At 41.8% G+C, this 72,089-nt stretch overlaps 1 protein-coding gene and 1 long non-coding RNA gene across 3 annotated transcripts; both read right to left on the bottom strand.

The window, feature by feature from the left end:
* Positions 1-18,956: 18,956 nt before the first annotated feature.
* On the bottom strand, positions 18,957-54,712 carry LOC120055738 (fibroblast growth factor 12). Of its 2 annotated transcripts, XM_039003674.1 has the most exons (6): positions 54,514-54,712; positions 53,069-53,116; positions 48,529-48,639; positions 38,842-38,945; positions 20,642-20,840; positions 18,957-19,560 (listed from the first exon to the last, which is right to left on the bottom strand). In XM_039003674.1, exons 1-6 carry the CDS (start codon positions 54,710-54,712, stop codon positions 19,448-19,450), a joined length of 774 nt encoding a protein of 257 aa, XP_038859602.1. In that variant the 3' UTR covers positions 18,957-19,447. The 2 variants fall into 2 exon arrangements, with proteins under 2 accessions (XP_038859602.1, XP_038859603.1); XM_039003675.1 differs by lacking the exon at positions 53,069-53,116.
* On the bottom strand, positions 34,115-36,388 carry LOC120055739. The gene is made up of 4 exons (XR_005477724.1): positions 36,039-36,388; positions 35,242-35,341; positions 34,349-34,443; positions 34,115-34,225 (listed from the first exon to the last, which is right to left on the bottom strand). It is a non-coding gene; the product is annotated as an uncharacterized LOC120055739 (long non-coding RNA).
* Positions 54,713-72,089: the final 17,377 nt, after the last annotated feature.

Raw genomic sequence — 72,089 nt, forward strand, 5'->3', positions numbered from 1 at the left:
ATCCCTCTGCGACCTTTAGTATTCTGTGAATTGTGATGTGCTTTAGTTTAGGCTAGTATATTATATGTGTAGGCCACACACAAACAGTCTTGTATAACTAACCTTGTGGGGACACACAATTCAGTCCCATTCAAAATCCTATTTTCCCTAACAACTAACCCTAACCCTGGTCCCTACAAGTATAGTTAAACACGTCCACACACATGCGCACACGCACACACATTAATTAAAGGCTATAGGCTACAAATTAAAATTAGCTGTAACGATTTTAATTATGATCCAACATGTTAACTTCTTGTAGGATATTCAGTATTGCAAATAATATAACAACACGACTTGCGTTTAGCTTCACCCGTTATAGTTTGACCCTTAATGACTGTTGTAAATTATCTGTCACATGCTTTACTGCATCACTAAGGACAAATACAATTTGAGGACTATCTTCATTACCTCACCCTCATCTTACGCAGTGCATTGGTTTAAAAAGACCGGCTACCTAGGTAGCTGAAATGTAGTCACAGTTTCCTTCTACATTCAATCTTGGAACATCTCACCTACCAGCTGAAGAGAAATACCAGATGGCCCTCACCGGAGTCTTGTGTGCATTTGCATTTGTATGTGTCACGCTGTGTCCGGCAGGGAAGATTGACTCTGTCGGAGATTTGTCGGATCGCAACCTTAACCACCAAGATAAACTAACGTGGCTCGAAACATTACAGGAGAAAGGGGTAAGGAGTATGTTGTTCTGTTCCCCTTTTCTGGGGTTTGTGAAAGTTAGGCGATATAAAGTTTACTTTGTGGAACATGCTTGCATTGAATTAAATGAGTGGATCTGTCCATGGTGCTGAAATTGCTTATTGGTAGTAAACACACAAAATGGTAAGCTACTTCACTTTAGATGTTTCCTTTTAGTAAGCTAGCCTACCTATGCTAGGCTATAGACTATTTTAATTAACAAGGAATGCATTTAACATCTTATATTTAGCCTGTATTCTACACATCAAATATTGCTAGCACTGTCCACTGTCCATCTATGCAGACTTAACTTACTTTACAGGATTTGACAATAAGCTATAAGAACATATATTTAACCTTTCACAGGTAACCACCGACGACAAATACGACCTCGCCTGGCTGCTATACAAGCTTTTAAAGTCACACAGCGACCAGTTCAAATCAAACTTTCGCCCTCCTGGACCAGAGAGTGGCGGGATACAGGAGAGTAGGCGCGAGACTACGCCACAGAAGGACAAGCGCGTTCGCAAAGCCGGATGCAGAATGTTCTTTTGGAAGTCATGGACTGTATGCTGACAGACTTGCCTACTTTTAACTCCAAAACAGATGGTTTTCGATTCGAGAGCCTTCATTCCAAATCAGCTTACCAAAGTTTTTCCGCAATTATTAATGTAACTTATTATTTTTTTATGAATGGTAACTTATCAACTTATTGACGTGGTTGTGAGGCTATATATGTCAAGTTGTAATAAAATGTGAGTTATTTATTCATTGTTTGAATCCAGAATCTTTTTTTCTCTCTCTCTCTCTCTCTCTCTCTCATTAGAACAGAATGTGATCATACAGATTGGACTGCACTTTAAAGGGCCAATATGCAAATGTATATATATATATATATATATATGTATATTTATATATATTATATTATAACTTATATATTAATGATGTATAGGCTACCAATTGATTCTTGAAGAATATAGCATATAAATGCCTCACGAGCTTAGTTCAACTGTCGTACCCCATCAGAACCAAAAATATAACCTTGTTTTACTCCATAGTTTGTATACAATGTAATTGTAAACAAACACTGTATAGCCTCAAATCATGGTTCAAACTATAATTGTAATATCATGGATGGTCAAGCCTTGTATCCATAGCTCTGTCTATGAATTTCAGAGTGGTTACATTACTCCAGCTCCATCCCTCAGCTGTTTACCGAAACAGTGGTGGTGTTGGAGCCATTTATGAAAAAGACAATGTTTATAATTATGAGCGAAAAATAATATCTATAGGAAAATATTTACCTTTATGTTTGAAGAAAATATTGTTATATGTAGGAAATATCTACTTACCTGAAATGCAAAATAGGCTTTGATATCCCTGTGAAGTAGCCTACCCATTCTATAAGAAGAGTGATGGGGTAGCCTACTTCGTGGGCGGGATTGTTAGTCCGGGGGAAGAGACACAGTTTTGTTTGATTTCGAATCATGCTTTTCATTTCAGGCTTTTATGATTCATGTTTAATATAAGGTATTAGAAATGTATATGATTTTAGTTTGTATGAACTATACCTCCGCTATCAACCACTTGTTGGACCCGACGCAATCATCACTAAACAGTGAGTAGGCCTAGCCTAAGGTGAATAGAAATTCATTGATTTTCAAATAAGGAACTATTTTCTTTGGAATACACGTGGTTACTCCTGTCCCCGGTCGGCCGTGGCTATAGAACTTTTGATTTGGATACGAAGTCACTACAGGTGGGGTGGCCGCTTTTTAGTGTTCGAACTGCAGATTGCCCCTTTATCTTTAATTAAAATCTAGGAGGGTTTATTCCTTGTATTATTTTTTGATAGCTGGCGTATCATGCGCTATAGCACTTCTTCATCAACAGGGGGGGCTCTTTGCCTGGTGCTTCAATGAATCTACCTGAAATCCATCAAATGTCTCCAGTACCCTAGATTTACTTCAATGATCTATGCACTACAGTAGCAAATATAAACACCCATCATTCTATATGGATATTCAGTTGCCCGTGCACTATATGACATTAACTGAATTACATTTTTATTTTTTTTATTTCACCTTTTATTAAACCAGGTTGGCCAGTTGAGAACAAGTTCTCATTTACAACTGCGACCTGGCCAAGATAAAGCAAAGCAGTGCGACAAAAATCAACAACACAGAGTGTTACACATGGGATAAATAGACGTACAGTCAATAACACAATAGAATAATCTGTATACAGTGTGTGCAAATGAAGTAAGGAGGTAAGGCAATAAATAGGCCAATAGTGGCGAAGTAATGACAATTTAGCAATTTACACTGGAGTGATATATGTGCAGATGAGGATGTGCAAGTAGAAATACTGGTGTGCAAAAGAGCAGAAAAACAAAAACAAATATAGGGATGAGGTAGGTGGTTGGTTGGATGGGCTATTTACAGATGGGCTGGGTAAGCTGCTCTGACAACTTCCTTTGCTGCCTGTGCTGGGTAGTCTGTGTTTCTGACTATACTTGATGCATGTATGTGGAGGCTGCTGAGGGGAGGACGGCTCATAATAATGGCTGGAAAAGAGTGAATGGAATGTACTGTATTTTATACCGTTCCGCCAATTCTGCTCCAGTCATTACCACGAGCCTGTCCTCCCCAATTAAGGAGCCACCAACCTCCTGTGTTGCGCGTGAGTGTATTGCGTGTGTGTGCAAACACCACTGTGTGTGCATGAGTGAGCGTGCACACATGTATGTACTGTATGTAGGGAACTATGTACTTTACGTCCAGTATGCATGCATTATGCACGTAAAACATGTGTGTATATCTCAAGAATGCATATACAAGAATTCAGACCCTTTGATTTTTTCCACATTTTGTTTAGTTACAGCCTTATTCTAAAATGGATTAAATAAAACAACTCCTAATCAGTCTAAATACAATACCCTATAATGAAATACTCCATTATGAAAAACAGGTTTTTAGAAATGTCTGCAAATGTATTACAAATAAAAACAGAAATACCTTATTTACATAAGCATTCAGACCCTTTGCTATGAGATTCGAAATTGAGCTCAGGTGCATCCTGTTTCCATTGATCATCCTTGAGATGTTTCTACAACTTGACAAGAGTCCACCTGTGGTAAATGCAATTGAATGGACATGATTTGGAAAGGCACACACCTGTCTATGTAAGGTCTCACAGTTGACAGTGCATGTCAGAGCAACAACCAAGCCATGAGGTCGAAGGAATTGTCCGTAGAGGTCTGAGACAGGATTGTGTCAAGGCACAGATCAGGGGAAGTGTACCAAAAAAAATCTGCAGCATTGAAAGTCCCCAAGAACACAGTGGCCTCCATCATTCAGTGGAAGAAGTTTGGAACCACCAACTCTTCCTAGAGCTAGCCGCCTGGCCAAACTGAGCAATCGGGGGAGAAGGGACTTGGTCAGGGTGGTGACCAAGAACCTGATGGTCATTCTGACAGAGCTCTAGAGTTTCTCTGTGGAGATCGGAGAACCTTCCAGAAGGACAACCATCTCTGCAGCACAGGCCTTTATGGTAGAGTGGCCAGACGGAAGACACTCCTCAATAAAAGCACATGACAACCCACTTGTAGTTTGCTAAAAGGCACCTAAAGACTCTCAGACCATGAGAAACAATTTTCTCTAGTCTGATGAAACCAAGATTGAACTCTTTGGCCTAAATGCCAAGCATCACTTCTGGAGGAAACTTGGCACCATCCCTACGGTGAAGCATAATGGTGGCGGCATCATGCTGTGGGGATGTTTTTCAGTGGCAGGGACTGGGAGATTGGTCAGGATTGAGGAAAATAAGTACAGTGAGATCCTTGATGAAAACCTGCTCCAGAACACCCAGGACCTCAGACTGGGGCGAAGGTTCACTTTCCAACAGGACCACAACCCTAAGCACACAGCCAAGATAATGCAGGAGTGGCTTCGGGACAAGTCTCTGAATGTCCATGAGTGGCCCAGCCAGAGCCTGGACTTGAACCCGATCTAACATCTCTGGAGAGACCTGAAAATAGCTGTGCAGCAACGTTCCCCATCCAACCTGACAGAGATTGAGAGGATCTACAGAGAAGAATGAGAGAAACTCCCCAAATACAGGTGTGCGTCATACCCAAGAAGACTCAAGGCTGTAATCGCTGCCAAAGGTGCTTCAACAAAGTACTGAGTAAAGCGTCTGAATACTTATGTAAATGTTATATTTCAGTTTTTTATTTTTAATACATTTGCAATTTTTTCTAAAAACCTGTTTTTGCGTTGTCATTATTTGGTATTGTGTGTCGATTAATGAAGGGAAAAAAACATTTAATCAATTTTAGAAAAAGGCTGTCACATAAGAAAATGTGGAAAAAGTCAAGGGGTCTGAATACTTTCTGAATGCACTGTATATTATGTATGTATTACTGCATGAGCTTGAGCTCGAGAGAAATAAATATGCATTCATTAATATCAAATTGGGCTGAAAGAGAAAGTAGCCAGAAAGTCGCAAGAGAGGGTGAGAATAGAGAGATAAGAGACACAGCAAGAGGAAGAGAGCGAGAGAGATGGAGAGAGAAAAGAGGAGAGGGGGAGAGAGGAAAGCAATGTAGAAAGAACAATTTTAGTGAATAGAGGAGTGAAAGAGCGAGAGAGAGAGGAGTAAGATGGAGAGAGTGTGTGAACCATTAAAGCAGCAGTGTAGCAGAGCTTACGTCAGAGCTTGGCTTATTGTCTGTTCTGTCCCTGGGCTACTGGGATTGAGCAGAACAGCATCGCAATGTAACAGGAAACAGCAGAATTACATGATCATACTGCAGAGCTTGTTGTGTGTGTGTATGTGTGTACATGCATATGTGTGTTGGAATGTACACACACCTTCGAAAACATAAGCCTGACTGACGTAATCCTCAACTATGTGGGGCCGTCGTGTGTGAACATGCGTGTCTCTGTTGAAGTGTACGTATATCAGAATATATTTGTGTCTATGCGGCGTGTGTATGTGCCTGTATCACATCCGGCCGTGATTGGGAGTCCCATAGGGCGACGCACAGTTGGCCCAGTGTTATCCGGGTTTGGCCGGGGTAGGCCGTCATTGTAAATAAGAATTTGTTCTTAACAGACTTGCCTAGTTAAATAACGGTAAATAAAATAAAAGTGTGTTTTTTTAGGTGTGTGTTTTGGATTACATATATCAGTATTTGTGTGGGTGCTTCATAAGTCTGTGTTGCTATACACATGTGTGTGTGTGTGTCTTTGGGTGAATACTACAACACACAACGGAGAAAATGTTTCATAGCATATAAAGGAAGAAATTCTCTGTTTTCTCTGTGGTAACATCTGTCTTTTCTGACTTACACAAAACTTCCAAGACTTCTGTGCAGTCTCTTCCACTTGTATAACTCCTTTCATTTACAGCCAACTTGCTTTTCTCCCTTGCTCCAGGAAATAGAAGAATTAAAGCCTATTATCCAATACTTTCTTAACTACTGAACAGTAGGTTTGGAGGAAAAGACATGAGAAACACCTGCTAGCTCATTTAGATCAAAGGCAAACCGCTGAAGTCTTAATTGATTGGAGACCAATTATTTTTAATGAGGACGTTTGTTCTACTTCAGAGCTAGGAATTCCCCTTTCTGTCTGGAGAGGAGAAGAAAACAAGGAGGGTTCCCAAGGCTCCAACCCATATCTAAACAACAAGGAGGATGTGTCTCAAATTGCACCCTATTTCCTTTATAGTGCCCATAGGGCTCTGGTCAAAAGTAGTGCCCTATATAGAGAATAGAGTGCCCTATATAGGGAATAGAGAGAAAAAGAGAAGAAAGATAATGAGGCAAACAAAGAGAGACATATGTAGAAATGTGATCTTTATTAGGCTTTGATGATTTTCTGATGATGACTCACTCTGGTATCAACTCAAATTGGGTGTCATAATTCATGAAATGTATTCAGAAAATAAACTGAGGACGGAAACTTGCCGTCGATCCAGTGTTTCCTCGTGCTCACGCAGCAGAGGCGAGGCGTGAGGCAGGGCTGCAGTCTGATAACTTGCATTGTTCCATGTTTACATGTCGGAGGGTGCAGAGTTCGGCAGAGTGCAGCCCTTGACTCTCACTCACCTCGGGTGCCAAGGGAGTCTGAACAGCTGACCCTGTTTTCCACTTACAGAGGAAAGGTTTTCTGTGAGCTGTTTTCTTCCTATAAAAAAAAATGTATCAGTAGGCAAGCTGAAAAGGGCAACATAGATTCCTATAAGGCCGTAGAGATCTTGTATTACTGTGAATCATAATATTAAAGGCACAATTCACTTAACAATGTTTGTCAGTTACTTTCAGACAACTTTCTCAAGAGTGGTCAAATGTCAAGATGGGTCCCACGATATTATGCCATATGCCGCAATCCCAAATAAACTGGAACCTTGATATCAACTGTTCCCAAACTAGGGGTCGCCATCCAATATGGGGTTGCCTGATATGAAAATAGGGTTGTGGGAGAATTTCCTAAATCCTGAAGAGGTATAGGTATTCAGACCCCTTGACTTTTCCCACATTTTGTTACGTTACAGCCTTATTCTAAAATTGATTAAATTGTTTTTTTTCTTCATCAAGCTACACACAATACCCCATAATGACAAAAACAGGTTTTTAGAAATGGTTGCTAATTTATGAAAAAAATCAAACTGAAATAACACATTTACATAAATATTCAGACCCTTTACTCAGTACTTTGTTGTAGCACTTTTGGCAGCGATTACAGCATTGAGTCTTCTTGGGTATGAGGCTACAAGCTTGGCACACCTGTATTTGGGGAGTTTCTCCCATTCTTCTCAGCAGATCCTCTCAAGCTCAGACAGGTTGGATGGGGAGGCTTGCTGCACACCTATTTTCTGGTCTAACCAAAGATGTTCGATCAGATTCAAGTCCGGGCTCTGGCTGGGCCACTCAAGGACATTCAGAGACTTGTCTCTAAGCCACTCCTGTGTTGTCTTGGCTGTGTGCTTAGGGTTGTTGTCCTGTTGGAAGGAGAACCTTCGCCCCAGTCTGAGGTCCTGAGCGCTCTGGAGCAGGTTTTCATCAAGGATTTCTCTGTACTTTGCTCTGTTCATCTTTGCCTCGATCCTGACTAGTCTCACAGTCCCTGCAGCTGAAAAACATCCCCACAGCATGATGCTGCCACCACCATGCTTCACCGTAGGGATGATGCCAGGTTTCCTCCAGATGTGACGCTTGGCATTCAGGCCAAAGAGTTCAATCTTGGTTTCATCAGACCAGAGAATATTGTTTCTCATGGTCTGAGAGTCTTTAGGTGATCTTTGGCAAAATCCAAGTGGGCTGTCTTGTGCCTTTTACTGAGGAGTGGTTTCCGTCTTGCCACTCTACCATAAAGTCCTGATTGGTGGAGTGCTGCAGAGATGGTTGTCCTTCTGGAAGGTCCTCCCATCTCCACAGAGGAACTCTAGAGCTCTGTCAGAGTGACCATCATGCTCTTAGTCACCTCCCTGACCAAGACCCGTCTCCCCCGATTTCTAAGTTTGGCTGGGTGGCCAGCTCTAGGAAGAGTCTTGGTGGTTCAAAACTTCTTCCATTTAACAATGATGGAGGCCACTGTGTTCTTGGGGACCTTCAATGCTGCAAAATTATTTTCTGTACCCTTCCCCAGATCTGTGCTTTGACACAATCCGGTCTCAGAGTGCTACAGACAATTCTTTCAACCTCATGGCTTGGTTGTTTGCTCTGACATGCACTGTCAACTATGGGACCGTATATAGACAGGTGTGTGCCTTTCCAAATCATGTCCAATCAATTGAATTTACCACAGGTGGTGTCACGTTCTGACCTTTATTTTCCTTTGTTTTGTCTTTAGTTAGTATGGTCAGGGTGTGAGTTGGGGTGGGCAGTCTATGTTATGTGTTTCTATGTTTAGGTTTGTATTTTGGCCTGATATGGTTCTCAATCAGAGGCAGGTGTTTTGCATTGTCTCTGATTGGGAACCATATTTAGGTTGCCTGTTATCACTGTTGGTTTGTGGGTGTTTGTCTTCCGTGTCAGTGTTTGTGCCACACGGGACTGTTGTTCAGTTAGATTCTCTTTGTTATTTTGTTTTGTGTAGTGTTCAGTTTTTTATAATAAAACATGGACACTTACCACTCTGCGTTTTGGTCCGATCCCTGCTACACCTCCTCTTCAGACGAAGAGGAGGAAATCAGCCGTTACAGGTGGACTCCAATCAAGTTGTAGAAACATCTCAAGGATGATCAATTGAAACAGGATGCACCTGAGCTCAATTTCGAGTCTCATAGCAAAGGATCTTAATACTTAGGTAAATAAGGTATTTCTGTTTTTTATTTGTAAAAAATTTGCAAGATTTTCTAAAATTGTTCACTCATTATTGGGTATTGTGTCTTTTTATTTATCCATTTTAGAATAAGGTTGTAATGTAACAAAATGTGGAAAAAGGGGTCTGAAGGCACTGTATATACCAAAAAATATTGTCTTATAATATCATCTTTCTATCTCAAAATCATTGTGATGTGGTTAGCATAAAAAATCTAAAACTAAAAATTCTCATCATGGGAAAAGGCTGCACTTGACCGTTGCACTAGAATCATTCCCACGATGAATGGCTAGGCTCACTGTACTATGAAACAACACACTATTGAAGAGACTTTGATATTACCGGCCGCAATTGATATGGTGAAAACAATATATGGGGAGGCAGAGGCACAGAAACTCATATCAGTACCTTTGTCAGACAACACTGTTAAACGAAGAATGTACGCAATTGATAGCAATCAAGAGGAAACTGACTGAATGACTCAAAACTCCTCAGCTTATGCTCTCCAAATGGACGTTAGCTGTGAGGGCAGAGATGCCCATGCATTGACTTTTATTCTCTATACATGTTGGGGGATGCTATTCAAGAGGACATACTGTTCTGTCTCACAATTCCCGAGCATGAAACGAAAAACAGATTCTATGGAATCGAATGGTGGGATTTTGCACAAATGGGACTCCATCTATCACGGGACGGCAAGCAGGCCTCTGCAATCTAGTTATGAATGTCTCCCTCTGCCATATGGACGCACTGAGAGCCGAGAGCAAGAGCAACTGGCGGCAAAAGAGCTGAGCACAGAACTCGGAGATATGCTGCAGCAGGTAACTTCGATAATAAACTACATGAAACCACATCTACTGGGCGCACTTCTGTTTGCAAAACTATGTGGAGATATGGGATACGAGCAATGTTCTATTTCACACAGAGGCTTGATGGTTATCAAGGGGGAGTGTTGGAAAGATTTTTTTGCATTGAGAGAGGAACTACTGTTATTCACAATGGATGTAAAAAATCTGACTTGGTTGACTTTCTGTGTAATGAAAATAAAATATCTGTCACGCCCTGACCATAGAGAGCTTTTATTCTCTATGTTGGTTAGGTCCGGATGTAATTAAGGGTGGGTTATCTAGGTGAATTATATTTCTATGTTGGCCTAGTATGGTTCCCAATCAGAGGCAGCTGTTTATCGTTGTCTCTGATTGGGGATCATATTTAGGTAGCCATTTTCCCATTGTGTGTTGTGGAATCTTGTCTATGTATAGTTGCCTGTGAGCATTATTATAGCTTCATGTTTCGTTTGTTCGTTTTGTTGTTTTTGTTCTTTGAAGTTTTCTATTCCAAAATAAAGGATGGAAACATACCACGCTGTATCTTGGTCTACTCCTTATAACGATCGTGATGGAAGATCCAACCACAAACGGACCAAGCATCGTAGCCAGGAGGAGCAGACATCCTGGACTTGGGAGGAGATAATGGCAGGAGACGAAAGCCTTCCATGGAAGCAGACGCAGGAGGATCAACGGCGACTCCGAAGTTCCCGACCACGACGGAAGCCCGAGAGGCAGCCCCAAAACATTTTGGGGGAGCACACGGGTTGGTCGGCGAAGCCGAGGGGCGAGTCTGAGAGCGAAGAGGTATATTGGGATAGACTGAGCGAGGAGTACTTTGAGATAGTTGAGGGGAGTGATGAGGTAGAGTAGATGTTTTGGTGTCTGGAGCAAGACAGTCGCCGTGAGGAGAGTGGGACCAGTCAGGCACCATGTTTTGCGGAGATACGCAATGTGTCTCCAGTGCGCATCCACAGCCCGGTGCGTTCTGTGCCAGCTCCTCGCACTTGCCGTGCGAAAGTGAGCATCCAGCCAGGACGGGTTGTGCCGGCACAGCGCTCCTGGTCTCCAGTACGCCTCCTCGGTCCAGGATATCCTGCGCCGGCTCTACGCACTGTGTCGCCAATGCGCCTTCACAGCCCAGTGCGTCCTGTGCAAGCGCCCCGCACTTGCCGGACTAAAGTGAGCATCCAGCCAGGACGCGTTGTGCCTGCTCTACGCTCCAGACCTCCAGTGCGCCTCCACGGCCCAGTATCTCCTGCGCCGGCCATACGTACTGTGTCTCCAGTGCACCTTCACAGCCCAGTGCGTCCTGTGCCTCCTCCCCGCACTCGTCCTGAGGTGCGTGTCATCAGCCCGGTGCCACCTGTACCGGTCCCACGCATCAGGCCTCCAGTGCGCCTCCACAGTCCAGTACGTCCTGTGCCTCCTCCCTGCACTTGCCCTGAGGTTTCGTGTCATCAGTCCGGTGCCACCTGTACCGGTCCCACGCATCAGGCCTCCAGTGCGCCTCCACAGTCCAGTACGTCCTGTGCCTCCTCCCCGCACTCGCCCTGAGGTGCGTGTCATCAGCCCGGTGCCACCTGTACCGGTCCCACGCATCAGGCCTCCAGTGCGCCTCCACAGTCCAGAGCTTCCGGCGACAGCTCCCAGTCCAGAGCTTCCGGCGACAGTTCCCAGTACAGAGCTTCCGGCGACAGTTCCCAGTCCAGAGCTTCCGGCGACAGTTCCCAGTCCAGAGCTTCCGGCGACAGTTCCCAGTCCAGAGCTTCCGGCGACAGGTCCCAGGCCAGAGCGTCCGGCGACAGTTCCCAGTCCAGAGCTTCCGGCAACTTCAGTGTTGTGATGCATAAAGTCTAGCAAAATGCATAGTGCATAGAATCAAAAAGGTATTGTCAGATATTATTAATCCTAACCAGACAGGTTTTTTACATGGACAATACATTGGAGATAATATAAGACAAGCACCGGAAAAACAATGGAACACTATGAAAAACCTGGGAAACCAGGCCTGGTATTCATAGCTGACTTTGAAAAGGCTTTTGATAAAGTATGAGTGGAATTTATATATAAATGCCTGGAATATTTCAATTTTGGAGACGGGTTGGTTAAAGTTATGTATAGTAACCCTAGTGTAAAATAGTAAATAATGGCTACTTTTCAGAAAGTATTAAACTGTCAAGAGGAGTGAAACAAGGTTGTCCACTATCGGCATATCTATTTATTATGGCCATCGAAATGTTAGCTATTAAAATCAGATCCAACAATAATATCAAGGGCCTAGAAATCCAGGGCTTACAAACAAAGGTGACATTCATTGTACGCTGACAATTCATTATTTTAAATCCACAATTTGGATCCCTCCACAGCCTCATAGTGGATCTAAATAATTTTTCTAACCTCTCTGGATTACAACCAAATTATGATAAGTGATGTTACGTTATTTTATAATATTACGTATTGGATAACTAAAAAACACAACTTTTACATTACCGTGTAGTTTCCCAATAAAATGGTCTGACCGTGAAGTGGACATACACGGTATTCATATCCCGAAAGAAAGAAATTATCTCACTACAATATATTTTTGGAAAGTTAGCAAACATAGATAAGATTTTGCTACCATGGAAAGGAAAATACCTGTCTATTTGTGGAAAAATCACCCTGATTAACTCTTTAGTCATATCCCAGTTTACCTATTTCCGTATGGCCCTGCCTACACCTAGCGACCTGTTTTTTTAAATTATATGAGCAAAAATTATTCCATTTTATTTGGAACGGCAACCCAGACAAAATTAAACGGGCCTATTTATATAATTAATATGAATTCGGAGGGCAGAAATGATGAAATATTAAAGCATTAGTCATACAAAAGTTATACTTAAATCCGAACTGGTTCTCTAGCAGATTAGTAAGAATGTCTCACCCCATGTTCAAGAATGGCCTTTTTCCCTTTATTCCGTTTACAACATCTCACTTTCGGTTATTTGAAAATGAAATAATCTCCAAACTGTCGCTATTTTTAAAACAAGCCATAGAAAGTTGGTTGCAATTTCAGTTTAACCACCAGAAAAGTCAGAATGTTAAAAAAGTTTAAAAACAGTATAATCTCTGTAAATTATATCATGAATATGAATGGTGGAGTTATGTCACACATGCAGCTACAGTAAAAAATATATATGGAAATGTCGGCTCTCCTCAAAATTACAACCAACTAATTGAATCATTACCGCAAAAATGGAAGAGGCAAGTAGAAGGGGGAAAAAGTAAGGAACTTGTCTGTTGGCCCTGCATTAAAGAACAAAATTGATTAAAGAACATTGTGATAAATAAAAAAGTATACCAGTTTCATTTGATGACCTTAAAAATGGACAGATGTGCCATATAAATTGCAAAATAGTTGGGAAGAGACTTTTGATGTACCGATTCCATGGCACATGGTTTATGAACTGATACACAAAACGATGCTGGATTCAAGAGTTTTCCCATTTACATTATTATACAAAATTCTTGCAACGTTATATATATGGGGGATACAACCATCCCAGCTCTGCAGATTTTGCTGCGACGAGACAGAATCATCAGATCATTTGTTTAGTTACAGTTTCATATGTAGCTTGTTTTTGGTCGCAGATTCAGGAATGGCTGAAGAATTGCAACATTTACCTGGAGCTAACTCTGCAAATAGCACTGCTGGGTGATTTACAAAGTCGTAGTCAATCAATAAATTATATAATAAATGTTCTCTCTCTTTAATTTACAATCTGTAGAAACTATGAGAATAGAAAGGTTCAGAACTTTTGTGAAACATCACAGCAGTTGAAAAATATAATGCAAATAGAAATCAATACTGGATGGTGTTCAGCGATAGATGGGAGGGGTTGAGGGTAGCTAAAGGATGGGACTAAAAACAAGCAAAAGAGAATTATTGTAAAATATACGGTGTCTGTCAAATGTACAGTATATTGTGTGTATAAGCTGGAAGCAGAAGCCTAAATGTTGTCCATTAGTTTACTCCAATTTGGTGAGGGGTGGAGGTTTAGGGGAAAATAATAAAGGAAAATATATTTCAAAAATATATATATATATGGGGGATTGGAAATGGTGCAGACAATTACATTGATGGAAGCTACAATTTATCTGCAATACTAAAGCTGATCTACCCCCTAAATATAAAATGCTCACCTCCAACACTTGGAAGAGCACTTTGGGACCTACTTTCCAATCCGTTTGACTGTGATCCTGGCTCAGTTGACATGCCGGGAGGTGAAATCAAACAGCTGATCGACCTGTCTGCTGCAAACAACGCATTCACAGGTTACTACGGAGGAGTTTTGGTTCCTGACTATAATATCCAGGGAATAGTATCCTGCCGTCTCCCTCTGAGCATTAAGGCCACGTTCAAAACTACTGGGAACATGGAACTGGGAAATCCGAAATCTCAGACTTCCAACTTAAGTGCGTTCAAGATAACTGGGAACTCGGAAAGAAAAAAGCCAGACTGTGAAAAATTGTTTTGAAAGGTCATCCAACTCGGAATTCCAACTTGGGAACTCAGGCCTCTTTCTGGAGCTCTAGAGCTCATGTGTGGAGCTGGATTCAGTACTCTTGTCTGCATTAAAACCTAAATATCGATCCAGGTTGGATGAGACAGCAAAGATGAGGTGTGCACTGTCGAACACACCCCCTGACTTTGAGAAACTCAGACGCCGACATGCATCAAGCACACCCATCTCATTAGTGGTGGTGAGATAAGAGACATTATGTCAGATTAATTTGCAATTGACTGTCATAGCCCCACATTAAAAGTGTGTGATGTCTGAGTTGAGAAGACAATCAGAAATACTGTTTTTCAATTGACTGCCATAGCCCCAGATAAAATAAAAAGTGTCTGTTAATTACATAATGTTTGGTTGTGGTTGTGGTGGCAAGTATATTCAGATATAAAAATGGGCTCGTTGATCCCCTGCTTTAGATATTTCAAATAAAATTGTGATTGACACATATTACACAGTAATAACAAAAACTGAATCTAAACAACAGATAGCATGGAACAAATGGCATGTTCACCTACTGTCCCTTTATGTGACAAAACATGCATTATATAATGTAGACAGAAATTGCTGTGAAATATCTTTTCAATAACCTCAAATATTGTATTTTTAGCTGTTTGAAACTGGTGTACAAAACCAAAAGTAAAAAGACGCAAAAACAAAACTTAAGAAGGGAAGCCGAAATAGCACGCATTGAAAGGATCTACCGCTTATCAGACTTGCTTTCAATAAGAATGACAGATCTACGGTATAACTCGCATTTCTATGTGTATTTGGATGGGTCGAGCACAAAGCTACATACTGGACTTATAAAGGGTCATACATTTTTTAACGAACTATCACTTAAACATAGTAAAAACTGATGACTTTGTTCCAGTTCCCATGTCAGAGTTGGACATTCAATTCAATCAAAATACCTTCAAAAGCACAAATCTATTCAGCTCTATAGACTGAAACATCTTGGCGCAATACTACTCCAGTCTAACATAGAAATTAGCACAGCTTGAAAATGATTTCATCAGGGAGAGCCAGGGATAAAAGAGCTTTCTTTGAAGTCAAAAGAAAAAAAAATATTTTCAAATCTAATGAATGAGTTAGACATGTGTGTGACAGAGAGAGAGAGAGAGAGAGAGAGAGGCTGTATATAGACATATGCCGTTTGAAATGTCTTTATTCTTTTGGAACTTGTGTAAGTGTAATATTTACTGTTCACTTTTTATTGTTTATTTCACTTTTGTTTATCCATTTCACTTGCTTTGGCAATACAAACAGATGTTTCTCATGCCAATAAAGCCCAGTGAATTGAGAGAGAGAGAAGGGTGCAAGCCTTTTGTGAGAGGTGTGCATGTGTGTGAGGGTTTTGTGAGTGAATTGTGTGCCTGTGTACATGGGAGCGAGAGAGATTAGAGCAATAATTGGGTCTATCTTCCCTTTCTCACTCTCTCTCTCTGTGAGTGTGTGGGTGTACACTTATCCCTTGTCGAAGTGCTGCATTTCTTTCAGGTGCTAACCTAAAACAAGGGAGAAAATCCAAATATAAAAAAAGAAAACTCGGAACCCAAAAAAAGAAACCGTTCTCTGTGCAGCAGTCATCAGCCTGAGAAGACAGCCCTAAAAGTCATGGGGCCTTCATCCTCCTCGTTCTCCTTGCAGACAGTAGGGGAAGTCTGTTTCCATGACAACAGTAGAATTAAGGGGCGCAGGAGCGCAATCCCAAAATGACACATTGGACTCGAGCCTAAATGATATGATAAATCACCTTCACTGGTTTGATACTGGGCGCTCTCTCGTACATAAAGGATACTACCCGAAATCTGGGCAAGAGGGTAGAAAAAGTTATACTCTACATGAAATAGAGTCTTTTTGGGGATGTTGTTATCAGGGGGAATAATACAGTTCACAAGGTTATCAACAAGAACACAGCGGTACAATAAATAAGTGAAAGCTTTTGATAATGTATTTTTATTCTTAAACAATCACTAACTTCATTCTGATTTTTAAATATCAATGCATTTTTTTCAACTCACAATTCATAATGCATATATGCTTGTGTTCCATTTACGGTGAAATCATTTGCAAACTTAAACATAAATATAATATCTCTTTACACAGTATTGAGCCCCTGCGCTGTCGCTCTGGCATTTTCCTTTTGTCTCCCAAAAGTGCTCTCTTAGTTCACTACATATCCCCTATTTTACTCTCACTCCCTATTCTTAACCCCTCATTTATATCTCCCCTTCTTCTCTGCCAGCAGGTTATTAAAGTACATCCTTCCGAGTAGTATGAAGTTGATGCTGATCCAAGGTCAGTTTTGCGTCCCTATCCCCTAATGGTTAAGGTTAGAACTGAGGGAGAGTAAGCCGATTACTAGATCTGTGCCTTTGGGCTATTTAAACTGGAGCAACTACTGCAGAACTGAGCCCAGCTCTCTCCTGATCCCAGTGGAAGACTTGTGCTGGTCTTCTGCCATGACCTGCCGCAGTTAATTGAGGAAGTGTCTGACATGACACCCTGACATCCCCTATCTCATGCCCTGGCCAGATCCCAAGACTTCCAGACCCCCCACTCTGCCACCAACACCCCTGACCCAACCCCCCCAAGACCACACCTTTGGCCAGGCTTTGTGCATTAGGTGCTGGGCAAGGGTGGCCCGCCTTGTTGTCAGACTCCGTTCATTAGACTGGAGTGGGACTTCCTGAGTTAGACGAACAATAGGATCAGTGGACATGGTGACTTCTCCATCTTGGTGATGGGGGATATTCCTCCCTGCCTTCCCTACTGATTTAACAAGCCTTTTTACTCTTCGTATATACAGCCACTCTCCTACATTTGATTTATGAAATGGCGGGGGCTCATTTCCAGAATGCAGCAATCGGCTCATTTCATGGCTCACAAAACCTACTGAGATGGAAGCCATTGGGATGCCAGCCTGTAAGTACAAAAAAAGTGAAATATTTACAGACTCTCAGGGCAAACGAACCTTCCGGCATCCAAATGAGTTTTTGTTGGTTTTGGATGACTGGGCTCCTTCCCGTTGCATTGTGCTAGGTTATTATTGATTACAGTGTCGTAGGTGAAAGGGTAATGATGGAAGAGGAGGAGCTCACAGGGGCTTCGTCGAAAAGTATCTTAAAATACGTCCTTTGTTTCTTTTCCCTCGTGGCCACAGATAAAAAGAGACTGATTACATCAAATGAGTGCGCTACACCCCATTCAACCGATCATTGTGACATTTCTAGTCTGCTCAGTGGACTGATAACAAAGATAAAGACACAAAGAGAGGAAGCTTCTTAAGAGTATTGGGACGAATACTTGGATAGCTTTCACAATCACCTTAGCCCCAAGCAGACCGAGTCTGCTGAGCCCGTACACAAGCCACAACAACGTGCCTTCCCAAGGAGATTTTCATGATTTATTTGTACCGACTAAAAGCATTCTCTGACGCACTTCGAAGAAAGTCTTGTCAAAGCTCATAAAGAGGTGAAGTAGACCTGTTCCAAACAATCATGAAAGAATCCTTGATTGGCGGATACTAGCCAAGTTTCCTTTTTTGGAGAGAATATTGCATTTCCCCCTAGGATTGGCCAACCCAGACCTTATTAGAAAAAATACCCTTATTAGTACTGGCACACCAAACAAAAACAACCAGAAGCTCTATCGATCTTTTTTTCTCCTGGCTATACCCACTTTGACAGAGTATTGATAATATTACAAGGCTATCCTTTCCCTCTTGACCATTAAGTTCACAGGACTGGATCGTTGAGAGTAATGGTGCGTTCGAACGGTCCTCGGAATCTAATGTTTCCCAGTTGGTGAAGTTGAAAATACAACATGAGTCCTTTCAAGTGCTTTTGAAGTCAGAATAACTCTTCAACCAATGACATTCTTGCTAGATGGCTAATCTAGCTAACGTCGCTTATGTTGACAATATGTCAAACTATATACTGTATGGATCCACCGAGCTACATTAATCAGATGGTTAAGGTTGTAAATGGCTTTTTTTTTAATCGTCTAGTGGTCGAAAAGGTGAAAGATCAGTGATGAAATGTCACACCTCGTAAACTTCAATATCTTCATTCTGGACCGTGTTTCCCACTTGGAACTCAGACTTTGAGGGTCGTTCAATCATTATTGCTGGGTCAGGAACTCGTATTTCCACATTTCCATCAGCACTCGAACGCACCATAATATGCTAGAGGACTACTATGAGGCTTGGTGGAGTAGCCGCCATATTGCTTTTAGTTGTCTAGTCCTGTCATATCAAAGAGTGTGTGGAGATAGGAAAGGAATCCAAGATCCACACAACCTATTCCACACACATCACCTGAGCAAAAGCCATCCCACTCACTCATTCCTGTTCCTACCGAGCCAACCAGCGACTTCTCATATATATTCATTCTTTACCCTCACACCAGTGTATGCAGTGTGAAAGTGCATTCAATGTCAAGCAATAAAAAATACCAACAATTGTTCATGTCTACAGTCTCAAATGAAAAACAGAATACCCATGATACTAAATTGGGATGAAGAGTTATCAACACATGAGTAATATTGTTATTATTGGACAACAGTAACACAATTAAGCATGTGAGGGTGCCATAGCATTCATAAAATCAATGCATGGGAAATTGAACATGTCTTTAAAGCTAATTTTTCACAGCTTAAATTGGAAACGATATTTGTATTGTGAAGAGACCACCATTCCTTTGTCACAGCTTTTTTTTTCTTCTTTTTTTTGCATAAAACGTAGGTCAACTCCTGATTGAAAATGTTTGTCGTAGTTTTTTTGTTTTCCTCTGGGTTTATCATGATATTCGTCTAAAAGATTTTCACAGGCGAGAGTTCAGTTTTTAGTCATCTTGGGTGTAGCTCCTCCCCCTCGTGGCGGTCCATCCCTTCAGAGGGCATGGTGGTGAGGGGGGTCTGTAGCCTCTCTCCCCTCTATTTAAGAGAGGGGGGATCCGGGCCCCCCTAGTGCCCCCCCACCCTTGGGGCCCTGCTGCTAGGAGTTCTGGTTGACAGCTTTCCCTCCGTTCATGGTGGGAGTCCCTGAGCTCTTCCTGGAGCGCTGTTTCTCTTCGATCTCATGCAGCGACGGCTCCCTGTACATACACACTGCAGACAGTGTATGTAGTAGAGGACGAAGCAGGAAGCAGTGGGGGATAGAGGAGAACATGGAGGACAAATAATGAGGAGATGGATGGGCAAACAGAGAGACAAAGTCAGATCGAGCTCAGGGACTCCCACAGAGTGTAGGAAGCTGCTCTTGGAACCTGTTTTGGAATAAAATATTAAATATCTGTCCTTAAAAATGTAACTTCCTGTGTTGGGTGGTTACTCTTTCACCATGGATATGTTTTAGGTAATTTTGAGACCTCAGGTACTGCTGGAATGTCTACTAATGGCATGCCCAGTGTTTTGGGAGTAATTACTCAGGTCCTTTATAAACAGGTTGCTTATAAAGTATAGATAGTGCTTTCTTTCGATCAGGTAGCCTACTGCAAACGTCTAATATAAATAAGTATTTATATTAAACACCTTTTACATGGCAATACCTTTAACCAGCAATACATTGTTTATAAATATGTTTATAAACGCATGAATAACTAGCTTACTGACATAAAAAAGTGTAGGAATAATGAATACTAAAATGGTGGGCAGACTATTTCTAAAAAACATATACATTATTTATTAGTGGACATAATTATAAAGTGTTACCCACTTGTGTGAGTATTTAATTGGTTCCATTGTGCAAAGTAAATAAATACAGCTAAAGTATTTGACAACATAGGTCAAACATTATCCCCCAGCGGCCATGTTAATAAAACTTTTTGTACTAATATTAGAATGAGGAAAACTGTAGCGGCAGTGTGAGGAAATGCAATTTGTACAATTAGTTGACACTCTGATAATGTTGTGCATATCACATAAAAGCGTTTCGTTTATAAATCATGAAATGTCATGCAAATCCAAGTATATGACTTATTTCCATTGGTCAAGTTTAAGATTTATAAATCACAATGTTGCTGTGGATTTCATCGTACGCACAATGTACGATCAAATCTGTGCATGAAAATGTATTTTAAAAGAGGGCCCTAATTTCACCATATAGGGCTTTAACCAACTTACTCCAGGCGATCAAAACCTGCAAAAGACAATACACAGATGAGACGGCAGATGCATTCAGATGCCTTACCTTCAATGGGCCTGGGGACAAAGTGTGAGGAGGGCTTGGTTTTCTTGACCCTGTTCCCCTTCATGACCTGGCCTTCCTTGGTAAGGCCTAGGAACCAGGCCCGACCGGACTCCTGCTGCCGGTACACAGTGGACGAGTAGATCACGTAGTAATTCTCAAACACCGACTCCTTAAACTTGCACTCCGGCGTGAACATTTCCTGTTTTGGTGCCAAACAACAAAGGGAGTTTGTTGTTAGAGTAATGTTCATGAAGTCGGATCAAAGTTCAGGAAGTCGGATCATGTTCAGTAGGGAACATCACCCAAAACGTTTTGCCAACGAAATTGGAAATCTGTGTTCTTATTAGACAAAGTCAGATTTCACTCTCACGTTTCAAACTATTTTCTCCCCACTGAACATGACGAGGCAAGTGAGGGTTGTTATTGCGGAAACGAGATGGTTTGAGTTACGAGACGTTGGTGATCCACAAGGCATTCGACAGACAAACGGACACAGGTCAACAGATGATGGAGAGATGGGCGGAATAGACAAGCCTATGAGAAATCGCTTTGGATTATATTGTTTTTAGGATGATATTGGGTAGAAGGCACTGCCGTCATTCAAATCCAACAAACTCCATTGCCAAATGGAGATGGAACTAGCTACTGTATGTGTGTTGACAGGTTTGGTTGGGTTCTCTTGAATTGGTGTCTCAGACTGTGTATGGTCCAGGTGAATGAGTTTGTTTGGAACTGCTGGGCTAAGTGATTCAGCAGTGTGTGTGGTGATATTTCATTCATCTCTGTCTCCTTCAGGGTTATGTGCCCTTTTAAGGATGTCCCTTTGACTGACAGCCCAATTCTGCTCACTGCTGGAGATGTTCCACAGGCAAACTTGTGTGTGTGTGTGAGTGTGTGTGTGTCTGTTAGAGTCAGAGAGAGATGCATGTTTGTGCATTCAAGCCTGAATATGAATACTTAATATGTGAATAGGCGCGTGCATGAGACTGCGTGGCACTATCTCACACTGTTTGTGTGAGTGCTCGTTTATAACACCTGGCGCTGTTCGACACGCGGCGGCAGTCTGAAGGACTCTCGGTACGTGTGGGGGCGTGTAAGCCGGTCAGCAGGCGTGTGACTGTGGACAGGCCGCAGTGGGGAGTTGGAGTGGTCGGGTTTTATCTGGACCTGATGACACTCTGTCAGAAAGCAGACGCCTCTCTATGTGGGAGGTCGCGGGGTCACATCCTTCCTGTCCCACGGTGGGCAACTCAGCCAGGGTTCCTCCACCTCCATCTCCCTTTTCCCCCATCTATGCCAAGGTCCCCTCACACCTTGCTCCCACACCCCCGAACCACCCCTCCCTCTGTCAACCACACTGACATATTCTGAAATCCCCTCCAAACTTGGCCACAAGGACATCGCTCTATTAATGTCTATTATTCCTGTAGCATAGCAGGGAAGGTCATGCGGTGCGCAGGAGGCTTCGATGGGGGAATGATAGAGGTGTGTATGGTGTTTGTTATCGTGTATGTTGTCGAATGGATAGTGAATGGGATGGTGATAGAGGTGTGAGATTGCAAGGACATGAGCGTACATTGTGCACAAGTTTGTGGGGAGAAAACAGGTATAAACAAAAAGACAAGAACCCACATTTGCATTGACACACACGTACACAGGTCTTGTGCCGTGCTAAAAGTTGGCTCCTCTGCCAGGAATGCATAATGAAGAGAAGCTGTTACTAGCTCACCGAGGAGGGTAAAAAAAAAACACCCCGCCATTTTTCTGAGTAACAAGCTGTGCTTGGAGAGTTTAAACTGATTAAAAGGACGCTCATTTATATTCAGCCCCAATTCTGAAGGAGAAGGAAAGAACTTGTTAGTGAAACTGGGCACATGAGGGGGCTCTCGCGCGCCTCCAGTACTGGGCACTGGGGCAGGATAAACAAGCCGGGTGGACTAGCTCGGAGCCCAGTGGAGAAACAGTGGAGAGCAAACAACTGGTAAATGCAGGAGGAGCCGATATACACTCTAAGAATTAGTGGTGATTCGATGAACCCTAGAGATCCTCAAGGAACCCTGGAGTTATTCAAGGAACCATTCCAGAAGAAACCCTGGACTGGAGGCATATGGCGTAGTAGGTGCGTGGCTTTCAGCTAGATCTTTTTAGGCCACCGGTGGGAGTAAATGTCCTTCCTGTTCTGTTGTATTGTCATCACATGTTAAAGTTGAACACTGACAGTTTTGTAGCTTCAAATCCCAAAATGTAAATAGTTTATTACCATGTAAACACTTTATTACCATATGTAATCAGCAATGTTAACATTATGTTCAAACATGTAATATGTGTAAATATTCAAGGAAATTGAAAGCTGCAGTGTACAAACTTAACATGAGGAACAAGAATTACATTTACTGTAACGGGTGGCCAAAAAGAACTAGCTGAAAAGCCACGCCACCAATAAGCCATGCCTCCAATCTTCTGATAGGCTGCCAACTCTACAATATATTATTTAAAAGGTTCAAAATGTAACCCTTCCATCATAAAAAAGGTTCCGGTTTGAACTTTTACATGGGGGTTCCTCGAGGAACCTTTTTGAACTGGAAAGGTTCCTCCAGTGTGGCAATGTTTAGAACCAAAAATGGTTCTTCCAGGCTCCTTTACTTCTAAGAGTGTAGAGCACATAGACAGGACAGACAGACGAGAGATAGAAATAGAGCAGATGGACACAGAATGGACACAGAGTATACAAACAAGACCGAGTGGTCTGTACATGCGGAGCTTCAACGTATACTGTATGTAAACAATAGTCAGACTGATGCGTAGATATATGCACAACATGTAGTGCAAACATGGTAGACCAAGCACACAGTAAGGGTAGAGAATGTAAAGTAGTTTGTGGAAAGACAGAGTGAATCCAGTTCAGTTAAACAGACTGAAATTGAATGCAGTTCAGTGTAAACAGATTAAGGCTGGGACACGATTCAACAGCACGTTGTTGTCAATGTGCCTTTTAACAGCAATGTTCCTGCGTTCACAGAGATCGCATTCACAGGAAACGCTGTATATCTCGGCTCAATCAACGCACAAACAGATTGATTCCCAGCCTAAGAGTGAATCCAGTTCAGTGTAGACTGACAGAAAGTGAATCCAGTTGACTCACCAATATAAAATCCTGTGTTGCTTGACTAGCCCATACCTTTCCTCAGGCTTTAGAAGTCCCCTTCTCATGTTGAAACCATACAGCAATTGAAACAACATCAGAATATAAAGGCCCTTCAATTGAATCTGAATCGAGATTTGTTGTTCTGTGGGTCTGAATCCCCTCTACTCGGTATCATTACCATTCCAGCTTGGGGCTGTACCACTCTAGTCTAGACAGCTACCTCAGTGACATTGGGAGTGTGGGAACGACACAGAACCCACACAGAGGACATATATTACACAGTTAATGACCAAACACACACACCCACAAACGGACACAGACACACATGAAAACGGACACACAGAAAACGCACATATGCACACACACAGACGAAAACAGACACAAGCGCACACATAGACAGAACCTACACATGCACAAGGACATGTTCGTACGTACAGAGACATACATACGCACGCACACACGCACGCACACACACAGAATTTACAGCAAGAACAATTTTTATGGGGCACCCTCAGAGAGAGAATGAAATGAATAGTTCTGTTCCAGTGTTCTCTCTCTAACAGAAGGCCACCAGGCTACATCTCATTAGTAGCCGCAACACAGTCTTATCACTTTATCAGACTGCAGAGCTTGCACCTTCACAGTAATCCGCTCCATTCCACATACTCACATCAGTCTTTGGTTGGAGAACAGAGACACTGCACAGCACTCTCTCGCAAAAAAAATATATTTTCTCATTTGCGGTGTGGCGGCCCCATCCCTAAAAAGAAAAACTGGAGTCTTGCCTTCCCCTCCTCTCCTCCCTTCGGTCACTTCCTCCCCACAGCCTCCACTCTATGGTTTTACTGCGGCACAGGCATAAATAAGAAGCAATAAGGTCAGTGGGTGATTGAGAGAAACAATAGGAACAATTTAGACACCGTTTAGAAGGCCAGGTACAACAGGAGAGAGAGCAGTTGCAGGGCGGGATTATCAGCAGCCCGTGTGTGTGTGTGTAAATGTGTGTGTGAGTGTGTGAGTCTAATGGTATGTATGAGTGCTCGAGTGATTGGTTGCACATAAACGGTATGCTTTATGTGAGGCTTTGCGTTTATAAAGCTTCACTTTCATGTTTTGCTTGAGAGTGTACGTGTGTACGTGCCCCCTGTCCCTTAGTTAAAGATAGATGCTTTTTGAAATACAGCGAGCGAGTGGTTACTGCTGTGCTGCAAAGTAGGTCACAGTGAGTGTTATAAATAATGGAGATCTCCTCACTAGAGATGAACCCCCACACATCCCAGCTCCCAACATCAGCATCACCCTCCAAACCAAACCAACATCAGCATTGTTGATCATCGTTCCGGATCCCAAGTCCAAAGACTGTAGGACACCAAGACTAGCTACAGTACTCAGCATCTGAACTATGTAAACTCACATCCACACTGCACTGACTGATAGTCAATCATCTCAATACTTCAACATACTCAGTACTCAAAATAACACACAAAAAGTTAACGTCCTCATTTTGTTGATTTCTATTGAAAAAGTTGAAATATGGCGGCCGTTTTATAGTGCTGAGTGATAAACCGTTTTTTAAACGACTAATTGACCGACTTCAGTTCAATTCGCTGCGTTTTTCTTCTTCTGTGAGCTCAATGTGCCGTTTCTATAGAGATAAATCAGATCAAGCCTGAACTGTGCGATGTTGTAGGGAGTTGTAGTTTCCAAGAGGCCAATATTCAACATAATTGAACTACAATGACCATAATCCACTGTGCACCTGCCTACTTGTCCGGTCTGTGTGGAGCACTGAGCTACATTGCCGTGAAAAAGTATTTGCCCCTTTTCTGATTTCCCTGTTTTTGCATATTTTTTATACTGAATGTTATCAGATCTTCAACCAAAACCTAATATACCACCATGCTTGACCTTTGGATTGAGGTTCTTACTGTGGAATGCAGTGTTTGGTTTTCACCAGGCATAATGGGACCCATTTCGTCCAAGAAGTTGACTCAAGTTTGTCAAAAAAGCACCTGGATGATCATCAAGACTCTTGGAAGAATGCTCTATGGACAGATGATTCAAAAGTATAACTTTATGGATGAAATGGGTCCCATTATGTCTGGCAAAAACCAAACACTGCATTCCACAGTAAGAACCTCATACAAACGGTCAAGCATGGTGATGGTAGTGTGATGGTTTGGGGATGCTTTGCTGCCTCAGGACCTGGATGACTTGCTTCATAGAAGGAATCATGAATTCTGCTCTGTGTCAGATAATTCTACGGGAGAATGTCATGCCACCCGTCTGTGAGCTGATGCACAGTTGGGTGGGTCATGCAGCAAGCCAATGATCCAAAACACACAATCAAGTCTACATGAAAATGGCTAAAAAGCAACCAATTTGAAGTTTTGGAACGTCCTAGTCAAAGTCCAGACCTAATCTTAACTGAGATGTTGCGGCAGGATTTGAAACAAGCAGTTCGTGCTTGAAAACTCACAAATGTCGGCTGAGTTACAGCAGTTCTGCATGGAAGAGTGGGCCAAAATGACTCCACAGCGAATTGAGAGACAGACCAACAACTACAGGAAGCGTTTGGTTGGAGTCATTGCAGCTAAAGGTGGTACAACCAGTTATTAAGTGTAATGGGGCAATTACTTATTCACACAGGGGCATTGGGTGTTGCATACCTTTGTTTATGAAATAAATTAAATAAGTATGCAATGGTTCTGTTATTTGTTCACTCGGGTTCCCTTTATCTAATGTTAGGTTTTGGTTGAAGATCTGATGACGTTCAGAATCAAAAATATCCAAAAGTAGAGAAAATTATAAGAACCGTGTGGAGCGGACAGAGAAGAGAGAACGAGCGATCGAGAGGGATGGAAAGCATTTGCTTCGCGAGGTATCTCTACCATGAAAATACAGGATCTAAGTGATTGATAGTTGATATTCATCCCTCAGGTAGGCCTTATTTACTTTGATCTACTAAAATAGTGATTTTGTCAGACAGTATAGGCAGCATCTCTGTAGAGATGAGATGTCTTGGAATTAAAGTCATCAAATAAAACCAGCAGTACTAGGCCGTCACTACCGTTAATTGTATTTTTGTCCTTTTATTGTTTTATTCTGTGTTGTTACAGCATTCAACCCACATAATGCATACTGCATTCAATGAAAGAGTGGCAATAAAAAAATACAAAAATTGAAAACGGTGATTATTGTTTAATAATCTAAACTGAAACCGAAACGTGGTGATATTACCTGGGATGAATGCAAAGAATCAAACCAAAAATTCTGCAACCTTTTATCTTTGTTGAACAGCTGACATGATGTCATTTAAGTTCTTAGTTGGAACCGGTTTTCTTGAGCATCGCAGCAAGTACCACTATTTCCCAAACTTTTCCCTAAAACACTCCCCAGTGAGAAAATTGCTATATTTAAAAAAAATCAGGATACCATCCCACTCACCTGGTAGTGAGTTTGGCACATACACAATGGCATACACTGAGTGTACAAAACATTAAGAGTAACTTCCTAATATTGAGCTACACCCCCCCCCCCCCCACCCCTCCCTGTTGCCCTCAGAACAGCCTCAATTCGTCGGGCATGGACTCTACAAGGTGTTGAAAGGGATGCTGGCTCATGTTGACTCCAATGCTTTTCACAGCTGTGTCAAGTTGGCCAGATGTCCTTTGGGTGGTGAACCATTCTTGACGGAAAAACCAAGCACCTATTACCATGCCCCGTTCAAAGGCACTTAAATATTTTGTCTTGCCCATTCACCTGCTGAATGGTACACATACACAATCCATGTCTCAAATGTTTCAAGACTTAAAAATTATTCTTTAACCTGTCTCCTCCCCTTCATCTAGACTGACTGAAGTGGATTTAACAAGTGACATTAATAAGGGATCATAGCTTTCACCTGGATTCACCTGATAAGTCTATGTCATGGAAAGAGCATGTGTTCATAATGTTTTGTACACTCAGTGTATTTTACTTGCTCTCAAAAATGCAAGCCTCTGGTCATGGAGTTAACTTAATTGCCTTCCATGAGGTGTTACCAATTACCAACTTAAGCTTGTATAAAACCACAGATGTCACTTTCTTTTTAGCCAAGCTCTGAAAACAACATGTAAGCCCACAGAAATGATGTTGTTACACTTAACAATACATTTTGGGACCAGAAATGATCTCCAGGACGATAACCAACCTTAGAATATAATTGCTCAACTGAAAACACTTAACTTTCCAAGATACCCTCTTCAACACTGACCTTAACACCATCAAGCAACATCACACCGATCACTCAACACCCTCTCCCACAGATCAGTGAGATCACCAACTCCCAACTTTCATCCACAATTCTTTAACTCACACTCACACCCAGCCCTTCTCCAAGTTCACAGGCCAAAGAACCAAAGAAACACTGAAACCTCTTCCCACTAGTCCCTATGGTCCGGAGCACAGGCGGGAGGGGGGGGAGTGTTAGAGAGGTAGGAGGATACCCCTCTGTAATTACCTCCCAAGGGGAACACAACACTGCAGCTCTGGTCTGATACATTAGAAAAGAAAAGCATTAGAAAAGCCACTCAGACAGCAACACTTGAAGAGACCATAAAAAAAACAAAAGAGTGAAAGAAGGTAGAATGTTTTACCATTCCCTCTCCTTATACTCCTTCCATTATGGTGAATAACGTCTCCCCATCCACTACATGTGAAGTATCTCATTCGTGGTAGCATGAGCAGCATGCCTAATACCAATCAGAGGTCATATTGACTACATTGTAAACCCCAATGTGGTGTCATTAGACAAACCTTTGAGGAAACCCGTTGCACTTAATATACCGGAGTACAGTTACTTAAAGTGATTTTGTAGTCATTACTCAACATGATAATAGTCACTGTGAAAAATCGTTTTCATTATAATTAAACTCTTTATGAAAATACATTATGTATCTCATAAGGCCTTATTTTGAGGCCTAGCAACCTCAAAAACGAATCCAATGGAGTTTCCCATCTCCTCAAAATAATCCCTGAATAGACTTTCCTAAAAGTCCCAGATTTTCTCAAATATCCTGGTTGAAGGATTTCCAGGAATCTTCCAACCGGAATTTTGAAACCCTACTTACATGTCACATTATGCTGGCTTGCAAAGTATTTGTGTAATTCCTATTGGAATCCAGCCGAAGTTAGGGATATCCAACACTTGGAATTTTTATTCAACTGAACAAGATGACGCCGATAGACATGGTCGCCTCGTTCCTGGCTCCTAAGCAACTTTGCATTAAATATATATTTTTTGTGTTACTTCTCATATTATTAGATCAGAAAGTTTTGGCATTATTACATACAGCCGGAAATAACTTTTGGATACTATGACAGCCCTCAAAGAACTTCACTGAACTTTATGCAAACTGGAAACCACATATCCTGAGACCACATTTATTGTAGCTGGAGAGTTTAACATAGCAAATTTGAGGAAAACGCTACCGCAGTTTTACCAACACATTGCCTGTGCTATTCGCACATGAAAAACATTGCTACTATCCTTTCTGGGACGGCTACAAGGACCTCCCCTGCCCTCCCTTTGGCTAATCAGATCACGCCTCCATTCTGCTCCTCCCTTCCTATAGGCAGAAACTCAAACAGGATGTACCCGTGGTAAGGACTGTTCAACGCTGGTCTGACCAATCGGAATCCATGCTTCAAGATTGTTTTGATCATTCCGGACTGGGATATGTTCCAGGTTGCCTTTGAGAATAACACTAACGCATACACTGACAAGGTAACTGAGTTCATAAGGAAGTCTATAGGGGATGTTGTTCCCACCGTGACGATTAAAACCTATCCAAACCAGAAAAACATGGATAGATGCCAGCATTCACACAAAAATGAACGCGCGAACAACTGCATTTAACCACGGAAAGGTGACTGGGAATATGGTTGAGATTGTGGTGGGGACTCTAGACAATCACGGATTATAAAGGGAAATCGAACCACGTCGTGGACACCGATGTCTTTCTACCGGACAAACTACACACCTTCTTCACCCGCTTTGAGGAAAACAGAGTGCTGCCGATGTGGGCCAGCCCCTCTCCCGAGGACAGTGGGCTCTCGTTCTCCATGGCCGACATGAGTAAGGCATTTAAGCGTGTTAACCCTCACAAGGCTGCCGGCCCAGACGACATCCCTAGCCACATCCCCAGAGCATGCGCAGACCAGATGGCTGGATTGTTTACGGACATATTCAATCTCTCCCTGTCCCAGTCTGCTGGCCCCACTTGCTTAAAGATGTTCACCATTGTTCCTGTACTCAAGAAAGCGAAGGTAACTGAACTAAATGATTATTGCCCTGTAGCACTCACTACAGAGTTACAAACTGCCTCTGGAAGACACGTCAGCACAAGAACTGTTCGTCGGGAGTTTCATGAAATGGGTTTCCATGGCTGAGCAGCTGCACACAAGCCTAAGATCACCATGTGCAATGCCAAGCTTCGGCTAGAGTGGTGTAAGGCTCGCCGACATTGGACTCTGGAGTAGTGGAACGCAATCTCTGGAGTGATGAATCACGCGTCACCATCTGGCAGTCCGATGGATGAATCTGGGTTTGGCAGATGCCAGGAGAACTCTACCTGCCCCAATGCATAGTGTCAACTATATGGGTCTGGGGCTGTTTTTCATGGTTTGGTCTAAGGACCTTAGTTTCAGTGAAGGGAAATCTACAGCATACAATGACATTCTAGACGATTCTGTGCTTCCAACTTTGTGGCAACAGTTTGGGGAAGGCCCTTTCTTGTTTCAAGCATGACAATGCCCCATGCACAAAGCAAGGTCCATACTGAAATGGTTTGTCGAGATTGGTGTGAAATAACTTGACCGGCCTGCACAAAGCCCTGACCTCAACCCCATCGAAAACCTTGGTATGAATTGGAACGCTGACTGTGAGCCAGGCCTAATAGCCCAACATCAGTGCCCGACCTCACTAATGCTTTTGTGGCTGAATGGCAGCAAGTCCCTGCAGCAATGTTCCAACATCTGGAGGAAAGCCTTCCCAGAAGAGTGGAGGCTGTTATAACAGCAAACGGGAGACCAACTCCATATTAATGCCTATGATTTTGGAATGAGATGTTCGACGAGCAGGTGTCCACATACTTTTGGTCATGTAGTGTAGCTTAGCATTAGTTCATCATAATCAGTACAACTTGCCAAAAGGTATTTTACACACATTGTATGTGTCCATTAAAATCTATGCAAGAATCGGAATGCATGATTTGTCACCCAATACTTGAAAGCGTGAATAAAACTGTAAATACATTATGCTCCATACATACATACATACATACATACATACAGTATGCTCCACTAGAAACGACAACACAACAGAAAATGAGGCACTTAGGAACGCACACGTCCAAAGTTATTATTTATAAGGAAAACAGAAATGAAGGCAATGTGAGCGCCAGCCATAAAATGTGCTAGGGGGGAAAAGTTTGTGCTACACTGCGCAAATGTCTGCATACTTGATCTGCGGAAACACTGTGAAAGTGTTTGGGCTCTCCTCGAAAAGAGAAGTTAGTCCGGCTTAGTAAAGCCTCAAACATAAATTGTCCACAACAGTGAAATGGGATACTTCTATGTGAATTCATGAGGCGGAACACACCTCAATTCAAACTGTTTTGAATTTGAAATGTTGAAAAACAGCCTATAAATAATTAGCAGTCTTGGTTTGAGGGCAGCACGGGTTAACGACCCGGTTCGGCTGTTTGCCGAGGCCTCTGTGATCTGCGTTCTGCCACATCATGCTAATTTCCCATGATGCATGTCTGGAGAGATGGGCCACTGTATATGGTTGCTCTCTGTTTAATTAAAATGGGTCTTTCAGCCTTTATGACTTCTGACAAATTCCTTATCCTCTTTGTGTAAGGGGAAAGATTTGTGCTCCGGCCCATAAAAGTGATGAAGGATTGTGTAGCAAAGCCTTAAAAGCTGCTGTTTGACACTGGGGTTAAAGTCTGTCTGGCTCCCAAGATGTTGGTAATTGAATGTTATAACCTGACTGACTATAGGGGAGATCCCGGAGAAATGCGGTTCCACTGTCACAAACTCTAAATTAGCTTTGCATTGAGTTAATGTTTGTTAAATGACTGTTTAATTCAACTGTAATGTAATGCACATGTGATGTACACAATAATCTGTGATTTGTATCTTTTAAGTTTAAGTGTGTTTGTACTGGTTGGTGTGTATGTGGTCATTTATTTGTCTCTGTATATATATTGTGTATCTGTGATTGTGTGAGTATATTTGTAAAAGTAGTGGTGAATTTATGTATCTGTATGTGGGTGTACTAGCATCATGTGATTATAAATATGCTAGCATTCGTATCTCTATTTATGTATTTATATACATTTGTGTGGACATGTGTGTGTACGTGCAGGAATACGTTTGTGTAAGTGTATTTCTGTGAACTTGTTGCCACCAGAGACGTCTAAAGCCGAGCTACCCTCTCTGACAGACTCATCACGGCTGAGCAGTGATCAGATGGCCATTAGAGCGGCACCACAAGTCCCTCAGCAGTCAGACACTCCTGGGGGACCACATGCCCCTCTTCTCCACATACATAGTCTTTAACAGGATTAGGAAGTTGTGCTGCTGTCCATTACGTAACCAATCTGAGATCCTCCTCTCTCTCTCTCTCTGCTGCACCACATTTCCACAAACATGCTCAAGCCTCTCCGGTCAGTGCAGAGGCATGCATTCGTCACCAATGGGAACAGCTATGACGCCCTCCCCATAGCTGTCACGCACACACACAAACACACACCCCAACCCCCCACCCACAATTGAGCCCCACAGAAACATTGTATCATCCTAAACTTAAAGAACGACTGAATTTCCTGATTTGGCCTTATTTTGAAGTTTGGTCATGAATAAATGTTAGCGGCCATGACTGAAGCCAAACGAGAGTTGTCTTGTGGGTGTGGTTTGCTGTGGGTGTTTCTTGGGTGTGTCTTTGCAACAAACAAGGCAGTAGTGAGTACAGTGAGGTAAACGTAGCTGGCTTTGTTATGGAGAGAACCAAATGTTGAAGTGAAGGACTTCTCCCCACCTGACTGACTTGTCATCTCAAGGTGGTCAGCTAATTCAGTTATTTGTAGGCTAAAGCCTGTGCTGACCTTATGTTTAGCCAAGCTGAGAGCAGCTAGCTAGTATAGCTTGGGGATAGCTGTAGCTGTCTAGCCTATCGAGCTGACATTTCTCTGTGAAATCAGTTAAGGCAAGATAGCAAGAGCCAGTGTCTGGTATGCGTTTCATAAGACACTTGTTCTACAACACCTTGCTACCAAAATACCTTGCAACTTAGTTTCAATGTTTCATCACTTCATGTAAAGACATGTTACTGTGGAAATGGTGTCAACTGTGAGTCCAATGCCCGGTCGAGTCAGCTCAGCTCTCCTACAACACTAGCTCTTTAACTGGCACAATTTTTCTCATCTCGTCTCTTCTTATGCCCACTGTTAGATCTACTAATATCCCAACAGGTGTAAGCTACATGTCAACTTCACACAAATATCACCAAGCTTGAGTGTAGATACATTTATCAACAACAACAAAATGATGTGTGTTCGTGTTACAAAGACAAAACATTTTATGCTGTAAATATCATATTGATGTGCTGATTAAGACAGTATGCCTGCACTTGCCTAGCAAATAAAAATATGTTGTATGCATTGTACAACTTCAGCTGTCTAACCAGAACTAGAATGGCATTCTATTTGGCCAAATCTGAGATGTACAGCTCTCTGGGTGAGGTTGTCTTCAAGTCTCCAGTGGGTGATGAAGTCCCTTCCATCTATGTCATGTTTTAGAAGTTTTGGACAGGTGCTGTCAGGGGACAGGAGAAGTGGAGTGCATGACACTCCATCCTGGATATGACAGAGTTCGCTTCAACCCATGGGTCCAGCAGGCAGAGTTCAATAACTACTGGCTGATGTGGAGGATGGCGCACTTCTCATACCACTCTGTAGGCTCTGTAGGCTATTCAAAGCTTCCTCCAGAAGGTTAGTAGCCTAATCAGTAATATTAGAAGAGTGCAACTACTGAACTTATTACATTTGATATTTTAGTCATTTAGCAGACGCTCTTATCCAGAGCCACTTACGTAGATAACTTTCAAGTGCAACACTTCCATGTAGAATAAACCCTACTTCACATAACACTGTAGAAGCAGTGTTCTGCTAATATAACAATGTGCAAATATTATATCTTTTTGTATGGTGTGTGTGTGTGTCCCCCCCCCCCCATGGATAGTACAGTCCGATTCAATAATAACAAAAGACCACAACAAGTAGTAGATGTCTTGTATAATTTGAATGCTTGAGTGCAAGATCTCTGTCCCAGTTCAAACATCAATATCAACCTGAGGACTCCATTTCAAAAGAATCTCTTCTGTCCTCCATCTGTAGTAAAACAAGGAAGAGTTGATGAGTGACATGTATTGAAAGAGTGATATTACTAAATACTTGTGACGTCCTCTCTTATTACTTATCAGCTTTTGTCCCTTCTGAGGTGTTTGCCAATACCTGAAGTCCGTGGCAGCGTAGATCGGCTCCAGGTCCCTCTTGTCACAGATACTGGTCATAAAGGAGCCTGACTTAGGCTCCTATATCTGACCCAGCTCGTATATCACAGAGGGAGGGAGAGAGAAAGTCTGTCACCTTACAGTCATGGAAGCCAACAGTAAATACACTGTTGAACATAGCCAATCAGAGATTATGATTCACAGCTAATTCACAAGGGTCACGTGCCAGCATGGCACTGCCTGGTTGACATTACTCACTCAGGCCCAGGAGTAGACCATTGGCACAGTGGAAGGGGGCACCTCCTTACAACATACAAGACACACATACTGTACACAAATCAAATCTAATTTTATTTGTCACATGCGGTGAATAAAACATGTGTAGACCTTACCGTGACATGCTTACTTACAAGCCCTTATCCAACAATGCAGTTGATTAAATAGAGTTAAGAAAATATTTACAAAATAAACTAAAGTGAAGAAAAAAAATAATAATAAAAACAATAACGAGGCTATCGACAGGGGGTACCGAGTCAATGTACAGGGGTACAGGTTAGTCAGGGTAATTTGTAAAGTGACTATGCATAGATAATAAACAGTGAGTAGCAGCAATGTAAATAGTCCAGGTGGCCATTTTATTAACTGTTCAGCAGTCTTAAGGCTTGGGCGTAGAAGCTGTTAAGGAGCCTTTTGGTCCTAGACTTGGCGCTCTGGTACAGCTTGCCGTGCGGTAGCAGAGAGAACAGTCTATGACTTGAGTGGCTGGAGTCTTTGAAAATGTTTTGGGCCTTCCTCTGATTTTTTGGGGCCTTCCTCCATCATACAGCACTGGTTACATTATCAATGGTGGTTAGGTGAATTCCAGGACTTTTAACCAAATCAAATGTGACCAACCTTATTCAAGTGTCCTCCATTACTCTGAAGCAGGACTGGTGTCTGGCCACTGCCTCAGCCTTCTGTAACAGCTCCTGATATGGTAGGTTTTGTACGTAGCCTGTGAAAGAAATAAAATATCAACAAACATTTAGTGAGAAAAATAACTTACTTTAGTTTGGAAGTAATTTATATGCTAATAGAGGGGCTGCCACGACAAAATAGATTAAGGCCGGTGATGCTGACAGTTAATATGCAACCAACTGTGTACTTTGCTGAATGCTTGCTGACAGAGCCATAGCTATATTTATTTTTGCCCTAGAAAATACACAATCGACTTTTATGAGAACAGGCATGCTGTTTTGGGTTAGCAGACGAAGACACCAAATGCTAGCTAGCTAGTTAGATAGCTAGCTAACTCTTGCAAATCTTTGCCTGAGTTGAAATGAGTTGGCCAGCCAGCTAACGTTAACTAGCCAGTTCGTTGAGACATTATTGAAAGCAAGCTTGCTACATCCTCTGATTAGCTAGAGAGCTACTATCCAAGTGCCTGCCCTGTATTGACCCTAAATGCCAATGGGCTACAGTTAGCTGTTGTTAGCAAGGTAGTTAGCTAACATGAGCTGCACATCTTCCTCTGACAAGCTACATCACATTACACGTTAGCTCTATGTATTTAGCTAGCTACAGTACAGTATCATTCCTCTTTCATCTGTGGTATCATAGTTAGCCTGGCTCGCTAGCATGATCAAATAATGTTGTATAACCAAACGTCGCTACTAGCTAGTACCAGCTATCTACTTTGCTAAAGTACTCACCAACACCAGCGGTTTCACGGTTGACATGCGGCAGAAGTGACCGTGTCGGAGGAAATCCATTCTTGGCCATTTGGCAATATTGTTGAAATGCATTGGAAGTCTTGTTCAACTTTATGGAAGCAAATTGTCCCTCCAATTTGCCGAGTGAAATGTGCGTGTGTGTCACCCATATGCAAACTTGACAACAAATGTCCACATGGCAGCTGAGGAAAGACCACAATGTGTTGTTTCTGGGCAATTTGGGCATCATCGGCAAAAGTGGGCATGTACAGTTGAAGTCGGAAGTTGACATACACTTAGGTTGGAGTTATTAAAACTCGTTTTTCAACCACTCCACAGATTTCTTGTTAACAAACTATAGTTTTGGCAATCTACCTTGTGCATGACACAAGTAATTTTTCCAGCAATTGTTTACAGACAGATTATTTCACTTAATCACAATTCCAGTGGGTCAGATGTTTACATACACTAAGTTGACCGTGCCTTTAAACAGCTTGAAAAATTCCAGAAAATTATGTCATGGCTTTAGAAGCTTCTGAGAGGCTAATTGACATCATTTGAGTCAATTGGAGGTGTACCTGTCGATGTATTTCAAGGCCTATATTCAAACTCAGTGCCTCTTTGCTTGACATCATGGGGAAATCAAAAGAAATCAGCCAAGACCTCAGACAAGAAATTGTAGACCTCCACAAGTCTGGTTCATTCTTGGGAGCAATTTCCAAACGCCTGAAGGTACCACGTTCATCTGTACAAACAATAGTACGCAAGTATAAACACCATGGGACCACGCAGCCTTCATACCGCTCAGGAAGGAGACGCGTTCTGTCTCCTCGAGATGAACGTACTTTGGTGTGAAAAATGCAAATCAATCCCAGAACAACAGCAAAGGACCTTCTGAAGATGCTGGAGGAAACAGGTACAAAAGTATCTATATCCACAGTAAAACGAGTCCTACATCGACATAGCCTGAAAGGCCGCTCAGCAAGGAAAAAGCCACTGCTCCAAAACCGACATAAAAAAAAGCCAGACTACGGTTTGCAACTGCACATGGGGACAAAGATAATACTTTTTGGAGAAATGTCCTCTGGTCTGATGAAACAAAAATAGAACTGTTTGGTCATAATGACCATCATTATGTTTAGAGGAAAAAGGGGGATGCTTGCAAGCCGAAGAACACCATCCCAACCGTGAAGCACGGGGTGGCAGCATCATGTTGTGGGGGTGCTTTGCTGCAGGAGGGACTGGTGCACTTCACAAAATAGATGGCATGATGAGGGGGGAAAATTATGTGGATATGTTGAAGCAACATCTCAAGACATCAGTCAGGAAGTTAAAGCTTGGTTGCAAATGGGTCTTCCAAATGGACAATGACCCCAAGCATACTTCCAAAGTTGTGCCAAAATGGCTTAAGGACAACAAAGTCAAGGTATCGGAGTGGCCATCACAAAGTCCTGACCTCAATCCCATAGAAAATCTGTGGGAAGAACTGAAAAAGCGTGTGCGAGCAAGGATGCCTACAAACCGGACTCGGTTACACCAGCTCTGTCAGGAGGAATGGGCCAAAATTCACCCAACTTATTGTGGGAAGCTTGTGGAAGGCTACCCAAAACGTTTTACCAAAGTTAAACAATTTAAAGGCAAATACTAATTGAGTGTATGTAAACTTCTGGCCCACTGGGAATGTGATGAAAGAAATCAAATCTGAAATAAATCATCCTCTCTACTATTATTCAGACATTTCACATTCTTAAAATAAAGTGGTGATCCTAACTGACCTAAGACAGGGGATTTTTACTCAGATTAAATGTTAGGAATTGTGAAAAACTGAGTTTAAAAGTATTTGGCTAAGGTGTATGTAAACTTCCAACTTCAACTGTAAGTAGCCCATACGCAACCCTCCAGTAAGTCGTGACGAACTCACTTACAAACTCTGTTTTGGACGAGACTGACTTCATGACCAAAACTATCCTATTTACACTTTGTAGTCAATTTTGAGACAAGAGGGCTTCCCGAGTAGCGCAGCGGTCTAAGACACTGCATCGAAGTACTAGAGGCGTCACTACAGATCTGGCCCATCGCACTCTAGCGACTCCTGTGGCGAGCTGGGTGCATGCACGCTGACACGGTCGCCAGTTGGACGGTGTTTCCTCTGACACATTGGTGCGGCAGGCTTCCGGGTTAAGCAAGCAGTGTGTCGAGAAGGAGTGCAGCTTGGCAGGGTCGTGTTTCAGAGGACACATGGCTCTCGACCTTAGCCTCTCCCGAGTCAGTACGGGGGTTGCAGCGATGGGACAAGCCTGTACCAATTGGATATCACGAAATTGGGGAGAAAAAAATAATAATAATAAAAAATGTAAAAAATAAATACATTTCACACAAGAATAAATGTTTCTGACACATATCGATGCCACATAGGCAGTTGTCAAAGGAGAAGTTTGATTTTAGGGGCAGTTGGTCTTTTTTTCTAAAGTGAAACCCGTTTTTGCATTAAGTGCATGCACGGTACTAGAAAGAAATAATGAACAAGGTAGCAATTATTGCACAATAAAACAAGTGTTTTACACGGCTCCACACAAAAATAAAGAAATTGAAATATGTATCAATGTAGAATGAATGTGGTAATGTACAATGAAGGAAAACCTTTTACAGAACAAAACAAGAACAGCAAATACAAAAACATATGCATGCACACTGCACAACATTAGCATGTATTCATACACACACTAAAAGACACACATGGACTCATAAACCAACAGGCACAAACACACATACACACACGCCTGTGAGAGGCGGTGGCTCTTACTGAGCTGTAGAGGAATCCTTCTCCGTTCATGCCAATGTAGAGGCCGGCCTTCACCCCTTGGATGGCCACCACCCTCAGACCCACAGGAATTAGATTAAACAGGGCTGAGAGAGAGAGAGAGATTGAGAGAGAGAGAGAGAAAGAGCGAGAGAGAGAAAAGACAGGTATTACTCATCTGAGACCTTTTGACCTTGCACTTTTAGTATTTAACTTGTTCCTGTGAACGGCCTGCTGTGCGCAATTATAACTGAATTACCCAGGAGATGGATCCCACTTCTGACACCAGTGTGACCTGACGGATGTTCCTGTATGACACCTCTTAAAGTGGCGTTTTTGAACAGTGGCTGACATTGCAGTTATACAGCATGTCTTTTCCTTCTGAGGCAGAATCCCCTCTGAAGTGGACACTCCTTGTAGAAGTGGTCTTCCCTGAGAGCAAATATTTGACAAAACGTGGACATCCCTCTCAGGTGGACTCTGTCCTAAAGTGGACTTCCTCCAGTGGTGGATTTCCATGTCGAGTGGTTAGGGATACAGCACGAGCACTAAGAAGATTGTAAGTGGTGACGGAATCAGATAAAGCTTAGATAAAGCTCACAGGGATTAGAGGAGAGGTGCCAACACACGTCTGTCCGCCCAGCAGATTAAATTTCACTCAATAAAAATCGACATGCCGCTTTCGCCTAGCTATAGTATAAATTGTCCCCTGAGGATCTCGAGGCAGGAGATACACTTACACTGAAAGGGCTTTGTTGGATCTTTCAGCTACTGTACTCTGGGCCCAATGTGGCGGGGGTTGTCCAGCACCTCATAGTTTCCTTTCTTTCTTCCATTTTCTCGCTCTCTCTTTCATTCATCCCTCGCTCGGTTGCACTTTCTGACGGAGGCCTCTGTTGCTTTGATGACCAAACTTGTCTCGCCGAGGATTTGGGCATGACTTCATGAGCGTGAGACAGAATGTTCTGGACGAGAGCTGCCGCTACATCAGCCATCAAACGCACAGACATATTGTAGGGTTCAATCAGACCAGATGCAGTCCCCTCAGACAGACCTAGACATATTGTAGGGTTCAATCAGACCAGATGCAGTCCCCTCAGACAGACCTACATTGCCATTGCCTGAGATCAGAGAAGTGGTAGGATGTGTGGAGTAGAAATCATGAAATGATTAATAGCTGCCAGAGCTCTCATTTGACTTGTTCAACAACTGTGACTTAACTAATGAGACAGGAGCTGTCCTACATTCGAATCCGTAAGAGAAAACCCTACTTTATCGAATGATTCAAAAATCATGGCCTTTATGCATGCAAAGACATTGGCAAACATCGAGTTTTTATTTCATTTTTATTTATTTAACCTTCATTTAACTAGGCAAGCGTTAACGACGAGCCTGTAACTCACACGTCTATAATTGCAACTTTAGCTGACAGACACCAGCTAAAGCTGGCCTAACCTGCCGTGTGCGAGTGTAAAAAGATTTCCAGAAATATTCATTCATCAAAAGGGCAGACAAATGTGTCAAAGTGACTCAAGAACGCCAACTCCTAGGAATGTCAGCCCTCTGAAGGAGCTGTAATCGGCCAAGGCGAATCCAAAAGAGAAGGTAAGCCTCTTTGATGCGCTAATATGGGCTCGGTAGATAATAAAACCCCGGGACAGTTTAGAAAGTGCTGGGCCGTGCAAATGGGAAGAGCAGTTCCTAAAATCCTGAGGGACATCCTTTGGGTGAAATTTGGTGGGAGGAAGTGGGGGGCTTACTGTGACAGATAGAGAAGGCTCTCTCAGCTGCACTAACAGCTAATGCTAAACAAGAGCATTAGCCATGGAGATGATAGAGCAGGCGAAGAACTAGCACTGTATATAGAGTTGGTCTTCCATAACCAGTGATGTCTTCATGAGCCTCAATTTGTGCAGGTACTTATAGAGGAGCGATCAACCGAATACGCGATGAAATTAGTGTCGGGTTGCTGACTCAAAATTGAACACGGTTGTTAATGAATTTAATGGTGGTTTCCAGCACTCTCTTGCAATTGTGTACTAACCTACCAGTCAATCATATTACCAATAAAACGCCCACTCAGTACTGTAAATGCAGCCGCCTGCACCCTAAACCAGCTCTATCAACCCACCAACAAATATCATGACATTTAGAAACCAAATGCCTAATTTTGGATAATTAAACAGAATGTTTTGTATTTGTGCATGAATTCCTCCTGTTCTCTGAAATCAACAGTTTATCCTTGTCAGATTTGCCTTCAGCTTGCTGCCTAAAGAATAAGCATGGACCATTCTTTATTGGAGGAAAATTAGAGGCCAAATAAATGTAATTGAAATGTCTGTTTGGTTTCACCATAGCTGGTCACACCTAGTATGCAGTTAGTGTTTTTTCCGCTGATCCCAAAAGTACAACCAAACTGTCTCCTGAAAGTAAATTATTCCTGCCATCGCGGCATCACATAATGTAGCAGAGGTCAGGAGGTCGAGCGGTTCAAGGGTGGAGGTAATCTATTATTCTAATAATCCATCACACAGATCAATAGGATCTGAATGCCAAGCTTTCACTTTCCATTTCTCTCCCTCTCCTCTCTCAAACCTCCCTCCCTTCCCTACATGCCTATTAGTAACTATTGCTCAACAGTTCTCCAGCTCTCTCTTACTGTATTCTAAAAATGTTCTATCCTTCCCCCAATGGGAAAAACAGACATCATGGGCACGTTGTATAGTGGTTGTCTAGGGAAAGGTTTTTAGCAAGCAGTTTTTATCTGGTTGTAATCTGGATATCTAACCAGATAACAACCAAAATATCGTTACTAGTGAATGAGTTTGTCTTTCCCAATTGAAAGAAACTACATTTGTTGAAACCAATTATATGATTCAATGTCAACTGTTATATTTGATTATTAACCGACCTATATTTCAAGTTCAACTTTTCCCCTTTGGTTAAACCTAATAAATAACAAATACAGACTAATATTTCATGTAAATACAAACCATCTTGTTTTTACTTTGGAATGAAATAAATTCCCTGTAAACTAAGTTTATTCAACAACTTGAAAAATTGTAATAATAAAATATAATATTATTTACAGAAGACCTTCACATTTAGCAAGCACAATATCATAACCAAGCAAAGGCTACCTTAACACAGAAACCTTATCAGGCTCTTTAGTATAAAATTACAACCTGAAAGCCACACCCCAAATTAGCCATGCCTCCAACTCCTCTGATAGGCTGCCGCCTCTATATTGCCCCCGCCGCAATTCAACGCACATGCGCAAGGTGTTGAAAGCAACTTAGAAGTGTTCATTCAATTTTTAACAATCACATTGATCTGACAAAACCATAATTTGATTTCAGAAAAATTGAATAGAAGGTTGAATGAACCAAAGTGCAATTTTCAATCATTCCAATCAGTAAAAGCACTTCAGATGAACAACAGTGCAGTTGGTTGCAATCTGGTTATACAATAACTTCTTAAACAGAAATTATAGCATTAAGACATCATGAGCCAGCTAGGCCAGGTTTTTCTCTCCTTCCCTCTCTGTGTCGTCTTCAGTCTGTCGCTGAACATGAAGCTTCTCGCAGAGGGAATTATTAATTTGGTACAAATGGAGAAGGAGGTATTTTTAGTTCTATTTACTGAATTATTTACTGCAGTTTACTGCACTCCTCCATCCCTGGGCCAGCATTACTGGGTATTGAGAAGATTTCCGAGATACCACTGACCCAAACCACACTGTAATGGAAAACGGTCATTTATACGGTCATTTGGGGTATTATCAACAGTAAAATACTCAGAAATGTTTTACTGCAGCATACTGTAAATGATGGTGCATTGTGGGATAATGCTGTGGGTGGGGAAAGAATTGCTGTATTTTGAATGACAAACTCAGATGCTCGTTGGCGCGCGCGAGCAGTGTGGGTGCAATAATTGAATTGTATAGATTTCTACATTTATTTTGCAACGCGAGCGCACGGTGTAGTCAGCCTGTAACCCGGACGACGTTGGGCCAATTGTGCACCGCCCCATGGGTCTCCCAGTCACGGCCGGGCTGCAACAGAGCCTGGATTCGAACCAGGATCTCTAGTGGCACAGATAGCACTGTGATGCAGTGCCTAAGACCACAGTGCCACTCGAGATGCAAGTTTTTTTCTTTATTTGTACTATTTTCTACATTGTAGAATAATAGTGAAGACATCAAAACTATGAAATAACACATATGGAATCATGTAGTAACCAAAAAAGTGTTAAACAAATCAAAACATATTTTATATTTGAGATTCTTCAAATAGCCACCCTTTGCCTTGATGACAGCTCTGCACACTCTTGGCATTCTCTCAACCAGCTTCATGAGGTAGTCACCTGGAATGCATTTAAATTAACAGGTGTGCCTTGTTAAAAGTTCATTTGTGGAATTTCTTTCCTTAATGCGTTTGAGCCAATCAGTTGTGTTGTGACATGGTAGTGGTGGAAAACAGAAGATAGCTCTATTTGGTAAAAGACCAAGTCCATATTATGGCAAGAACAGCTCAAATAAGCAAAGAGTCCATCATTACTTTAAGACATGAAGGTCAGTCAATACGGAAAGTTTCAAGAACTTTGAAAGTTTCCTCAAGTGCAGTCGCAAAAACCATCAAGCACTATGATGAAACTGGCTCTCATGAGAAACTGGCTTTCAGGTCTAAGTCCTTAGTAAGGGTAGACATCGAACATTTATACCCTTTGGGTCCTGCCATAGAGTTACATTAGACGAGCCCTTGAGCCAAGAAGCCAAGAGCCAAGAAGGCTCAAGGTCATTGGCCACAGATAAAATTACATCAAATCACGTTGTATGTACAGTAGCTGATCCTGTCAACATCTTACTTTCAAAATCTTAGCTAGCGGTCATCATCATGAATCAAGTCGACAATCTACTGGCAAATCCTTTTTAATCCTTGTCAAATGAAGAGAAATAATGACGAGAAATAATAGATAAAATGTATCGGTGCTCATCGGCTATAAACATTACACAACAAATTGGAAATCGCAAATTCAACAATGAGTGGTTTGGAAGGAATCAGTGTTATTTGACGTGTATCTTTTTTTGACACGCAAAGACCCAAACTGGTTCACTCTAATAATTTGGTCTATTTTCACCTCTTAATTTCGCCTACTGTTCTTTCTTGGTGGTGCACATATAGCCTATAACCTGTTTTAGAGAAATGTAATCATCGAAAATGAGTTTCATTGTCTGCTTATATGCCCCCTTTATTTATCCTACGGTTCTGACTTGGTGTACAGGGAGTACAATGGAAGAACGGCCCATGTTCTGAATTCTGTCCCTGTACATTTCAAAAGTGCTGAACAAATAGTTATATTGATTACGTCCGTCATCGCTCGCTCATTAATGTCTTAATCGAAATTACGGATTGCCTCTTATCCGCTTGTCGTCCCCTTATGCCATAGTTTGTACATCTCAACCACATTTGTTTAAGCAAGTCAGCCATATCAGCTATGTTTTTTTTTTAAATGCAGTAAATGAGGATGAATGAACTGTTTCGCTGCCAGACAAGGCTCCGCTAGGTGTAGCAGTGGTAAGGTGTTGGGACAGCTGTTGGGACAGCTTTATGTAGGCCCTAACCGTTTGTCACCGTTATAGTGCAATTAATGTATTGTTTAGTGTTGTGTTGTGTAGTGGCTATGCTGGCATGCATCCCACATATTTTTTTGTTTGCCCCACCAAGATTTATCTGCTAAAATCGCCACTGCGTACACCCAAGTACTTCTCTGCAGCTTCCACCACAACATCTATCCTCTGTGATTTACGTTCCAGTCCTGCGGTACAATTGACAACCGTGGCCATGAATGCCAAAAGAACAACCTTACTGACGCACATTATTCCTATCCCTCTATTGGCCTCGGTCTACTCACAGGTAGCCTCTTAAGATCCCTCACCCTGGACCCATCTTTCTCTCCTACTCTCTTCACTGCCTCATCATACGACAACTTCTGTACTACTCGGATCCTGGAACCCTCAACCTGCCTTTCTCTCACCAGACACCTCTGATCTCCAGCACCATGGGAACCCCTACAGTTTACGCACAAAACTTTTCTCACATCTAGGAAACTCCCTCATACACACTGCTGCCACATGACTATAAGCTTGACACCTAAAACAACGTAATGGATTCGAGACAAAAGCTCTCACGGGATAACGGACCCATCCTAACTTAACTTTATCTTTATCTGAACTCAGTAGTACAGAAAGTGTCTTCTCTGTTTCACCACACTCTCCACTGGGTCTGCGTCGCACCAAACGGCGGGTGTCACAGACACTGCGAACTTCAGTTGATCCTCCTCGACACTTAACACCACTCCAGTTATCACTCCTTTCAGCAGAGCCCTGCTCCAGAGAGGAAAGGAAGTCACAGTTCTTGTCCTATAAGATCCTTGGATTTTCTTTTGCATGTGCCTTTTCAATATCTGGATAGACACTTTTTTCTAGCTAACGTTACACCAATCAAAGCAGTAGAGCGTGTAGTGGAGTAAAACTTTTGTGGTCAGAGCCATTCATCTTGGGGCGATGGGGGAGATGGTTTGCAAAATGCTATCATCTCACGCAATTACACAATTGATACAATTGTCATATACACTACCGTTCTAAAGTTTGGGGTCACTTAGAAAGGTCCTTGTTTTCGAAAGATAAGCACATTTTTTGTCCATTAAAATAACATTAAATTGATGCCAGCATCCCGGAGTTGCCTCTTCACTGTTGACGTTGTGACTGGTGTTTTGCGGGTACTATTTAATGAAGCTGCCAGTTGAGGACTTGTGAGGCGTCTGTTTCTCAAACTAGACACTCTAATGTACTTGTCCTCTTGCTCAGTTGTGCACCGGGGCCTCCCACTCCTCTTTCTATTCTGGTTAGATCCAGTTTGCGCTGTTCTGTGAAGGGAGTAGTACACAACGTTGTACGAGATCTTCAGTTTCTTGCATGGAATAGCCTTCATTTCTCAGAACAAGAATAGACTGACGAGTTTCAGAAGAAAGTTCTTTGTTTCTGGCCATTTTGAGCCTGTAATCGAACCCACAAATGCTGATGCTCCAGATATTCAACTAGTCTAAAGAAGGCCAGTTGTATTGCTTCTTTAATCAGAACAACAGTTTTCAGCTGTGCTAACATAATTGCAAAAGGGTTTTCTAATGATCAATTAGCCTTTTAAAATTATAAACTTGGATTAGCTAACACAACGTGACATTGGAACACAGGAGTGATGGTTGCTGATAATGGACCTCTGTACGCCTATGTAGATATTCCATAAAAAATCAGCCGTTTCCAGCTACAATAGTCATTTACAACATTAACAATGTCTACATTGTATTTCTGATCAATTTGATTGTATTTTAATGGACAAAAAATTTGCTTTTCTTTCAAAAACATGAACATTTTTAAGTGACCCCAAACTTTTGAACGGTAGTGTATATATATTATATATATATATAATATAGAGTACCAGTCAAAAGTTTGGACACACCTACTCATTCAAGGGTTTTTCTTTATTTTTACTATTTTCTAAATTGTAGAATAACAGTGAAGACATCAAAACTATGAAATAACACATATGGAGTCATGTAGTAACCAAAAAACTGTTAAACAAATATATTTTAGATTCTTCAAAGTAGCCACCCTTTGCCTTTATGACAGCTTTGCACACTCTTGGCATTCTCTCAACTACGGTTCCTAGAGGGCAAAGTAATCCTTGAGTAGCGCCACTGGCAACTAGGAAGCTGTTGTTCGTCCGACATAAATACTGATCCTGGGGCTTACCCTATTCCTGAGGGATTGTTCACAATGCAGAGACTGTTACCCCCTGAGACACTTTCCTCCAGGGTGACTCCTTTAGGGAAAGCTGTTTCTTCACTGTGACAAGGTTCCTAGGGAGACACTGTAAAGATTACTGCTTCGGTGCATGGCAAACAGATTTGGAGCGAGCGACCACTGTAAAAGTGGAAGGAAATGACTCGTGGAATGATCCTTTGGACCAGATTTCTCCTGAGAATTAAGTTCCTTCGATTGGATTTATTCCCCGCCATGAACATCCACAGCGAAAGTGCAGTTGTGATAATCACAGGCTTTAGACCTGAATAAATCAAAACACTAACTAGGTTTCCATCCAATTGGTGACAGATTTTCATGCAAATATTCAAAAATTTGCATTAAAACAATATGTGCAATTTCCCACCAGATGGGTTTACCATGAATTTGACTTGTTGTGGATAAAAGGCTGTGCGTGATGATGTGATGCACATAAAAATACCTTTTGCGGTTAAATTCCCATACATTGAATAAAAAATACAAGTTAAATATGGTTTTCTCACCAAAAATGTTGAGTTATATAGCGTGTGCCCACTCTGGTATTGGCACTTGTGCTCTAGCCAACAGCTCACAGATACAGTGTGGGTATAGCCTACATTATGAGATAATTATGGACAAAAGAGCAAAATTATTTGAATTTGTCAAACGGCAGCTAAGCATCGATGATTATGTCACCAGAATAAGACCCTCGATATTTATTGGAAAGGAGCATCAAGCTCACCACCTTGCACTTTCACCACCCTGTGAAGTTCATTAGAACTATAACTTATTTAATGTAGCCTAATAAACTGCATGCTTTCCCGACAAGTTGTAGTGGGAGGACCACACGTCACCGCGTGAATCCAAGTTGACTTCGATATATATGGTTATTATATAAATATTTGTCCATAAAAGCATTTCTACCGACATTTCTCGCATAATTCATTTTACCGACAAAAAGATCCTTACCTGGTCTAGCATTTTTTGTTTTGTCGACAATTGGAACGTTTACTGACACATTTTCTGTTTCCATCAGGCGTTTTGACATTCTTTATCCAAAGTGCTTGACTTGCATAAAAAGGTTGAATGGAAACCTGGTTAATGTGGTACTTACATCCACACAGTGGCACACAAGGGATGTTTTTCTAGGCGCCGGGAGGTGCTTCAATTTGATATAAAAAAAACATTTTTTAGTGTTCTCAGTTGGACATGAAAATTTTAATCCAAATAGTTTTTCTTTTCAATCAAAATTCTAATGGATTTGACACAAACTCTAGGCTGTTTATTTCTCAATATTACACTGATGTGTAATATTGTCTAAAACTGTCACAAGAGGCAAAAAAATTATATATGCAAATTGCTAATCTGCAAGACATTGTTTAAAAGTTCGACCCAATTGATTGTTCGCAGCTGGTGTATTTTACATAGTTATATATCTTGGCAGTAGATGTTAGCACTTAACTATAACAAAACTGCACACACATTTGCACACACATTTTGTTTCACAGTAAATACTAAATAGCAGGCCAAATTGGCTAGCTTAGCAAGTCTGTCATGCTTTGATCATACCATACCGTAAAGGAAGTCATACTAAATGGGGTAACGTGAGTATCCCAGTTCAGAGTCTTTAAAAGTGCTTCCTTCCTTCCTTACTTAAAGTAATCACTGATTAGAAATGACTAGACAGGTGAAAGCTATGTGGTGGAGCCCTTGCGTTCACCTGTCAAATCATGTCTAACCAGTATTCTGTCGAGAAAAGGAAGGACACGCTTTTAAGAAATTGGAATTGGGCCAGTGACTAGTGGTAACCATGCGGCATGCTGGGAGTCGTAGTGCCGAACCCAATTACTCACTGTAGTCGCTGTTCTCGTCCTTGCTGCCATCGATAGAGCCGTCCGGCTGCATCTGCAGGTAGAAGCCCTGCTGGCTGAACAATCGTGTCACGATGCCTTTCAGCTGCGGCTCTGAAACAAAGGACAGACCCCCACCACGCCCCACCCCCCAGGGGCACGTCAGACCACGCCCCTATCACGTCACACCTCGCCACTGCTGCTCACATTGACAAACTAGTTAAACAGATGTTGGGGATGTGGTTAACGGTAAAAAGCCTGGGTACCAGATTGGGGTCAGGGGTGAGAATTGACTTGGCGTAGAACAAGAAAATTCAAGAGAATCAATGGGTGGGCTCGTAGTCACGGCAGTAACCTACGCATCTTAACTGTTACCTTGTTGTACTGCCAACTTGCTAGCTAAGGTATCTCCTAACATTTATATGACAAACTGACCCTCGAATCCGGATGCATCTGTAACAATGATGTATATCTACAGCACTCTTGTAGACTGGTGATGTTAATGAGTGGTTCTTGAAGGTAATGATGTAATCTGAAATGTAATACAGTATATTATGGTGCAACAGCAACTGGCCTAAGTTTGGGGGTTTTGAGGGTTGAGATTTGCCTGTTCTTCACAATTTTTATCAGATGATTGCCTTGTGGGAATATTCAGATTGCCACTGTTCACCAAGGGATGAATGCTAACCTTTTATGTGCTTAACTTTATCTTTTGGGTAAACAATGACCTGATGTCGTTGGGATATTTGTGCAAAAACAACAGTTGTGCACAATCTCAAACTGGTATTCTGCCCTAAGTAACTGTTTGCTCCTAGATGGGCCTGGTAACGTTGGTGAGCCGGGACTTCATAATGTGGGTTTGAGTAACAAAAATCCACAACTGTATGTTGATTGTGCCGTTTAGGGCTTTCAACACCACAACTGATCCCCAATCAAAAGGCTATGGTTATATCCTGAGGAGAGTCGGCCCAAAATGTTATACCATCTATAAATAACTCTGAGTTACCTTCCAACTTGGTGGTGCTGATGATATTTGGAGGAGAGCCGAGCTAGCGCTGGGCTCAGGTTGCAGCAATCAACACTTGTGAGGGAGCAGGTGGATACGGAGTTTTAGCCCAAGGCTATAGGAGTCGTCTCTCCCAAGGCAAGAAAAAAATGTATGTGTGAATGAGACTGTTTATCGTTGGGAAAGGGTGGGGGTGCTAGAAGATCACGCTGTGAGAAACAATCATCTGCGAACTCTCAGGAATGATTCACATGCAGTTATTTTGATTGTGTGGATAGTTTCATTTCGATGGAGCTCATCACCGGTAGCACTTAGCAGTGAAAATAGATTCTGAGTAAACTATCTTGCATTTGGGATTTTTGGTCGTTCAATATTTGGCCTTTATGAAAGCACGTGTTAGATTTGGATTGAACAGCAGAGGCATGAAAGGAGCACTTACAGTGCCTTTGGAAAGTATTCAGACCCGTTGACTTTTTCCACATTTTGTTACGTTACAGCCTTAGTCTAAAATTGATTAAATAAATAAACATCTTCAGCAATCTACACACAATACCCCATAATGACAAAGATAAAACAGATTTAGAAAAATGTTTGTTAATTTATTTAAAAAATACTTATTTACATAAGTATTCAGACCCATTGCTATGAGACTCACAATTGAGCTCAGATGCATCCTTTTTCCATTGATCATCCTTGAGATGTTTCTACAACTTGATTGGAGTCCACCTGTGGTAAATTCAATTGATTGGACATGATTTGGAAAGGTACACACCTGTCTATATAAGGTCCCACAGTTGACAGTGCATGTCCGTGCAAAAACCAAGCCATGAGGTTGAAGGAATTGTCCGTGGAGCTACGAGACGGGATTGTGTCGAGGCACAGATGTGGGGAAAGGTACCAAAAAAATGTCTGCAGCATCGAAGGTCCCCAAGAACACAGTGGCCTCCATCGTTCTTAAATGGAAGAAGTTTGGAACCACCAAGACTCTTCCTAGAGCTGCCCTCCTGGCCAAACTGAGAAATCGGGGGAGAAGGGCCTTGGTCAGGGAGGTGACCAAGAACCCAATGGTCACTCTGACAGAGCTATAGAGTTCCTCTATGGAAATGGGGGAACCTTCCAGAAGGACAACCATCTCTGCAGCACTCCACCAATCAGGCCTTTATGGTAGAGTGACCAGACGGAAGCCACTCCTCAGTAAAAGGCACAGCCCGCTTGGAGTTTGCCAATGGCACCTAAAGACTCTAAGACCATGAGAAACAATGTTCTCTGGTCTAATGAAAACAAGATTGAACTCTTTGACCTGAATGCTAAGCGTTACATCTGGAGGAAACCTGGCACCATCCCTACAGTGAAGCATGGTGGTGGCAGCATCATGCTGTGGGGATGTTTTTCAGTGGCAGGGGACTGGGAGACTAGTCAGGATCAAGGCAAAGATGAACGGAGCAAAATACAGAGATCCTTGATGAAAACCTGCCCCAGAGCACTCAGGACCTCAGACTGGGGCGAAGGTTCATCTTCCAACGGGACAACGACCCTAAGCACAAAGCCAAGACAACACAGGAGTGGCTTCGGGACAAGTCTCTGAAAATCCTTGAGTGGGCCAGCCAGAGCCCGGACTTGAACCCGATCGAACATCTCTGGAGAGACCTGAAAATAGCTGTCCATCAAACCTGACAGCGCTTGAGAGGATCTGCAGAGAAGAATGGGAGAAACTCTCTATATACAGGTGTGCCAAGCTTGTAGTGTCATACCAAGAAGACGCAAGGTTGTAATCACTGCCAAAGGTGATTCAACAAAGTACTGAGTCTGAATACTTATGTAAATGTGCCATTTCCTTTTTTATTATTATTATAAATTAGCATACATTTCTAAAAGCTTGTTTTTGCTTTGTCATTATTGGCTATTGTGTGTAGATTGATGAGGGGAAAAAACGATTGAATCAATTTTAGAATAAGGCTGTGACCTAACTAAATGTGGAAAAAGTCAAGGGGTCTGATTACTTTCCAAAGGCACTGTATATTGTGGAAGTGATGCTGCTTATGGAGTCATGCAAAGGTTAATTTGAAGCACGGTTGAAATGAAGGCAGTTGTGATCCAACTGGATCAACCATCGTATAATCTGTGAAAGTTTAAAATAACGTTCATCATCAAACTGAGAGTGAAAGTCGCAATCTGGAAATAATTAATCCTTCACTTTGCCTTCACTTTGCTAAACAAACAAAATTGTGTTTGGATGCAAGTTCATTATTCAATTGAATTTTCTTGGTCTTTAAATTAAACAAACCATTCATTGATCAAGATCAGATCTTTAGAGGTGTAGTGGGAACATGTGGACGGGTTCAGATAAGGCTGATGGTGTAGCATCAGAATCATGGCTAGTGTCCACAGTGGATCTGTAGGCCTCCAAAGCTGGTCCTGGAGCAGATTAGTGGCATTTGATCCATACTGTAGTTGAGCCCAGGGTTGGCCTGCAAGCTGACCTCGCAGCAGTGGAGGTTCATGTCGCCTCAGCTGTACACTATTCTGTCCATCAACCCACAACTCACTTCCCTTCGGGGGTGGAGCCATCAATCTCTGGGACAGGCCCGCCATCATCCATCATGGGTAGGGCAGAGAGAGTGGGGGCTAGCTGGGGGGACCTCACTAAATCACATGTGATAACTGCACTTCTGTAAATAAAGGGCTAAGTAATCCCTGACAGCAGAGCACGTCAGCTCCATTCAGAGGGGCGGGAAACAGAATGGACGTGCGTGTTGGGCGTTGTGTTGTGTGCACGGGTGCGGTTACGTGCAAGTGAAGTATGCTGGTATGTGTGAGAGGAGAAAGAAATAGAGGGCGAGGGAGTGTTTTAAGTATGAGTTTGAGAGAGACGGGTGGACAGTGAAGGAGCAAATGACCTGTTTTTGCGCTTGGGATATGCCTAGTACGGGAGAATGTGCCTGTGTGTATGAATGCTGACTGGAGCCATTCAAAATTGCACAACTTTACGTGTACCGATGCAGAGACATACACAGGGACATTTGGGTATGTTGACAAATGGCGTTATGACCATGAAATGGCGAATGATCACCTCAACTGCGATCGTCGACAAGTTAGACAGGGAAAACACAGCAGGTTGACGCACACAAATAAACAGACCGCCACCCAGTCACACAGCAATGCTCCACATGTGACACACATGTTAAACACAAACAAAGACACACTGGAGGAGGAAAACGAAGAGAGAGAATAAAAACTGATCTGACACATACGAACTGAAAGACTGAGACAAGAAACGAGAGGGAGAGAGTAGCCAAGGACAAAGAGACTACTGGAAGAGAGCGTTACAAGGAATAAAGAAAAATACAAAAAGAAAAATTGAAAGCATAGTGTCAAACAAATCAGCAGAGGGGTCACCGGCACCAGACAGGTGCTATAAGCCATCACCCACCCACCTCCCCTCCCTCGCAACAGGGGTATCGACATGGGCGCGAGATGGGGCGGGGGGTGGAGACGGAAAAAAACACAGCACACACGGATGGAGGCTGAGCTACTAACCTAGCCTGCCGCCCTTACGGGACACCTGTGGAGGTTTGGAGGGTGCATCTTACAGGGGATAAAAGGAAAAACAAGATTCTTTTAACAGACAAATTCCTCCAGCATTGGCTGTTTGTCAAAATGCTAAAATCATTATAGCAGTATAGGGATATGAGGTAAAGGACATGTGCTGTCTGTCTGTCTGTCTGTCTGTCTGTCTGTCTGTCTGTCTGTCTGTCTGTCTGTCTGTCTGTCTGTCTGTCTGTCTGTCTGTCTGTCTGTCTATGGTCCAGTTTGGTCTGTCTGTCTATGGTCCTGTTCTGTCTGTCTGTCTATGGTCCTGTTCTGTCTGTCTGTCTACGGTCCTGTTCTGTCTATGATTCTGGTCCATCTGTCTGTGGTGTTGGTCTGTCTGTGGTTCTGGTCTGTCAGTTTGTCTATGGTTCCGGTCTGTCTGTCTGTGGTTTTGGTCTGTCAGTTTGTCTATGGTTCCGGTCTGTCTGTCTGTGGTTTTGGTCTGTCAGTTTGTCTATGGTTCTGGTCTCTCTGTCTGTGGTTTTGGTTTGTCTGTGATTCTGGTCTGTCTGTCTGTGTTTCTCTTCTGTCTGTCTGTGGTTTTGTTCTGTCTGTCTGTATTTGGTTCTGGTCTGCCTGCCTGCCTGTCTGTGGTTTTGGCCTGTCTGTCTGTCTCCCTGTCTGTCTGTGGGGATGGTGCACCTGCTGTACATCACATGACAGCCTTTGGTTCGATAAGGAAAGGAATGATTTGCCAGTTCCTCTTTATCTGTGCACCAGGAGGATGGGAAGAATGATACCGTAGCATAGTAGGAACGGAGCCTGTGTCCATCAATTCGGCTGGGTAGCCTCTTAATCACTATAGCTACCTCACTAAACTGCAATAAACATTTACCATTAAACATTTAATCTCAAAAGAGCCTTGGTGCACTGCGGTGCAACTAATCTTCACTAAGTCTCAATTTGCATTCATTATTGAATTCTTTAAGGTATCATTATTCTACTTGGCAAGGGAGATGTAAAAAAAAATCAGGATTAAAAATATATGTTAATATATGTAAGCCAATATTTGCCTTGCCTTCTAATAGAAATGCACAGCATTTGACTATATGATAGGATGGCAATAATGGTGCCAAGATAAACGATCATTCTGACCACAGCAATATAACATACATATTGGTAACGTCACAACATCTACATAGTTTTACATTGAGGCTGATACGGTAGGATGTGGGTAAACTGTAGTGTCTTGCGGTGGTTCTCGACAGAGCTATGTGAGCTATGGAACAGGTGGAATTTTCGCATCGCATTCTCAGGCACCGCGGATAAATCTACCTGCAGCCTTTTTAGATAGGCTAGCTAGAGCCTTCGACTGCAGTAGTGTCTTAAACTCGGCTCGGTCGAGGGGCAGAGGCAGGGGAAACCGTTGCACACAAAACTACAGCACTGACCTGGTCGCCGCCGAGCGGCTGGTCTTTTCTTGCCGCTGCAGAAACGGACTTTGCTGAAGACCCCCAAGAAATGCCGCTCGCATATGGAACGTGGGTCTTTGCTGGGGCTGGGGCGCCGTTTAGTAGTGGAGACCCGGTCACTGTTTGACTCCCTCGCCTGGCGTTTCTGTCGGATCAAGGAGCTGGCGATTGCGGCCATCTCCCTCGCGGGCGAGCCGAACCGAAACCGAACCCAGAATCGTTGGACAGATGTCGAGTTGTGTGCGGCTGTTTGGTGCAAAAAGAACCGGGTGGAGAAAATCGAAATTACGGTCCACGGGGGTTTACTCAAATGTCATTCCGATCCCCTTTAGAAAATCCACCAAGTCCCGCGCATCATCGGGCTTTATACTGCATCCTGGGGAACGATACCAGCCTACAGTCACAAATTCCTTGCAGGGAAAGCGTCAAATGCCATTGACTCATAAAACATATGCCGCCAATTTACGCATGGATAAAAGCATGGCTACAAAATGTAGGCTATTTAAAAAAAAAATTACAACAGTGGTAAATAAGTTTGTGTGTTGCCGGAGCGTGCGTGCACACAATTGAGTCTCAGGTATTCCGGTTGAATGGCGCCAAATCTGACAAGATCGACTGACCCCTCTGTGCAATCCTCATGTGCACGGAAAGTCGGTAAGTGGCAAAATATCCAGCACCATAATGCATTCGAGACACCTTAAACTTCACTGTAAACACTTTCATCAACAGCAGCGTTAATGCAACGCCTCATAACTTTTCAACGTATTAAGCCGAATCGAGAGGCGACGAGAGCTAGGCGACTGTCTATTTGGCTGCCCCACTCGCTCTCGAGGACTACGGGCATTTGTGCCAGCGCGCCAGCCCCTCTACCAGTAGCAGACCCCGCGAGCACTGTCCGGGAAAGATAATGGTCTGCGAGAAGGCAGCAGCAACATGGTGATTGGGCTTTTACGATGAGAGAAAACAAATATGCGTTTTGTTGTTATTATTGTCTGTATGTAGGCTATAAAGATTTCCCAAAACGCCTTTTTTCTTATTGCCTACAAAACCATTGGTGTAGCCTAAAGGAGTATTTCCAATGCGTTCCGTATGGATGTGTGGCGTGTGCTCTCGCCGACAGGAAATCGTGAATGGGCTCACCTTTCGAGCTCTCTCACTCTACGCAATCATACGTGATTGAGGTTTGGATGAGGAATTCAACGGGGCACAGAAAAAATTAGAGGGGCACGGAGAGAGAGAGAGAGACAACAGAGAGAGGGACAGGAGGGGCAGCGGAGCAAGGGAGAGTGTGTGTCTGTACACGTGCATGTTAGAGAGAGAGAGAGAGAGTACGTGTATGCGTAAGAGAGAGAGGGAGAGCGCGGATCTCCAAAAGAACGGTGTGCTGTTGTCGTCCCTACACGCGGTCAACCCCAAACTGTCCACGAATTTGAGAAGCACGTCGGTACCACATTTTTTTCATGGGACAATGGGACTAGAGTCTTTCTTCAGTTTGAAATGGAGGAGTGAAGAATGTTATATCATCTAGTGCTACAGAGACAACTTGGCCCAATGGTATTCACACTATACCATTCAAATTCCATTGTGTTATGAGTTCATTTCGTAAACATCAGTTTCATATTATATTGTTTTATATACTGCAGCATTCAAGTACATCCCTATTTAATTGGGTCTCACCTTAGTTCGAAGTGTCAATGGACACGTGATGGCTAAAGAGTTTATGCAACATCACCCTATACGAATCCCAGCGCACAATGCAACGCATATACTGGTAGAAATAAAGCACAACACAACAGAACGAAATTACAGACATATACACACACATGGATCACATGAAATACAGGAACTTTGTGAATTTTAATTTGGTGAAAGTAATATTTTCTGTTCCATGCGTTATTACAGTGTCATTACATTACAAGGGTGTCATGACACGTTATAACAAGTGTTATATCAAGTCTGCCCGTGTTAAAGTGTTCTGGCAGTGGCAGGCCCTCTCAATGAAAGTGCCAACTCCTGACCTCTGTTGCATTAACTGATGAATGGCGGTGTGTGTTTGTATATGTGTGTGTGTGTGTTATTTTTTTCTGGTGCTGTGTCCTATATCACGTGTGTGTCCACATGTAGGAGCACACACACGACAGCGGCTTAGAGGGTGGGAGGGAGAATGACGTGAGTCATGCAATACATGGAAAACCTCTTGCCTCCCTGCCACAGAGAGTTGGCATGAAACATTCAGGGGTAAACTTTGTCTGGGTTTGACATCTCTTCTCTGAAAACGGAATCAATGATTGAGGAAGCTACTGTCTCGCTCTTTGTCTCGACTCTACCCCCTGTCTTCTCAAGAAAGTTTCAAAGTAAGAGACAAAATTGTCAACCTAGGGGCCACTTGGGATCCATAGCTTCTAAGTCTGGGGCGGTGAAAGGGGTTTGTGTGTGTGTGTTCGCAGTGTGAGTTAGTGCCAAAGTGTTCATGCATATTGTTAGGTGGGGGGGTCCAAGCGCATATATGTCGAAACTGATATTTAATTACTACCAGAAAATATAATCAATAGCAAATCCCAAATGACTTCATTTATCATGTTTACTGTTTGTCGCCCTGAATGTCACCCTATTTCACCCTTTTTCCCTAATAGTGCACTACTTTGGACCAGGGCCTATAGGGCTTTGGTCAAAAGTTGTGCACTATGTAGGGATTAGGATGCCATTTACTGTAGGATGCGTTCACTGTCTGTCGCCCCACGTAATTCTCTGATATACCGTTCCGTGGAGAAGGGGTTCATGGGTATTATGGAGAATTCTTGGAAAGGGGAAGAGGCTCCCACATAATTAAATTATATATCGTCTCTTATAGAATAGCTCTCTATGGTGGCTCCACTGTGATGCCGAATAAAGACCAGGCCCAAATGGGACGTATGTCATTGTGACAATAAGTTTTAAAAAATATATAAAAAAATAAGCTTTTCCCTAATGGGTAACTACTTTACACAAAGTGAATTCTACATTATATGTAAGTTCTCTCTCCTCAAGATGCCTACTGCCTCATTCCATCTGTCCACACACAATGTCTTCTTGTGTGTGGTGCTATTTACTGTAACACCAGTAGTTGAGAAACCCCTCATCGTTTGTTTTCATTTTGTGGATGTTATCATTGTTTAACTCTATTCAATCTATATTATTGTGCTGAAATGTCAACATTAAACAGTCTCTATTACATGACCTATTTTTGTTTTCTCTATAGTATATACCCCTATAGGTAATATATTTACGGTGTAGCATTGACCTTCATTATTTTCTACTATCAATAACCTGAAATGTCTCCCATCAGAGTCAAGTGAGTGATATTTTTTTTGTCATTCCTTTTTTTTTAAAGGTTTTATGTTTTTCTACTTCATCACTTGTCATATTGTAGGCAATAATCAACATATATCAGAGCATATCAGTATATGTGTATGTAAATGTTAGGAAATACTTCCTGTGTAGTTGTCACTGTTCAAATCCCACTGGGCACAGACGTCAGTTCCGATGTCTAGTTTTGATTGATCATTTGGTTGAGTTGTCAACTAACATGAATTCAACGTGAAATCAAATAAATGTATCGCCATGTCATTGGATTTAGGTTAAAAGTTGGGTGAGAAAAAAATATGAAATGCTCTTACGTTGATGACAATTCGTTTTCCACGTTTATTCAACGACATCACAAAGATTTTTAGGGTTGAAATGATGTGGAAACAACGTTGATTCAACCAGTTTTTGCCCAGTGGGAAACAAATGCTCCTTTATTTGTTAATCAACAAAATGAAGTCATTTTTGTCTCAACAAAGCTTAAAGGTCCAATGCAGCTGTTTTTACATCAATATCAAATCATTTCTGGGTAACAATTAAGTATCTTACTGAGAAAAAAAATTCTATGAAAATGGTCAAAAAGAAACAAAAATAGCTTCTTAGCAAAGATCAATTTCTCAAGCAAGAATTTTGGTCGGACTGTCTGGGAGTGGTCTGAGTGGAGAGGGGGAAACTGAAAACGAACTGTTATTGGCAGAGAGGTTTGGAACTCTCTTTCTTATTGGTCTATTAACAAATGTAACGCCTGGTGATGTCACCAGGCAGGCCAAAACTCCATCACATCAAAACAGTTTGAAATTTCAGGCCATATTTTCAAACAGCGTTTACACTAGAAAGGCATTATCATAATTTTCACAATTACACAGTATTATTCCAACCTCCTAGTGTGGAAATATACATATTGTAATGAAACAGGCAGGGAGCAGGTCTTGAACCCTCGACCTTCTAGCCCGAAGTCCGGCGCGCTATCGACTGTGCCGCAAAAGCATGCTCGAACGGCAGAATCGATTTCCGCGCTTATAAACCCAGGGTCGTTACAATATAAAACATAGGATTTCACGTTTTTGACTGCACTGGGCCTTTAATCAGCATTCAGTCTGTTGTAGAGTGATTCTCCTTTTACTAGACAGGAAACTCATAATATCACTAACAAAATTAGAATTTTAATAGATTCCTTCAAATTCTGAAAATATTGAAACATTTACAACAACGTGGCCAAAGTGATCTTGTTCACCAGCTGTGAGCCTGTCAACCCCACGGTGCAGTGCCACAGCAGGCCACGGAGTTCCAAGAAGAGCACTACAGATTTCCTTATATCTACCGCCATCTTGTGGACATTGCGTCTTTGTCATGCGTCAAGTATTTTAGTGCTCAATTTCAGTTGTCTTGTCATTAGAGCATACTGCATTTGTTTTGTCTTGTATATAAAACTATTTACTGTACTGGAAATGTGACACAAAGGGAAGTGTGATACTGAACTTTTTCATGATATAATAAGAAGTGCATCTTAGATTGTGTTACGTTGTATACTCTATTGGCACTCTTGTCACTATTGGAATACATAGTTGCAACCCTCTCCCCCATTCCATAATGCAGCATGATGGAATGTCAGTTTTAGTGCCCTCGGGTAATAAAGTATACATTTCATGGCCAGCTTTATGCACATGTTTACATTTCAGCACCATGGACAGTATACATTCTGATCGCTTTGAACTCCATTTTTTATATTTATTTAACTAGTTAAGTCAGTTAAGAACAAATTGAAATGTTCAATGATGAACAGTGAGAACAGTGGGCTAACTGCCTTGTTCTGGGGCCTTGTTCAGGGGCAGAACCACAGATTCTTTATTTTGAATCGATCTTGCAACCTTTCGGTTACTAGTCCAACGCTCTAACCACTAGGCTACCTGCCACCTATTATGTGAAAGGTCAGAGTAGATACAGGTAACTGCCAAAATAAAGGGCATACTTGAGTAAATGAGGGATACAAAGTAAGCAATTAACTTCTCATCATACTCAGGGTCATGTATAAAAATGCCCAGTTGGCCATTATTTTGTCTAACATCGCTAGAAAAAGAGATCTCAGTGACTTTGAAAGAGAGGGTCTCAAAGGAGCATAAGGAGGGTGTTTAAAGGGTGTGTGTGTGTGTGTGTCTCAGTCACCAGATCTCCACCCAATTGAACACTTATGGCAGATTCTGGAGAAGAGCCTGAGACAACATTTTCCACCACCATCAACAAAACACCAAATTATGGAATTTCTTGTAGGATAATGGTGTCGCATCCCTCCAATAGAGTTCCAGACGCTTGTAGAATCTATGCCAAGGTGCATTGGAGCTGATCTGGCAGCTCGCAGTGGCCCGATGCCCTATTAAGCTACTTTATGTTGGTGTTTCCTTAATTATAGCAGTTACCCATAGATGCCTTTATAAAAAATACTCAACATTTTGCTTATAGACATTTATACTTGTGTACTTGTCAAGATTTTGTCCTTGCTCTCATAAAGTAAAGGAAATACAATGACAAAGACACATCTCAAGCCCTCTTTTTAAAGTTAATTAAAGTAGAAATAGAGCATGCACACACACACACACACACACACACTTTTGGATATTCCATGTATGCATGCGATGAGGTCAACTTCTGACATAAAGCAGGCCATGATGGGGTCAAATCTCTGGCAACCAACATAATCGTTGCTATCATCTTTTACTATTGATTCCGTTCCCGAATACCCCGCTGAAATTCTAATGAGGAATTTGTGTTATAATTGCATATGGAGATGATAATAATGTCAGTCAATAGACACAATGCTGCTGGGCGGGAAAGAGAAAGGTTTCAAATCCCTCATCTGGCTTATTTAGTTTGATTATCAATAGGATGCCTACATTTTGTCCTCCAGTATTTGCTGTCTTACTTTTCCACCAATGAAAATGTGCTTCCAGCCCATTTGTAACTGTTATATGATATATAATATGCTGGGACTAAAATTGTGGTAAAGGACAATGAGGAGAGGGAAATGGGGGAGGATCAATGTGAATAATGCTCTATTCTGATAATGTACATAACATTTTTTTTTAAACGATCACAAAAAATGAAAGATGGGAAGTTAAATGAAACCCAGTTACTACTCTGCTTTCATTTTCATATGAGAATGACATCAGAGTGACCACAAATATAACATCATTTAGCTATTAGGTTTTGAAGTGTGTATGATATTAACAGGCATATCCACCTTTTAAAACCAGTATAATACTGTTCACAAAAATTATTCTGTAAGGGATGACGTAGCAAAGAACCTGGGGCCAGATTTACAAAAAGTTTGCATGTATCAACCTGTTATTTACAGAGGGGAACAGATCACAGAATGCACCTTTAGTTACACTTTACAATAAAATATAATCTGTCTTTACACTTAGTGCCAACCTTTGCATTTTAGTCCCTCTTGGAATGAATGAATGACAATTTTTGTGTCAAATGGCCAGTTGGCAACCCATCCCTTACGGGTTTAATTGACACATAAACAAACATTACAATGATTCACAGTGATAATTCTTCTGGTGTTCTGTGCAGTGCGCACCACATAAATCATGAAAAATAAATCAATACATAATAGTAAATAAGGTGATCCAAGCAATAATAATAACCCTAGAGCAGTAAAAAATAAAATACAATTAAAATAAACACGGATAAAAAAAATACAGAAAAATTAAAAGGAAGGCGTTTAAACCCAGTCTGGCACAAATAGAAGATTCAAGTGTGAGAGATATTGGCCTACACGCATACAGTATGTGCACTTTGCTATATGTCTGGAGATAAATATTTTTATACTTTAATTATAGGTCACCGCTTTTCTTTTATTCCAGGCTTTAACTAAAAATTCAGAAAACATTGCAGTTTCTCCTCATCGCTCAGCCACATAATACCAGGGTATATCTGGTGGGCTTTCTGGAATAAGGGCAAGCGCATATCGTAGTTATCACGCCCTGGCCATAGAGAGGTTTTTATTCTCTATTTTGGTTAGGCCAGGGTGTGATTAGGGTGGGCATTCTATGTTTCTATTTCTTTGTTTTTGGCCGAGTGTGGTTCCCAATCAGAGGCAGCTGTCTATCGTTGTCTCTGATTGGGAATCATACTCAGGCAGCCTTTTTCCCATCTGTGTTTTATGGGTAGTTGTTTTCTGTTGTGTGTCTGCACCTGACAGAACTGTTTCGTTTTGTTCTACTTTGTTATTTTGTTTCAGTGTTCAGTTTGATTAACTATCGTGAACGCTTACCACGCGGCACCTTGGTCTCCTTCTACTTCATACGACGAGCGTTACAGTAGCAGAAAGTTCAATAGAGGATAATATTTATTTAACTGCATCGCAGTGCTAGAGGTGTCACTACAGACTCGGGTGTTGTCCCATTTCCCTCTAGCGACGCCTTGTGTTGTGGCGGGCTGGGCTCTTTGGTGCAGCTGGTTAAGCGAGCAGTGTGTCAAGAAGCACTGCGGCTTGGCGGGGTTGTGTTTCAGAGGACACATGGCTCTCTCCTGAGTCCGCACGGGAGTTTCAGTGATGGGACAAGACTAACTACCAATTGGATATCACGAAAGAAGTAAAAAGTACCAAAGGAAAAAATAAATATATATAATTTATAATATATATAAATTTCACATGAAAATTGGATATGTAGTTTAACATGTGAAAAAAACATGGACATGTGAAAATCTCACTTTCACATGTGGAATTGCAAGTTCATATATGAAAAACAATCATGTGAAAATCTAATTTGCAGTTTCTAAATCTAATTTGCAGTTGGAAAACTCCAACTGCAAAAATCTCACTTTATGGGGTTGAAATACTGTTACACTCTGTGAAAAGATGGTGTCAACATATTACAGTAGCAATGTCTCCACCGGTGGAATTAGGGTGACCACATCTAAAAAGCCCAAATGTGGGACGGGAACAATTTTGCGGGACATTCACAGAACAGAATATATTTTTGGGGGGTTAATGGATCAATCTCAACGGGCAACATAGTTCTGCTGTATGAAGGTCACTGCCTGTTAAACAGGTCATCCTTAGTTGCTACATCAATTTTTGGACTTATAAATTAATGATACTGTATGTACCCATTGATTCTTGAAGAATATAACGTTAAATGCCTCATGAGCTTATTTAAACTGTTGTACCCAATCAGAACCAAAAATATCAGCTTGTTTTACTCCAATGTTTGTAAACAAAGTAAATGTAAACAACCATTGTTTAGCCTAAAAACATGGTTAAGGGCTCTATTCGATCCATAGAGGTGAAGATCCGCAATACTTCAGTGGTACGGATTGAATCCAGCCCTAAAACTATCATTTTGATATCGTGGATGGTCAGTCCTTGCATCGATAGCGTAGTCTATAGATTTAAGAGTGGTTGTATTTCTCCGGCCCCATCCCCCAGCTTTTAACTTAAACTGTGGCGGGGAGTAATAGTATAATTGAGTAATAGTGTTATTATATGGTGCAATCGTTTATCTGACTCGTGAAAATAAAATAAAAACGTGATTTTTTCATGTTTTTTTTGTAAGGGTCCCTAAATTTGGTTTTTGTACAAATGTTCACAGTCAGACTGTTGTAAAAGGTCAGACATTTTGGTTGCAGAGGCTCCCTCTATGGATAGATCCCATTGAAAAACTTTGCTGGCTATTCTGGCAATTGGCATAGCCAACAGTCTATCACCATGCACACCATGCACACCTTCCATCTCACCTCACATGGTTCCCAGCCCATGTCCCCAGTTATTGCCAATATAGGCACAAACTTGTTGGACCTAAAAGTATAACGCACTGCTCTGTTATGGACAGGACACATGCTTGTCTGATAGATTGGCATAACCAATATCTTTGAGGGTTTCTTTTTTTTCTTCTTTTATCCCCGCAAGAGCTCTACCTGCTGAGCTGCCGATAAGAAAGGTAATATATTCATTCAAGACCCAAATATTTATAATTGCTAGTAAAACTCAAGAATTTCTTCACCAAAACAAAACTGAAAAACTCTTCTCTTCGTACCTGTTGTTTCTCTGATTGATCGTGAGTCTCCATCTTTTACACCAATTGACTGCACATAATAACAAACATGGAAACAAAGACGGGTGCAAACTTTGCACAGGTGAAACCACTTAGCAAGACAGGCACTTGGTTTGAACTGCTTCATTGTACTTCTACTTCATTGTACTTCTACTTCATTGTACTTCTACTTCATTGTAAATTGAAATGATGGTTCCTGGGACTACTATAGATATGTCATTGACACAAATGGTTATTTGCATTATACACATCATACCTTGTATCTATTGAATGAACTAGCCCGGTCCCAGATCTGTCTGTGCTATCATGTCGACTCCTTGTCATGCCAAATGACAATGAGTGGAAAGGAGTGGCATGACCGCACAGAGTTGTACCGAGGCTAGGAATGAACCCTCCCCTAACATTCTCAAACAGAAGTCGTGAAACAATGACAGAACAATGTTCTCATAAGTGGGAACAAAGCTAACCCCAAGAATAATCTGCATCGCATACAGTCAGAAACCTGCAATAGTAGGCTAGTTTTAGAAAATCTAGTTTAGTCTGCAAAATCTCAGTCATGCACCATTGTCTAATAAAAATCGACTTAGCTAAACTCAGCAAAAAAAGAAATGTCCTTTTTCAGGACCCTGTCTTTCAAAGATAATTCGTAAAAATTTAAATAACTTCACAGATCTTCATTGTAAAGGGTTTAAACACTGTTTCCCATGCTTGTTCAATGAACCATAAACAATTAATGAACATGCACCTGTGGAACGGTCGTTAAGACACTAACAGCTTACAGACAGTAGGCAATTGAGGTCACAGTTATGAGAACTTAGGACACTAAAGAGGCCTTTCTACTGATTCTGTAAAACACCAAAAGAAAGATGCCCAGAGTCCCTGCTCATCTGCGTGAACGTGCCTTAGGCATGCTGCAAGGAGGCATGAGGACTGCAGATGTGGCCAGGGCAAGAAATTGCAATGTCCGCACTGAGACGCTTTGCATTTATTGTTGAAGGAATGAGCATTACACCGAGGCCTGTACTCTGGAGCGGGATCGATTTGGAGGTGGAGGGTCCGTCATGGTCTGGGGCGGTGTGTCACAGCATCATCGGACTGAGCTTATTGTCATTGCAGGCAATCTCAACGCTGTGCGTTAAAGGGAAGACATCCTCCTCCCTCGTGTGGTACCCTTCCTGCAGGCTCATCCTGACATGACCCACCAGCATGACAATGCCACCAGCCATACTGCTCGTTCTGTGCGTGATTTCCTGCAACACAGGAATGTCAGTATTCTGCCATGGCCAGCGCAGAGCTCGGATCTCACGTCTGGGACCTGTTGGATCGGAGGGTGAGGGCTAGGGCTATTCCCCCCAGTAATGTCCGGGAACTTGCAGGTGCCTTGGTGGAAGAGTGGGGTAACATCTCACAGCAAGAACTGGCAAATCTGGTGCACTGCAGTACTTAATGCAGCTGGTGGCCACACCAGATACTGACTGTTACTTTGATTTTGACCCCCCCCCCCCCTTTGTTCAGGGACACATTATTCAATTTCTGTTAGTCACATGTCTGTGGAACTTGTTCAGTTTATATCTCAGTTGTTGAATCTTGTTATATTCATACATGTTAAGTTTGCTGAAAAGTGAGAGGACAGTGAGAGGACGTTTCTTTTTTTGCTGAGTTTAGTTTATTCGTTTTTCTAAGTTGCTTCAGTAAGATTTACAAGTTGCTGCAGATACCATTTCCTGTCATGTGGAAGAATGGAAAATGTGAAACTTAAAACAAAGTAAGAATATGGAAGTGTAACTTCAAGACATCTGTATAAGGCACCGATTCACCAATAAGCTTTAGTATAACGGGGATGACTTTAGTACCTATACTGATATCTCTATAGGGGCATATCTGTCTCAAATCAATGATATTACAAGCGAAATGAACTGCTGAATTAGCTTTGAAGGAGATTGTTGTAGTTCCCGTCACTTCAACTTCTTAAAGGGTGTCTTCACTATTTAAGCCGTTAAGTCCTTTTTACCACTCATCTGTGATGTCTTAAATTGACACTAGAATACTATAACAAAATAGTCATAATCACATGCTGTTTTAGCCATGATTTGACTCTTGTTGTATAAGTATAATTACAAGTCTAATCAGTTCACTTGAACTTCTTCAAAATTGCTGTATAGGATAGTCAGTGACTGTGCTTCTCTATCCAGGAGATCCCAGTGTGGATGCTGCTTTTGGTCCAACTACCCCCCCAGGAATCAACTGTGCTTAATGGAGTTTCTAATTGTCTCTGCCCTGAATCTGAGAAGCGCTAGAACTGAAACGACTTGAGGTCCTATGTGATGAGATGAGAAGGAAGTGTGATGGGATGGTGTTGCCTTTGTTTCAATTTAACAGAAACTGAATTTGATCAGATCAGGATGAGGAATATTAATAGTGTTTAGTGTCATTGATGTGGGAAGTGAGTTGGATCGTTGCAGAGATCAGCGTTGCAGTGTGTTGTGGGACGAGGGGACTGCAGGACTTGCCAGGGGTCTTCAAGCCTAACTGGGTGAACTGATGCTGGCATCTTTCACTAACAAAGACTATGAATATGTATGCTGTCCATGGTTCTGAAACATAAATATTGAGTGAAATGGTAAAAGCAGGGGAATCTACTCCCAGCATAACTGAGTTCAAGACTGCCACTGTGTATGCTGTCCATGGTGTTGAAACGCAAGCATACATGGAAAGATATGATTCGTTGTCTTTGGTGCTTAAACCTAAACGTATTGGAAGCTCTGGGTTGCTGTCTAGGGTTATGAAATGTATGAAATTACATTCCAGGCCGCGTAAGTTTAAGACATTAACCCGTTTTGTCGCCTATTGGCTGTCCTGATGGCCTGCTTAATATGCAGTGCTGTAAATTACTAATTCCTAAAATAGCATTTCCTAATAGCTCTATAAATGGCAGGTGTGTTAGATTGTATGAGGACTTGGAACACAAATACGTGGGTCTTTCTACAGTAGTGTTGGGATGACGAGTCTCGCGCACTGCCGTCACTGCGCCGCGCTTCGGCGGGCGAGAGGCAAAACTCGGGACAGAGGCAAGTGCAAGGGGAGCCTGTTATACCGCAGACTCGGAAGATGTTACTCACACACTCGGGTGGCCAATGAAATCGTTTCCCCCCTCTTTTTCATCATCGCCCAAGAGAGAAAGCATGCAAGGGTAGAGGCTATGTCTCACCGGCGGTAATTGTGGTCGACTTCGATCGTTCTCCACAGAAACACTGCAGCATATGCGCTCCTTTCTGAAGGAATGACCTCAGAATCCTCATTGATTTGGGTTGGTGGGAGCCTTCCTCAATCCAAGCAATCCGGACACACTATCACAACACTGGGCGAGGTAGCATAGCGTATAGCCACCTCGATTTAGAGTAGCCGCTCTCTAGGTTCACAAGCTTCAAAACGCCGGAAGGGCACAGTCTCCAGGACAAATTACGAAAAAACGAGGCATAGTGAGTGTTTTTTTCCCTCTTCTATTCTCGTCCACCGACGGTCATTCAGAACACTCTGTCTTCCAAGGCTAGGCTACGCAAGGACGTTAGAATGTGCTCCTAATTTGTACAGCTCGTCTCCCCGTTTTCACTAGCGGACGTAATACCAGGGAGGGGGAGAGAGAGAGAGAGTCCTAGTGCAAGCAGCGTGCACGCAAAAGTTAAACTGCAGGGGTAAGTGGCGGGACGGCCATGAATGGGGTAATGCGGTACCGTGCTGTTTGTCCAGCCGAGACAATGCGAGAGACGCTGCACAGCTGTTGGGATTAAAACGCCAATGTTCCGCGATCCATAGGAAACCGGAGGACAACGTAGAACCTACGTCAGATGCAGCCGACAGTTTAAAGACAAAAGATGAGCAAATGCACGGTCATGATGAAAGAGTAGCGTAAAGAAACTTTTAGCCAATAGTCTACCATGCAGATGTCAAGTCTATTACAAAGGTTGACTCACTCTGAGTTCTACATCAACTATTAGCCTACTGTGCATAGACATATCAGTGGTCACTGTCTGGTGATGACGTAGGCAACCTAGACATCTGGGTATACGACTATATTTGGCCAGGACAGATTTTTGAAATCAGTTCTTGCAGTACCAATAGGTACCAGTACCAATTCTGTTGAGCTCCCCAATCTTAGGTGAAATAAAACAGACATGAAAGTTCCTGTGACTTGTGAATTTCTTAATGATAAGTGATATAATAATATGATATAATATGATTTGATTAATATCTAATATCATTGTCTCTTGATGGATGTACCCCCTACAAGTGCTTAATTGAAGTTTTTTGAAAATAAAGAGGAATGATTATTGTCATTTTTTCCAACACTATTATTTTTATAGAACATCTTGAGTTGTTCTATTATTACATTGAAAGATACTGATATAATTAGTCATTCAGTTTATTTTTAAACATCTTTCTCAAAAAATTATGTTGCAACTTTGATGTCACTACCGAAACACACATTAAAAGACTAGAATGTGTGTGTCTTAAGCCCCTACAAATATAATAAGGCAAAGAGATTCCACCCCTCTCCAGCATGGCCACGTGGTGAGTAGTCTGTAAACGTTTGAGAAAGTGAATAAGCGAGTTGGTAAATCTTCAAGTATTTTTAAGAAGTGTCAATACCGAACATCTATTATTTCAAGAAATATCTAAAGTATGGTTTTGGGACTAAAATATATGTTTGCTGGGATGTACTGTACATTTGTCCAAATGAAAGCTACCCAACCATATGCTAGCTATGGGGATTAATTACAGTAAAAAAATAAGTATAATTTGTCCAATCCGAAACTGTCACAATCTAAACAATTGACAACATAGAGATATAAAGAGGCCTCATCTTTGTATCTGTGCCATTATGGTCAGCTGTACATAGCGCTCTCAGAAACAACATTTTCCATTGTCAATGGACCATTCGAGCTAGAGGTCGACCGATTATGATTTTTCAACGCCGATACCAATACCGATTATTGGAGGACCCAAAAAAGCCGATACCGATTAAATCGGCCGATTTTATATATATATTTGTAATAATGACAATTACAACAATACTGAATGAACACTTTTATTTTAACTTAATACATAAATAAAAATCTAATCTAATCTCGGGAGTTGATAGGCTTGAAGTCATAAACAGAGCTGTGCTTCAAGCATTGCGAAGAGCTGCGGGCAAACACAGGAAAGTTCTGTTCGAATGAATGCTTACTAGCCTGCTGCTGCCTACCACCGCTCAGTCAGACTGCTCTATCAAATATCAAATCATAGACTTAATTATAATAAAATAAACACACAGAAATACGAGCCTTAGGTCATTAATATGGTCAAATCCGGAAACTATCATCTCGAAAAAACAAAACGTTTATTCTTTCAGTGAAATACGGAACCGTTTTGTATTTTATCGAACGGGTGGCATCCATAAGTCTAAATATTGCTGTTACATTGCACAACCTACAATGTTGTCATAATTATGTAAAATTCTGGCAAATTAATTACGGTCTTTGTTAGGAAGAAATGGTCTACACACAGTTCGCAACGAGCCAGGCGGCCCAAACTGCTGCATATACCCTGACTCTGCTTGCACAGAACGCAAGAGAAGTGACACAATTTCCCTAGTTAATATTGCCTGCTAACATGAATTTCTTTTAACTAAATATGCAGGTTTAAAAATATATATTTGTGTATTGATTTTAAGAAAGGCATTGATGTTTATGGTTAGGTACATTGGTGCAACAACAGTGCTTTTTTCGCGAATGCGCTTGTTAAATCATCACCCGTTTGGCGAAGTAGGCTGTGATTCGATAATAAATTAACAGGCACCGCATTGATTATTTGCAACGCAGGACAAGCTAGTTAACCTAGTAATTTCATCAACCATGTGTAGTTAACTAGTGATTATGTTAAGATTGATTGTTTTTTCTATAAGATAAGTTTAATGCTAGCTAGTAACTTACCTTGGCTCCTTGCTGCACTCGCGCAACAGGTGGTCAGACTGCCACGCAGTCTCCTCGTGGAGTGCAATGTAATCTGCCATAATCGGCGTCCAAAAATGCAATTACCGATTGTTATGAAAACTTGAAAACGGCCCTAATTAATCAGCCATGCCAATTAATCGGTCAACCTGTAATTCTAACTATTGGGATGATGGTGTTTTTGTCTATTATGATGAGGCATTTTTTTTAAACCTTTATTTAACTAGGCAATAATGATGTTCAATTACACCATTGCTTTTGGTGCTTTGCACAGGGGGCCCCCTGATATGCCAAAACTTGTGACTGAGTTTCCGGCAATTAATAATAAAGGCGATCATCATTACACAGTCAATGCTCGTCCCCTTAGCCTACATACCATTCAAAAACGAGAGGTGGGGATATAGTTGAGAGCATTAACAGTTTTTATTAATCGTGTACATTTTTAGATCTGTGTTGAAATGTACTGTATCTATAGCAGAACAGCAATGATCAAATGCTCAAATACATTTACAGAACTTCTGATCATTTTCTTGCCTTAGATCTGCAAGTCAGGTACTTTGACCATCTTTTGCTCAAATTGAAATACAAATGTCATCAGTAATACAAATGTACTGTTAAGTGTTTTGTTCACAGAATATTAAGTCCTAAATCATCATGATCTTCCATTATAGAGATTTCCTTTGGTGTGGATTTATGCCTATACATTCATATCAGTTGTGATCTTCCATTGTATTTACCTTTCCTTATTGCTATTGTGGATTGTGTTTCTGTGCGCCACTGGAAAGTCTACAAAACTATGAGAAAACCAACCTTTGTATTGAATACATGGAATTGGATTGTGATGATACCGATGAATGAATCCTGCACACAATGTGCTTATTTTAATAATATTTTATTTGAAGTGTATGAAATTGTTTGGTGGAATATGCATAAAAGGAGAGTAATTTCCCATAATTCTGCAACTTTGGATAGTTGTACTTCCAGTTTTGATCGTCATAATTGAGTGAATGCAAAGAAAATGTATTGATCTACTGGGATTTTTAAAAGACAGACTAACAGCTTGCATTCATCTTTTTGCCGACAGTTATGTTCTTTTGATTAATGTATTTCCAATTTTGATAGTATAATATAGCTTTGATTAATGCATTTGTGTTTTGAGAAGGCAACTACTGTTTTGAAAAAGTCCAGAGATCTGTCTTTTGGACTCTGTTTGAAAATCGACAACATTATTCCAGATAAAATGCTTGTTCTCTATTGAGAAAAACTGTACTGTCACCGTTTCAGCACAGAGCCTTTTCGTTTCTGGTTAAACCATAGAGTACTTTCTCACAGCATGGGAAGAGTTTTGTTTCCTTTAACCCTGGAAACTAACAGCCAAAAGAATGAGGTAACTAAAAATGACCCAAGACCAGTTGTGATTGGATTATGACCCGATCACACATAGCCAGAACAAAACAGTGCTTACATCACATCATTTTGTTAACAGGAAAATGTTTCCAAACATTAATTCATTTGAGTATTTACATTTCTCTACACAGTGCTCACATTAAAAAGTCATGATAAAGCAATATAAAGGACGCTGTAGTGTCTATTATTGCTCAGCGTTGCTTAACACAATATAATCACAATACATCCCATTTTACAGTAGAGGGCGCTGTATGATTACATTTCCATGGAGAGTGAGCCGAGAAGAGAATATGAGATTTAAACAGGGAGGGGGGAGGTAGACAAGGATGAGGGGAAAGGGAGAGGTGGAGAAAGTAGCATAGTTCAAGACATCCACAAAGTTTGATCAAGGTCCCCTGCCAAGACATATGCCATCATTCATTGGTAGGTGTGGAAAGTCAATATTCTTTCGTGAGTGGTTGTGGTCGATGTGTTCAGAGGGTCCCTGGTTCGAGCCCAGGTTGGACTAAGGAGAGGGATGGAAGCAAAACTGTTACACTAACAAGCTGTATCAAGAACATGTGTACGACACAGTAATGGTATCCACGCTCAGAGACACATTGAGAACAGGGACTGGTAGAACTGTAGTCATGCTTATGAGTTTGGTGTGTTTGGATTGCCCTGGAGCAGACATAAACCAAATGTGGGCTTTGATTGAATTAGGACGTTGTATAAGAGGGTTTAGGGATGAGTGGGGTCTTAGCTGGGGGATAGAGAG

This window comes from Salvelinus namaycush, chromosome 11 (assembly GCF_016432855.1).
Source record: "Salvelinus namaycush isolate Seneca chromosome 11, SaNama_1.0, whole genome shotgun sequence".
Classification (NCBI taxonomy): Eukaryota; Metazoa; Chordata; class Actinopteri; order Salmoniformes; family Salmonidae; genus Salvelinus; species Salvelinus namaycush.

Excerpts from the sequence above, each read along its gene's own strand:
- LOC120055738 (XM_039003674.1), bottom strand. The coding sequence starts at position 54,712 with ATGGCCGCAATCGCCAGCTCCTTGATCCGACAGAAACGCCAGGCGAGG. Across the intron at positions 53,117-54,513 it reads AGCCGCTCGGCGGCGACCAG|ATGCACCCTCCAAACCTCCA; the intron begins GTCAGTGCTGTA and ends ATCCCCTGTAAG. Across the intron at positions 20,841-38,841 it reads AAGGATTCCTCTACAGCTCA|GAAATGTTCACGCCGGAGTG; the intron begins GTAAGAGCCACC and ends GCACCAAAACAG.